This window comes from Pygocentrus nattereri, chromosome 5 (assembly GCF_015220715.1).
Source record: "Pygocentrus nattereri isolate fPygNat1 chromosome 5, fPygNat1.pri, whole genome shotgun sequence".
Taxonomy (NCBI): domain Eukaryota; kingdom Metazoa; phylum Chordata; class Actinopteri; order Characiformes; family Serrasalmidae; genus Pygocentrus; species Pygocentrus nattereri.
The window spans coordinates 7067201-7139289 of record NC_051215.1 but is presented as its reverse complement, the minus strand read 5'-3'; the positions used below and the strand labels follow the sequence as shown (position 1 = coordinate 7139289).

At 39.7% G+C, this 72089-nt stretch overlaps 1 protein-coding gene across 4 annotated transcripts; it reads right to left on the bottom strand.

Annotated features, from left to right (window-relative positions):
* Nucleotides 1–27023: 27023 nt before the first annotated feature.
* On the bottom strand, nt 27024–58759 carry LOC108426163 (rab11 family-interacting protein 2). 4 transcript variants are annotated; one of them, XR_001857752.2, is made up of 7 exons: nt 58556–58759; nt 57425–58055; nt 45794–46215; nt 44848–45199; nt 40550–40643; nt 35559–35993; nt 27024–35148 (listed from the first exon to the last, which is right to left on the bottom strand). XR_001857752.2 is itself a non-coding variant. In XM_017695475.2 (7 exons), the coding sequence occupies exons 2-6, from the start codon at nt 57775–57777 to the stop codon at nt 35763–35765; spliced, it is 1452 nt and encodes a 483-aa protein (XP_017550964.1). In that variant the 5' UTR covers nt 57778–58055; nt 58556–58759; the 3' UTR covers nt 27024–35148; nt 35761–35762. The 4 variants fall into 4 exon arrangements, 3 of the variants coding, with proteins under 3 accessions (XP_017550964.1, XP_017550963.1, XP_017550962.1); XM_017695475.2 differs by having other exon boundaries at nt 35761–35993; XM_017695474.2 differs by having other exon boundaries at nt 27024–35993; nt 58521–58759.
* Between the last annotated feature and the right edge of the window lie 13330 nt (nt 58760–72089).

Sequence of the window (72089 nt, the reverse complement as noted above, 5' to 3'; positions counted from 1 at the left end):
ACGATGATGAAAATTTGTTTGTGACCTACTATGTCAAATATAATCCCTTATTCACTCATGACTTTGACCTTTTATCTCAAAATAATTACTTATGTTCTCAAAATTTTGACTTACAATGTCAAAATAATGTAAATTTCTTTGTATTTGAAATGAACAACATACTCAGAATATTTATTTGTTATCTCAAAAGACTGACTTATTTTCCCAAAACTAGACTTACAAAGACAAAATTGGTACTTACTTTTTTCTAAATTTGACGTCATATTTTTTTTTATTTAATACCTCATTATTTATAACGTATGTCATAATTTCATCTTAATAACTCACAATGTTAACATAGTAAGTCAAAATATTATGTAAATGATTGTTATTAGTCACTACTTTGAGATACTATGTAAAATTCTGAAAAAAAAGCCAGTGTTTCAACATAGAGTCGGACTTTGAAGAAAAGATAGTATTTTGAGATACTAAGTCAGTATTTCAGTTTTTAACATAGCACTGCTGTTGGAGCAAAACCTTGTATCTCCAAAATGGTAACTTTAGAGAAGGAAAAACATACTTTACTTTTAATGTAAGACAATGAAACCAGATTTTTTTCCCCAAGTAATTTTGGGCCATTTCTATTGGTCCATTCATCATTAAATTTACATACAATGTAAGTGTAACACGTACTTTCAAATTATCAAAAATAGATACACGGTTTTATTCCATCATTATTTAGAGATATAAAGTCAAAATTTTGACATGCTTCTGCTATAAACAGAGAATTTCTGTTGTGTGTGTGTGTGTGTGTGTGTGTGTGTGTGTGTGTGTGTGTGTATGCATGTGTGTGTGTGTGTGTCTGCTGCCATGGTTCAGTGTGATTAATGAAGAGAACAATAGAGCTCTTGTGGTCACTTTCACTCCACTGCGCTCACTTCTGCCCTGTGTTCCTGCCTCACACTCATCCGAAACCTTCTATCTCTTTCTCCGTCTCATTATCCGTCTCTTCCCTTCCCTCACTATCTGCTCTCATCCACCTTTTCTGCTTTCACTCAGGGTTACTTACTGCATGCCCTCGCTCGTGTGTCCTGATAAGCTCAGGAAAGCCATGCAGAGTTACACAGCTAATGGAGATTCCACTAATCACTGCAGAGCGCCACTAACAGGAGCTTTTATCTGCTCCAGAAATGCCCTGCATTATGCATTACGTTCCAGTCTAGTGAAAATATATACAGTGGCTAAGGTACAGTACCAGTCAAAAGTCTGGACATACCTGACTGGTCAAAGGTATAGAACCAAGCAGTTTCTTTTTTCATAATTAAAGCCAGGCATGTGGTACAAAACGTCCGTCTATTTCAAATTTTCTTGTCTTTTCGCCTGAAGGACACACACACTAGAAAATTAAGCAGAGGAAGAGTGTCACATATACACCGATCAGGCATAACATTATGACCACCTCCTTGTTTCTGCACTCATTGTCCATTTTGTCAGCTCCACTTACTGTATAGCTGCACTTTGTAGTTCTACAGTTACAGACTGTAGTCCATCTGTTTCTCTGATACTTTGTTAGCCCCCTTTTACCCTGTTTTTCAGTGGTCTGGACCCCCATGGACCCTCACAGAGCAGGTACTATTTGGGTGGTGGATCATTCTCAGCACTGCAGTGACACTGATGTGGTGGTGTGTTAGTGTGTGTTGTGCTGGTCTGAGTAGATCAGACACAGCAGTGCTGCTGGAGTTTTTAAACACTCACTGTCCACTCACTGTCCATTCTATTAGACACTCCTACCTTGTCAGTCCATCTTGTAGATGTAAAGTCAGAGACAATAGCTCATCTGCTGCTTCACAGTTTTTCTTGTTCATCCTCTAGTTCTTCATCAGTGTTCATAGGACGCTGGCCACATGACACTGATGGCCGAATATTTTTGGTTGGTGGACTATTCTCAGTCTAGCAGTGACACTGAGGTGTTTAAAAACTCCAGCAGCACTGCTGTGTCTGATCCACTCAGACCAGCGCAACACACACTAACACACCACCACCATACCAGTGTTACTGCAGTGCTGTGTTCTCCGGAGCGACAAGTCACACTTCACTAACTAGCAGTCTGATGGACAAAACTTGGTTTGGCGGATGTCACTAAAGTTTGGTGGAGGAGGGATAATGGACTGGGGCTGTTTTTCAGGGTTTGGGCCCCTTTGTTCCATTGTAGAGTATTGTGAAGGCTACACTATACAAAGGCATTTTAGAAAATGATATGCTTCCAACTTTGTGGCAGAAGTCTATGGAAGACCCTTTCCTGTTCCAGGAGTCCCTGTGCATAAAGGGAAGTCCATAAAAACACAGTGTGTAGAGGAACTCTGGTGGTCTGCACAGAGCAACGTCGATTGTGGACCTTCTCATCCAACATCAGTGCCTGACCTCACAAATGTTTTTTTTTGACTGAATGGGCACAAATTCCCAATAGACACGCCAAAATCTTGTGTACAGCCATCTCAAAAGAGTGAGGGCTGTTATAGCTACTGAAATAAAGCGTGTCCACATACTTTTGGCCAGGTCGTGCAGGTAAATGATTTCTGCATTATGTACTCAGACCTGAAACACTTCTTATTACTTCAGAGTGAATGGATGGGGCTAAACTGCTGTTAGACCATTGTTGTACTTTTGAAGATACACTCACACTGTATGTACCAGAAGAAAAATGCACCTGCAGTCTCTTTTTTTCCATCAGTGGATCCGTTCTGATTCATTTTTTCCAATCCAGCCTTCTCTGCTGGTACAAGAATTATAGGGATAGAGGATATAGAATGGGTGCCATCGCAATTAATATCCAAAGATTGCTCTTCATGTGAAACAAGGCCAGGCGATGGATTGTATTACCTTCTAATGCTAGAGTTCCTGAGGGAATTAATGACATATTTATTGATTCTGCCTTTCTCTCTCTCATTTTCACACAGGTGTAGCCCTCTGCCCTCCTCGTCTCTGTGCGCCTGTGACTGACAGGCAACAATTACCTCCATGAGATGAAGACATCAATGTCTCCTCTCTCACACAGTGACAGCATAATTCTAGACACGTCAAAGCCCATGCCTCATAATTAATTACTCATGTTTTCCCCGACTCTAACAGAGTCGCTCTTTGAATCTCCTGGCCTGGCCCGGGTCGGCCGTCCTAACGGTGTACAGGGAGGGGAAAAAAATAAAAACACCCAACCACCTGCGCATAGTTTGCAGGCCTGACCCTGAGACTCATTTCACTTGCAAATTCGAGAACATTTTGGAAAGTATCTTGGGAGGAGAAGAAGGGGGGGCGGTAGGGTGGGGAGGGTGTGAAGGTCAGTGAGATTCCAGCCAGAAGCTGGAGGTTTGATGGCTCATCACGCAGCTATGTGACACTGGCGCAAAAACACTGGAGGCTTTCCACGTCTGTTCGCTTTGGTGGAAAAGGAGAGAGCCTGATGAGAACATATGGTAAAGGCCTGGTGGGGGGGTTGGTGGGAAGGAAAAAGGAGTTTTGAGAAGTGCTCTGCGATTATCCGCCGCGTTCCGTGTGTTTATAAAACAAACCTTGGCGTGTTTGCAGGCACGCCGCTAAAGGTTGGTGGAGGGGTGGGGTGGTGTATGGAGGCGGATTGTGAAAGCTAGGGGTTGTTGGCCGCGCCTGGGAATTGAAAAAGAAAAAAAAAAAAGTCGGCCTTCGCGTCGATGCTCGGATCGCTTACAAAGTTTGCTGCGAAGGTAGAGGCGGAGGAAGAAACGAGCTATTGTAGAGCCGTGTTGGCAGCTAGCTATAATTACCTGACCAAAGGGAGCAGGGAAATCGGGGAAGGCCTTATCAGCCGCTTTAAGAGCCTCTAAGAGCTCGTTCCGTTGCAATAATCCTCCAGCGCCGTTGCCAGCACTCCATTCTACATAAGCTAAAATCAGTGTTTACCACTGGGCCTGTGATTGACCTTATGACCTCTGGAAAATTACTGAGAAGGGAGGGTTTCGGAGCAGATTGGATTGGGTTAAGAATGCAGCAAATCTGTTGTTGAACTGTAATATGTACAAGCCATCTACTTTATTAGCTACCTTGGAGCTCCACCTGGCTGGTGTGCAGTCAGAGACTGCAGGCCATGCACAATTTGAGTTAGCCAATGTGACACTGTTATATTACAGGTTTTTTCAGTAATACAACAGTGTCATCTTACCATGATCAAGTCGGTATTATGTAGCAGGATTCGTGTGAAGTGCTACCCAAACAATCTGACTGCAAAGTTCATGCTTCCCATAGTTACTGTGGCTATGACTGTAAAACTATACGACTGTAAAACAATATGACTGTAAAACTATACGACAGTAAAAGCAACTAGGTAGCATTTATAGCATATAGTGCAAACTCAAACATTCAACTTATCAAGCTGTCAGTAGCTGAATTACAAAGCTAACTAGCTAATTGATATCAGCATTGTTCTGTATTGTTTATTTATCATTAGGTATCAATTACCCCGCGACCCTGATGGAGAAGCGGCTTGGAAGATGGATGGATGGATGGATGGATAGGTATCAATTACAAGTGGAATCAAAGATAAAGTTTAGGTTACCATAGAGCTGCCTGTTAATAGCTTTGACATTGAGCTGTGAGTTGTGCTGTGAGTGACGTCCTTCACAAAGATTAATCTAGATCCAGAAATGAAATAAAAACTGTACCATCCTGCAGACGATCAGGCTAGCAGTTTCTGAATTACACGTTCATTAGACTCTGTCTAATGATTTAGACCAATTTACTACCACCATCGTTCTCACTGCAGATCGTTCTCACTGGAGATTTTCTTTTTCTTCACAGAGGAAGTAGTAAAGAGGTGTGTCTGAGATTATTTTGCAAATATCAACTATGGACCCCAAGCCTCAGCATTAGCTGGACAACAATATTTGCCCATATTAAAGTGACATGCCATTAGAGCAACCACAATGAAAGCTTTACTTTGGACAGTACATGCTTATTACTTTTAAAAACTCAGCAATATCCCTTTACCTGCCAGATAAGGATGAGGATTAGAAAAATGTCATGTTCTATCCCAGAGGTCGGCATCATGTAGCTCAGGAGCCACATGCAGCTCTTGTACTGCCCTCTTGCAGCTCTAGACCATTTGATTTTAGGTAAAAATAAAATAATTCTTCTTTGCAGTGAAATAAAGATCTGCTGATTGTTCAAACACAGTTTTAACAATAAATGGTCTTAAACGCTGCAGTTAACGTATAACTGCTAATTCAACCTTCAACCCTGAAGGTTGGCGCACAGACTGCTGGTCACCATAGCAATGCAGACAACAATCTCACCTAGCTAGTAGCTACCGAAAAAGGCAAAGAGAGAGATTTAAGAAAGCATTGATAATATGGGGACCAACTGACTTAACTGCTTTTATAAGCAATTTCCTGATACGTTTAATCTGCGACTGTCAAACACTAAAAAGCCACAAGGCTGAAGTCTGCTTGTCATTCGCCGGCTTTTTATTCACCAGTTTCGTTAGAATTTTCCTCTTCCACTTTCAATGGTGCACCAGTTTCATTCTGGCACCTAAGCCACCATTTAAGGTGGAACGGGAAAATTTGAAGAAGAAGCTTGAGAATGAGACATTTTACAAGAAACTGTTCTACTTTTGCAGAAAAGGTTCCTGCCAGAGATGTGAGAAAAGCTATAGCTGAGCTAAAGCTTAATGATGTTGAGGTTTGGATTCAGAGGTGGTCAGTAGTTAGTGATGTGTTCTTCTCCTTTTCTGAGTGAGGCTTCTTGACAACTACACATCCTTTCAGACCCAGAGTGCTGAGTTGTCTTCTCACAGTGGATGGACAGAAACACCTGTTGATTTTTTTAGATCTGAAGCAGCTTGATTTTCTCTTCTCTCTCAAATATAAAAGCTTTTAAGTGCTGTTTGTCTGAGGGGGCAGTTATGCTGTCTACTAGGTCTTGCCTGCTTGTTAGGCATCTCATTTTCTCTGTTTTGGAAACCTGATTGACATGTGCTTCATGGCTGTTTTGACTGGATATGAAATAAATGAAAGCTAGTCTCTGAGTTTTGCACAGTATCGTAAGACTATAAGGTACAATGGCTAGTAAATGGAAGTACAAGGTAGGTGTTTCCAATAAACTGTCCAGCGAGTACATAGCATAAAAACCAATGAGCAGTGACACGGAGAGACAGAGGGAGAAGCACTGAGGGAAAGGAGGGAGGGAGTGGGAGAAAATGACTACTAATTATTCATTTTTGTTTTTTAATGTCATTGTAATCCTCACTGGAAGCCATTTTCATAGCGGGGCGAACGATTGTTTATCTGAGATTAATTTGATTAAAGAGCCTTTAAATCCTGTCTTGTGTGGAGTGCCCATGGAGTTTCGCTTTGTTGCAGCAAGGAAGGCAAGCGGTGCATCTTTGCAGCCAGTCGTTTTCTGCAGATTAGAGGATTGTAATTAATTGGTCATTTGGTTAATTGTTCTGCTCCTTAATGACAGGCCGCCCAGAAACGAGTGTTGCCATTCCGTGACCTCTTTTTTTTGCCATGGGAGAGATGCTGAGGAGCTTTTTCTACTGACTGCTGATTCCATTCAGTCCACATGTTGAGCAGCAAAATGGCTAAATATGACTAAATGAATCCTCTTCTAAGTCCCTGCATTGTGATGGCAAATGGAAGAGAAAAATAATGTCATCACCTGTTGTTAGCAGCGAGGAAGAGGGATTAGAATAAAATTACAGTAAGTAGCTCGGCACCTATGCATGCAGCGAAATAACATTATTCACATGAGATTGAGTGTTAAGGCTTTGAGAAGGTTTAAGATGTAATGATGGGTAATGGAAGTGAAGTGGCATGTTCTTACAGAGAGAGAAAGAGCAGAGATTTTGATTTTAAGCAACTGAGATCCTAATATAATAAAAACGGAAATCTTTCTTACTTTTTAAAAGCCCATAATTACTTTCAAGAAGCTTAAATAAAGTAATAAATATAATTCAATTTGAAGCAATGTGCAAAAATCTCAACCATGATGTCATGAAAAGTGGGACACAGGCATCAGGAACCCTTATTAAAGCCATATATATCATATCAATGCTATATATCAACTTTACAGGAGAAGGAAAAAACATACTTTACTTTCAATGTAAGTCAATGGAACCAGACTCCCCCCCCCCCCCCCCCAAGTCTTTTTGGGCCATTTCTTTTGGTCAATTCATCATGAAAACAGAAAAATTACAAAAATGAAGATACAAGGTATATAACGTCCGAAATGTAAATGTATTGAAATTGTCCTGAATATTGTTTTAATCTGGGAATTATAGACCCTATAGGCATTTTTTTCAGATGGACAGGTCTTTAAGCTCTTTGGAAACACACATTTTCAATCCAAGCAGCAGTTCTGTAAAATTTTATATAGAGCAGTGTCACATTTGGCTGAATGAATAACAATCTCTGCTTCAGCTTGTTATTTAAAAAAAAAACAGGTGTAAATACACTGAAAACTGTAACATGCCATGGTAAACGATCTGGAAGTTGTGTAAAGAGATCTTATCCCAAGCTATTTTGGAGCATTTCTATCGGTTCATTCATCAAAATTTGCACACAATGTAAAGGACAGCTACTTTGTTCAAATGAAAGAAACATTGATTTATCAGTCTACTCAGGCTTTAGCAGAGCTCAGTAACACTGAGATTAATAACTGATCACATTGGTTTATCAGTCTACTCAGGCTTTAGCAGAGCTCAGTAACACTGAGATTAATAACTGATCACATTGATTTATCAGTCTACTCAGGCTTTAGCAGAGCTCAGTAACACTGAGATTAATAACTGATCACATTGGTTTATCAGTCTACTCAGGCTTTAGCAGAGCTCAGTAACACTGAGATTAATAACTGATCATTACATTGATTTATAAGTCTATTCAGGCTTTAGCAGAGCTCAGTAACGCTGAGATTAATAACTGATCACATTGATTTATCAGTCTACTCAGGCTTTAGCAGAGCTCAGTAACACTGAGATTAATAACTGATCATCACATTGATTTATCAGTCTACTCAGGCTTTAGCAGAGCTCAGTAACGCTGAGATTAATAACTGATCACATTGATTTATCAGTCTACTCAGACTTTAGCAGAGCTCAGTAACGCTGAGATTAATAAACAATCACATTGGTTTATCAGTCTACTCAGGCATTAGCAGAGCTCAGTAGCACTGAGATTAATAACTGATCATCACATTGATTTATCAGTCTACTCAGGCTTTAGCAGAGCTCAGTAGCACTGAGATTAATAACTGATCATCACATTGATTTATCAGTCTACTCAGGCTTTAGCAGAGCTCAGTAGCACTGAGATTAATAACTGATCATCACATTGATTTATCAGTCTACTCAGGCTTTAGCAGAGCTCAGTAACACTGAGATTAATAACTGATAACATTGGTTTATCAGTCTACTCAGGCTTTAGCAGAGCTCAGTAGCACTGAGATTAATAACTGATCATCACATTGATTTATCAGTCTACTCAGGCTTTAGCAGAGCTCAGTAACGCTGAGATTAATAACTGATCTCATTGGTTTATCAGTCTACTCAGGCTTTAGCAGAGCTCAGTAGCACTGAGATTAATAACTGATCATCACATTGATTTATCAGTCTACTCAGGCTTTAGCAGAGCTCAGTAGCACTGAGATTAATAACTGATCATCACATTGATTTATCAGTCTACTCAGGCTTTAGCAGAGCTCAGTAGCACTGAGATTAATAACTGATCATCACATTGATTTATCAGTCTACTCAGGCTTTAGCAGAGCTCAGTAACGCTGAGATTAATAACTGATCTCATTGGTTTATCAGTCTACTCAGGCTTTAGCAGAGCTCAATAACACTGAGATTAATAACTGATCACACTGATTTCTCAGTCTACTCAGGCATTAGCAGGAACTTTCATGTTTGTAAAGAAGCTGTAAAAAAATGTTTGCTACAGAACAGTGATTACTGTCTTTAAAAGTAACAGTATTCTGAGTACTGAATTTTCAAAATGTAACATGGACTGAATACAGATCCTTAACTTCTTCATTCTGATTACAAATTCCAAACACTGATTCTCTTTTACATCTCCACTCCGTACACAAGCAACAAAAATAAACTGAATGTAACCTCAAAAATTGAGTTTTACCAGCATTTCTGTTTCCACAGAGAGAGCAAATGATTTCATATGTCTGTGAAGCGTATTTTAATGTAATTAAAATGCTAAAATGTGTAGGGGGAGTTAATTTGGAGCGTTTTGCTTAGGGTTGAGATGTAATTAGAATAATCTGTATGTCCAGAAGGAAATATGTCCTCAGGCTGATCTCAGAAGCACAGGACCAGCTCAGACATGATCCCTTAGGCAAGCCCAGAACGATATCCTGAGGAGTATCAATCCAGACAATGCTAAAAAGATGTCCCTCTCGTCCTCCTACGCTCTGACACAGCAGACATTTGTAAACATTTTGCATTGGCAACAACCTTCCTAAAGGTTCCGCAGTGGAACCACTGGGCAACAATTTAACCCTAACTTGAACCCTGCTGCATAACATTGCCAACAGCCTGAAATTGAAGATGTCATATGCAGATGTTCTTCAGTAATTTAACAGGGTCATGTTACCATCACTGGTAATTATTGTGATATTTCTGTTAATGTTTGATTACTACATAGGAGCACTTACAGACTGTAGTCTGTCTGTTTCTCTGCATACTTTATTAGCCCCCCTTCACCCTGTTTCACACTGTGTCCACTCACTGTCCACTCTATTAGACACTCCTATCTTGTCAGTCCACCTTGTAGATATAAAGTCAGAGACGACAGCTCATCTGCTGCTGCTGATGTTCGTCATCCTCTAGTCCTTCATCAGTGGTCACAGGACGCTGCCCACAGGACGCTGATGGCTGAATATTTTTGGTTAGTGGACTATTCACAGTCCAGCAGTGACACTGAGGTGTTTAAAAACTCCAGCAGCACTGCTGTGTCTGATCCACTCAGACCAGCACAACACACACTAACACACCACCACCATGTCAGTGTCACTGCAGTGCTGAGAATGATCCACCAATCAAATAATACCTGCTCTGTGGTGGGCCTGTGGGGGTCCTGACCACTGAAGAACAGGGTAAAAGGGGTAACAAAGTATCAAAGAAACAGACGGACTACAGTCTGTAACTGTAGAACTACAAAGTGCAGCTATAGAGTGAGTGGAGCTGATAAAATGGACAATAAGTATAGATATAAGGAGGTGTACATACCAAAGTGCTCAGTCAGTGTCAGCTGTCATGACATCACACATTAACGCAGGCTGCCACCAGCAGAGATTTCTAAAGAATCCCCCTCCAAAGCAGCACTTCACGGTATTTTATTCAGCCAATCTATAGAAAATTTAATGTGTATTTTAATTGTATTTGCATATTTAAGACCTGCAGTGTTTTTCTACAGATATTTGAGTTATGTTTTCCTCATTTCCCACATCACCAGACTGTACAACAGCAAACCGATCTGGTAGTGAACTCTATAATTCTGTTTTGTTGCTATGTAAGAATCAACTGTTTGACTAGCTACTAATGAAACTGTTGCTATTGTGCTGAAGTGAGGTGACACTAACGTCAATTACGACGCCAAACCAAGAATAACGAAGTGTGAAAAGAGCTGTGTAAGTGGTAAAGTTGCTTTCACTTTCACATATATTATTTCTTTCGCTAATAATTTAAGAAGGTTTGCAAAATGAATAAAAAACATGATAATATAAAAGGTTATCAGTGTTGGTAACTAAATCAATCATCTCTTCTCTCTTTTTGAGTGAAATTAAGTTTAAAACTCTGCGGTGCTGAAAGCTACCGTCAGCAAATTACATCGCATTTGGCTACCATCGAAGTCCAAACACGACGCACCAATATGAATGAACCAGCCTTTCAGCGGAACACAGATGATGGTCAGTCAGTTTTCTGAATGACCTCCATTTAGTGTTAGCGTTAACGGAGGACCTGAACAGACACCAGATTTTTCATTTTAAAGCACAGATGAGTCACCTGTTCTATATAATTTAACACCCCCCTGTGACCCTGAGGGAGAAGCAGCTTAGAATCTATGATCATCTATGATAATCATCTATGATAGATAATTATATGACTTCACTAAAGACAAGTAATCAAAAAGCACTAAAAAATAATCAGATTACATTACTTTAATGTACCCTAGTAATCCTACACTTACATCTTTAATAGGTGATCAATAATCTGAGCAGAACCTATTTAACCCTCCAAACCCTGTGGACATAAATACATTTCTTACAACAGAACAACAGGCTTTGATTGAATAACCGCAACTCATTGATTCCTCGTTAGTTTAGCTTGTGCTGACTGTCCTGCTGAGTTTTACTGCAACTAAAACCTGATCAACCTGATTCTGTCACTCCAAAGCTCCTGAAGGCTTCATCAAGTCAATCAAGGGTTACATTAGGAGTTTATAAAGAATTAAAATACACCTTCAGCATGAGGGCTTTTTCCATATACACACCAGCATGGTGTTCTGGCATGGAATGGCTTTCCAGCTCAGAAAATAGGCAAAACAGGAGAAAACTATATAGCTGTTTCACACCATCTCTACAGCTCATGTGTGAAACAAAGTACAAGATATTAACGAATGAATGGGCTGGCCCATTTAGCCATGAGGAAGTCCTACGCTACCGATGCACACTTTCTAAGGTGTAGCGAAATGTTAAGAAAACTCCACTTCTGGTAATACAATTTTGTTTTATTGTTTTTATTTTTTGGCAAAACATATTTTTTACAACATATTTGACAAACATTCTATATATTTTGGACAGCATTCCCTGTGTTTACTGTTGGAAAATTTAGTCAGTGAGCTAATTTTAAGCACATTAGCTAATGCAACCCAAAGAGAGGACAATAACAGATAGGAATCATCTATAACTGCAAAACATCTACTATTATTTTTTACATATTTTTGGATAGGAAACATTCACAAATAAATACAAAATCTGACCATTTCCAGTAGTACATGACCAGTTTAAAACTGTTGAACAACCTTGTTTACAACAACCCTGACACCTGTTATGTTGGTTGTATGCAAAATTAACTATAAAATCATTTTTAAACGTAATTTTTAATTTTTAAAAAAATTTTAAATGCTTGTTTTCAGGGCAGCACAGTGGAGCGGTGGGTAGCGCTGTCGCCTCACAGCAAGGAGGGCCTGGGTTCGATTCCTTAGCCAGGCGACTGGGGTCCTCTCTATGTGGAGTTTGCATGTTCTCCCCGTGTCTGCGTGGGTCCAAAGACATGCAGGCAGGCCAATTGGACATGTTACATTGCCCCTAGGTGTGATTGTGTCTGTCTGCCCTGCAATGGACTGGCGACCTGTCCAGGGTGTATCCTGCTTTCTGCCTGATGACCGCTGGGATAGGCTCCAGCACCCCCCCCCACCCCCCCCCCACCCCCCCCCCCCCCCCCCCCCCCCCCCCCCCCCCCCCGCAACCCTGAGGAGGAAGTGGCTTAGAAAATGTGTGTGTGCTTGTTTTCAAGCCTGTAGAGTAGCTCTGTATTCAGCTCATGATATTCGAGTACTCGTGCTGCACGCTGTGCTGTTTAGAGTCAATATACAGCAGGTGGCTCCATTTTGACTCACTTGCTGCTGTCTGACCACACTTGCGTAAGCGTTTGCAGGAACACGCCAAGTGTTCAGGGTTTCCAGACAGCTCTGTTAAAATGCTGAGGTAGCTGCATTGGCTGCACTCTCAGCCAGGCCTCAGGCTTACGTGTGTTCTGACGGCTGGAGTCCTTTCCCTTCTCTCTGTTCAGACCTCGTTTAGTCTGGTCTGAGCAGTACCAATGAGCGCTAACATGAGAGGTCCAGCGGGTTGAACACCCAAAAGACACTGGCAGAGTGGCACACCCATTCAGATGGCTGCACACAGAGACACTCACACACACGAATACACTCTAGGGTCTGTTTAACTGTTGGCCAGTTCGCTCCTGTGACTCTGCCTTTTGCCAGCTCAGTTTGTATTACTGTCTTTGTGGGATGTTTCCATGTCCTTCTGTATGGCCGTCTATGATAAAACAGACTGAATATCATAAAAAGATATGCACTGTTGTTGACCAGGGTCATCAAATGATTAACGATTAATTATTAACTGTCATTGGTCACGTTCTTTCGTGTAGTTAATCTCGATTAATCGCTTTCATCTGAAATTTGCTGAATAATTCCATAACATTGGGCGTCGTTCACCAAATGAAATTTCTTCTTAAACCTCAGTTTTCATGAAGATTATGGCATTCACCAGTGTCTTCTTATTTGGGATTTGTTCTTGGGTAAGAACAGAATCTACATACACTTAGAACTTTTCTAAAGAATTCATTTAAGAACAAACTTAGGCAGGTTTTGGTGAATGAGGCCCATTACTTTTATTACTTTTTATTTGAACGCAGTTTCCAGTTTTCATCACCAGTGTCCAGAGAGAGCAACAGCGGCTGCACGTTCCAACCAACGAGTTTATATATCATACATATCATACCTACAGTCAATGCTTTCAACTCCTCCATGATTGTAGCCTCTTGCTCTCATTCATGCAGCTCATGGCTCGCGAGGGAATCCTTGCCCCACCTTGCTGTCACTTTTGTTAGTTTGCTGCTTGTTGATTTATGTATAGGTCTTACGTGAGTACTGTCCAGCATAGGCTGCCGAAGGCAATGAAAGGATCACTTAAAAGGCAGTTTCAAAGCCATATTTGCATGAGAGGGCTACAGTCACAGATTGTATCACAGCAACATACAAAGCACAAGCAACTGAGCCTTAGCCTAAATGAATTATTATAAGCTGTTTGAAAGGTCTTTCTAGGAAAATGTATGAGCAGCATTTAAAAAATGAATGTTGTTAATAATTTACTGCATTAGCATGTTATTTTTCAACAGCACTACATTTCAGTGTTTTATTAAATTTTATGTAATTTATTCATTTTTGTATTTTACTCAATTTTATGTTTTTTTTCCTCCTCTGCATGTTTGGTTTTAATCTCAACTTTGTAAACTTGTTTCAAAAAAGTGCTACAAAAAAAACATGAGTTTGTTTCCGAAGCTTAACCTAAAGAATGAAATGTTAATCTTTGGCCTGTTTTGTCTACTAAAAACTGCAGAAAACAAGCATTTTTGCATGTTTTAGCTCTTTGTGGGGGCCAGAAGGGCTAACAATGTCAAAATGTTTGTGTTTTTCTTCATTCTGGAGACTTCTGGTCCCCACAAAGAGCTAAATACACAAACACGTCGGCACTTCTCAAGTCGTTACTCTTGTCTTCTTTGGCTCCTTCCAGAGGCAGGCTAAGAAAACATACAGCACACTGTGGAGCAAGAGTCAAGAGCCAGTCTCCATATTTATACATCTTAATTAGTAGCAGGGAGAGCAGTAGCATGCCAGCTATCTAGTGCCCCTGGAGCCGGGCACTGGCACCGGCACCATCGCTTCAGCTCCTGTTAGCCCGCCGCTGACTAATTACACTCCACTTCTCCCTTTTTCCCAGTAAACACCCTGCTAACAATCAAAACAGAGTGAAAAACAGGCGCCGCAACAATGTAATGCATGCCATTCATTATGCATGGGCATCATCCATAATGCAATGCTGATAAACTGCAGTGAAATTACCATGGCATTATCATGACTTAATAAGAGGGATATCAATTACATACAAATAAACTGTGCACCTTTTCACAAGACGATTAATAAGAGCAAAGCAAAGTACTGCTATAGGCCTCAATAATTCATCAATTGCTAGCTGTACAGACCGTACGCCGTTTATGAAAGTGGAAATGCAAAAAAGGCTTAAAAAGAAAATGACCATTTATATTTTTCTGCAGGACTCCATCTGCAAAGAAATACCATTACATGTGTTTGGCACAGCCCAGCTTTCCCTTAATATGGTCCTAAATCCATCCACTCCAATTCTTCGCTGGCTGTTCGCTTATCTTTAACAGTGTATAAGCACATAAGGACGATTCAGAGTGTTTAAGTCCCACACTCTCGCTCCGGCTTGGAACAATAGATAGTTCTGTCTGAGAGAGAGAGAGAAAATAGAGAGTGAGAGACAGAAATAGGGGGGTGAAAAATGAGAGAAAAAGACATGCTGCAACTTGTCCCACATTTACGGTGGATTATTCATTGGCTTAGAGTGATTATTTGGTTGACATCTCGCAGATCTTTCGTACGGTGAGGCCTGTTAAGGCATGGCGGGAAGCCGCTCAGCCTCCGTGCTTCCCCCGCCCACATGGCTGTGACTTTGGGCCGTGTTTGGATGTAAACACCATTAAATTTGTCGGTTTTTGATAGCGTACGTGTCAGACCCACCGAGAGACAAGACAGACTACAGCGGCTCGCGCCTGCACCAAAAAACCAGCCGCAAAAGGATCCTGCTCTGACGCACCGCCATTGCTCAGCGCCCAAATTTACGGCCAGCTAATTCCCGGCAGAGTAATTTGGCTGGTACGAAGGCTTAGCTGTTTTCTGGCAGGGCTTTCGAGCTCATGGGAAGGCAGATGAGTGATTGATTGACATCATTACGCCTTCTTTAGGGGCATATTTTAAGAGGAGGAAGCTCAATGGAGCAAGTTTTTCTTCAGAGCTGAGGATGGATGTGTAGGCCTGAATCAGAGCATCTGGTGCTACAAGAGCGTCTAATGTCAGCCTCCAAGACTGTCCACTTTGAGTGGTGAGGTGTTTATTTGGGTGTAAACAATACCCAATTTGACCTATCGTATTCCTCAATTAAGTGGTGCACAGAATAGTCTTTTAACGAGCACATCTGTCTCTGTCTCTGTCATCTGTAGTCTTTAAAGATGCACTATGTATGATTTTATTTGTTAAAACCAAGCAATGACTGAGACAGTACAGAAACACTACACTGTGTCCTTGCTGTGTCTATCTGTGTCACTGTGTCTATCTATCTATCTATCTATCTATCTATCTATCTATCTATCTATCTATCTATCTATCTATCTATCTATCGTTTTTTCATCTCTTGGCTATGTTAAGCATTTCAAAATTAATATTTAAGTTATGTCATTATGGTTGTAGCCTAATTGATGTCTTTGTTTCCTTTTCTGCAAAGATTTTCATTCTTTAGATCCCAGAGCAATCTGAGTTCTGTGTAAAATGAAGCAAAATAAAAAGGAGAAAATGAAGCAGGTTAGCAAAGAAGAATAAACAATGGCATAAGCAGGCATTTAAACAGCTGTTAGCGTAAGATGGCTAGCTAATGCAGCTGGTTACATAAGCATTAGCTTTGATTAACTCATGTTAGATGTCATGGCTCTGTAAAGTGACAAAATGAAAATCCACCAATCCACCAACCTTTAGTCTGGGGGGGTGGTCCCCTTATCAACCGTCCAATAAGCCACCGCCTGTTTTATTTTCTTGTTCATTCATCTGGTGAAATCAATCGTTTGAAAGTATATCATTCATCATGACCACGTAATGTGGTATTGGCTTTTTGATTGGCTGTTTCAAGAAATGTGTTCCACAAAGTTGAGAGTGTCAAGTGAGCTGCGTACCGTAAAGTACCTGAAACTCTCAACTTTGTGGAATAAGTGCAATTAGGTTTCATGTCAGGGAGAAGCGGCTTAGAAAATGTGTGTGAGTGTGTGTGTGTGTGTGTGTGTGTGTGTGTGTGTGTGGTTTCACGTAGGTTACAAGCGGGATTCCAGCCGGACCTGCGGGACCCACCGAAATATTTTGCAGTGTGGGACTAATTTCTCAGTGTTTGGTGTAATTTTTAGTTCGGGTAACTAAACATTTATTGTGTATATAGTAACAAGTAAGAAACTATAAACCTGATAAGTAATGAACAAGGTTAGTGCCTTGCTATCCCTTTGCTGCTGTAGAATTTCCCTATTGTTAAGATTAAGTGACCCTTATTAGTCCCACAACGGGGAAATTCCACCTCCGCATTTAACCCATCCATGAAGTGAAACACCACATACACACTAGTGAACACACACACTAGGGGGCAGTGAGCACACTTGCCTGGAGCGGCGGGCAGCCCAATCCGCAGCGCCCGGGGAGCAGTTGGGGGTTAGGTGTCTTGCTCAAGGACACATCAGTCATGTGCTGTCGGCTCTGGGGATCGAACCGGCGACCTTCTGGTCATGAGGCTGGTTCCCTAATCTCCAGCCCACGACTGCCCCATTGTGGGACTGATAAAGGATGATCTCATCTTAAACAATATAAAATGATAACAGTTTTAAATGAACTCATTCTAAAGAGTTGTGAGGCAACTAATCACATGAACAACACGCAAATTCTTGTAGCTTACAGAGACAGCAGAGCCTTCAGTCCTACAGCCACAGCTGCTGAGCCCAGAAAAATAACCGTTCTGTGGTTTAAGTCCTGCTTTTTGCTTACTGGGAAGAAATGGCATTTGGTGAAGTTACTTCACAACTATTTTCTACTTAAATAACACAGTAATGTATTTGTGAATGGACTGTCAGATATTGGATGGAACTGCGCAGGTGGGAGCGGGACAAATGATTCCGATTTTCTGCAGGAGCAGGTGGGAGCCGGATGAAATCTTGAAATGAGGCCAGGAGTAGGACTGAGAAAACACACTGTGTAAAGTCCAGTCAAGTCAAATTCTATGGGAGTCTTTTGGACAACACCATACGTCTTTATAGAACAAAGTCATAAGTTCTGCTTGAATGTGCTGAAAATCCAAGTAGCACGGTCACAGCTCTGAAGAAAACACTGCCTGTAAACACTGCAACAAAAGGCGATGCAGTGTTATTTAAATGTTTGTTACAAGCTACATGTACTTATGGACAACTCCAGCCTTCGTATACGGCTTGCCTACACAACCAAAATGCCTGAAAAGATACCATAAATGAGTTCTCAATTATGCGTACTTGGCTCATAAACAATGCCAATGACAGTCTATAAATCATGAGATAATTGAGCAGCCCAGGACTAGCCGATGAAATGCTAGGAAGGAAGACCAGAGGGTTTGAGATTTGACTGATGTCATCACCGTCATCAGGTATTTAATTTACCCAACTTTTCACAAGACCTCACAAAACTGGAATGCTTCCCTAAGGAATAACTCCAATTATGAGACGGGGTGAGAAAACATTAGTGCCTGTTGTGTCAGGGCGCTGGATCACATTTCATCGCTTTAGGGCGACTCGCTAGGCATACATGTGTTAGTCAGCTGAGAAAGAGAAAAGAGAGAGTGGAAAATGCCTGTTGCTTTAACCTGTTCCACAATCGGCCAATCAGACAGCAGCTGGTGGGGCATACCTGCATCGTCATGGTTTGAGAAAGGGCAAGAAAGAGAACCTACTGTTCATCAGGTGTGTAACATTGTTTGTTACTGAACTCTGCTTTGACTTTTCATTATAACTCAACAGTACATCATTATTTTCTATGTGTATGAACTCGCAAAGGGGAATCCCACCTATTTTTCAAATTTCGGAATAATTCAATTGTTGAGTTGTATACAAAGTCTTTGAGAGTGGTTCAGAGTAAACAGTGCAGACTACAGACTCAGATGTCTTTACAGTGGTGGTGAATGGAACCGTAGGTCACAATGTACGGAACACACGTATAGATATTTTATATATTATCCCAAACCAACAGTGCACCTACATGTTACTTTGCAAGGGTGCAAGGGTTTTTTTGGGGGGGAAGGGGACTATTTAGCCTGGTATCACGTTGCATTTATTTGAAAAAATATATTTTAGACCAAAATCTTTTCTCAAAAGTTTCATTAAAATAACATCTCAACATATTTCTAATCATTTCACACGGCCACTGTGAACAACTCATGTCAAACCACTCTGAATGACCTACAACTGATTGCTTAAATTAGGAAGTAATATTGGGAAAAAGTGGTTATAAAGAAAAAAATCCATCTCTCAATCTCTAAAATCTGTCTTCTCTTTTATCCAAGTGTAGTCAATCAGCCCAGCTGCTCTTTAGTTCGCTTCTTAAGTTTTGCGCTGGAACGTTGAGGCTAATGCAGCTAACAAATAAGCTCCTCAGGTTTCTGATACTGTACAAAAGTACATTGCACAGCTAAAATGAGTAGCAGCAAATGTCTTGAAGCCTTTAGTCTGTTTTAGTCACACAGTAAACCACATGTATATTTCAGTTCACTTTACAAGTGTAACTTGTACAAGTTTACAAGTGCACTTGCCAACTTGACATCTTATAATAAATCTTAAACAAACTTGCTCATGTGTCATTCAACGCCAAGTCATCTAGGGCCTGTCCAGTCACTTCATGGGTTTCATGAAACGATGCAAAATTTCAAAGCTGCCCTCCACACGGTAATCTGGTAATGGATGTTGAAAGAGTGGCCCATTAGGCTCTGTGTACACCTCACATTAACACGCATTTCTGGTGATCAGCTCCCGTTTGGATTTCGCTTGACTGCATGAAAAGCCAGGCATAAACACACTCAGGACACACAGTGAATGGATAACACTCAGACATACAGGTGGATCTTGACCGCATGTAACAGGTGTAAACAGAAAACATTTGAGTGAGGCTGACTTGATCCATAAACTTAGAGCTTTCTTGCCTGCTGGGCTGATGAAAGTGTCGAAGCCAAGCTATCATTATGATCTTGTATCATAATACATAATAGAGGGAATGTAAAAAAATAAAAAATAAAAAAGGAAAAACAGAAACAACATTTGTGCTGAAGTAAAATGGGATCTCATCTGGTTTCAGTGGTGTAAATGTGAATATATAAAGTGCATATTAACACAAGATGTAAACAGGCTCAAAACCGCATCTTTAACATAGGGCTGTTCTCAAGTGGAAGTGGAAATTTCTTCTTAAAACCCACTTACACAGTTTTAACAACGATTCTGACTATCACCAATTAATGTTTTCTTATTTGGGTTTGTTTTTAGGTAAGAACAGAATCTACAACCTCAAGAGCACAAAAGGATCTTTGTCAATAACAACTTTAAGAAAAACGATTTTGCTGAATGACGCCCATCAAGTTCAACTGCTTCCACAATGACTGAACTGAGCTGGAATATTAACGGAGTATGAACATAACTTAAAGATTAAGAGTTTACTTTAATTCAACTGGTTTACCGCACATATCATTTATTGGAAATATATACTGTTTGTCAAACTGTGCAATATTACATATGAAATATTTCATAACCTCTAAAAGAGGATACAAACTTTCAGCAACATTCAAAATATTGTTTTGAGAACGGTTTTCTGCTCTTTACAGTTTTATTGTTCATTTTTATTGTTTGTCTTGGTCAAAAATATCATGTGTTTATAAATATATTAAACCATGAAAGAGCACATTTGTAATTTTTTACATGTTAATGATATATAACTGTTTTACTTAGGAAAAAAAATAGGACATAGAATTAGCAAAAGGCTTTTAAAATGAATGTTTAATTGTGAAGAAAAAAAAACATTTTTTAAAATTAATATTCAAAAGTAATTTTAATAACTGAACAAAAGGCTACATATGAACAACTAAATACTGCACAATCCGACAAACAGCACAATTTCCAATAAATGATCAGTTGTGTGAATTTCTAAATATGAAAACATGATTTAAAGTGAAATATTGGCCTTTATGTTGTAGTTAAGCTCAGATCAGTCATTCTGTAAACAGCTAGAGTGTTTTGGCTGCAGATTAGAACATAATGAGGCACATTTTTAATTCATAACTAAAACTGGAGCACAGCTTTGAAATTTTGCATGGTTGCATGAGTAAAACTAGTTTTTGCTAGATTTTTTGTTTTTATAGAAATCCATGAGGTGACCGGACAGAACCCAGGTTAGTTAGTATGCAATAACCCTTATATGCTCTCTGTATATTATCTAAAATGAACAGAAGTATGTCATAAGCTGAATACAGCAGTAGCAACCACCTGGAACCTTGAATTCTGTCCATACTTTTGTCATACTTTTGTTTTTTAGCGAACACAGATTACTTATTAAAACTGATGCAGTTTGGGTCAAACATATAATGATTTAGGCAGCTTGCACAATGCTTACTGCATTACTTCTTAGCAACATTAGCATTAAGCTCTAGCACAAAGCTAAAGGAACAAACTTCAGACACAAACCATGTTGTGGCTGATCGATTACATTTCAGGAAATGGGGAAATTCTGTGTTTATGATTTCACAAGATCCTTCCTGGAGCCAAAGATGTACTTAAACTCAACTGTACGGAAACAAATGTAGCCTTGACCTGTCTGTTCTTTTAAAAATGACCTCAAGTTATTGCTTAGGTCCTCTGACATGTGTAAAGCACCCTTAACCCCTTTGCAATTAAGTGGCGTGGGTTCTCGCACTGTGTCGCTCCTGTTTCAGCACCTCAGGGTGTCATCTGGCCTTTGTTCACCTGATCTGGGACGCGTGGCAGCGATCAAGCGCACAATGGCGCACACAATGGGGCCTGATGGGTGGTCTTTCCTGCACTGAGAGGCTCATTTGACACCCGGCTGAGTGAGGCTTCACGCCATAAACCAAGTGCTTCCTCAGATTAATTTACTGTCTGCCTAAGGCATCGCGAAGAGGGCGATGCGAGGGTTAACCTTGACATCTGGTATGTGCTCAGTCAAGTTCAGTGGACACACCTATGGATTTGTGCTCGTCCACCTGGTGAATTTTACTAGTTGTACAAGTTAGCCTCCAGCTGCTGCAGGCCTTTTCTTTTCAATGGACGCATGCTGGGTGACATCGATGCCTCCACCTTTGCGACGCCCATCCATATTTAAAATGGGAGGTCCCAACACGCGCCCACCATGTTGCCCCAGTGGCACGCGTGACCGCTGGCCATCGATTTGAGCATACGATCATGTTCCAACAAATATCATTTATTTAGTGATATTCTGCGACCAAGGTTGTGTGGTCAGAAAATGACCCACGCCATGCTGTAGACACAACAGGAGGGGAAACATTACCTTCTGATGAATGTGTAAAGGTGTTGTAAGTGTTCCAATTAGGCCACGAGGGAATGGATGACACACAAAACTCAGGCGAAGTCCAAATAAGGCGTCAGCCATTGCTAATTCATGAAAAGTGAAAAAGTGCAACTCATGTTATTCCCTTGAGAAACGCAACATCTTGCCAGTTTGACCAGAGTTTTCAATTGACCAGCTCTCCAGGTCAATGGGGGAAGTGCAACAAAGCAGAAAAGGTAAACAAAACCCACTTTTTTCACTACTTCATGGCCTCTCACACATAATTAATGTACAACTAATTGGATGTTCAACTCACTAATCATTACACTGTTCACTCTCCACATTTTCATCCAACAATCTTCAACCTGACTATGAGGTGGAACATTCATTTAATCAGTGTTAAAGGCTGTGAATGAGTCTTTATTGATAGTTCAGCCTCGTTTTTTCAAGATTCCAGGGGAAAAGAAAGGTCTTCCAACCAACGGGGTTACTGGGAAAGTCCTAAACTTTAAGAAATCATTAAGCCTGCAAAGACATACATCTCACTTATAAAGCTATACTTGACAAATGAGTGACTTTCTTCCACCCTTCACTGTTAAGCACACCTCTCACCATGAAGAGTCTATATTTAGCACTGAAAACTAACTGAACTATGACAATAGTTCCCTCTTATGCAGCCATATAACCTTTTTTTTTATGAAGCACTATTCATGTTAATGAGAAAAAAATTGATTTTACAAAGACTGGTCAACGCAGGAATGTTCAAACTCACATCCCAGGGTCTAAAAGGGAAAGGTTGGAACATTGTGAAATGCAAGTAAAGACAGCTTTTCCTGGTAAATCCAATCTGACCCCTATTAAAAAACAGCTTTATATTTTACCTTATCAACTTAATCGTTTGTCATTAATACACCCTCCTTCTACAATTTAATGCCAACACAACATTCCAAAAAAGCTGGGACCATGCAATTTAAGACTAGAAATGTTCCAAAACTATTTTCAAAATGTGACATGATCATGCTAGGATACCAAATAAGAATCCAAGAAGTGTCTAGTACTTTATGAGCAAAGTGAAGGTGAAAAAAACGTATCAATGGTTTAAGAACAAATGCTGCTCAATGAGCAAATTCAACAAACGATTCCAGAAATACAGAGAAATGTGCATAAATGGCAAGGCCGAAAAACACATGTGAAGGTCTATGGCCACACAGGCTCAGGAATACTTTGACAAAACGTTTTCAGTAATGCAAGTTAAGACTGTAATATACACAGTGGAAGCCATACGTTCATGACCCATGCACCGTGGAAACGTACTGTGGTCTGACGAGGCAGCCTTTCAGATTATTAATGGACTTTGAAAAGAATCCAAATTATTACCAGTGTAAAGTTCTAAAGCGTCATAGTATGGGTAACTTGCACATCTATGAAGACACCATTAACACAAAGATTTAAACTCATTTTGGAGAAACATTGTGCCGCTGCTGGAGGAAAACCTTCATTTTTGTCATTTTTCAGTTTTTGACATAATTTGAAAATTCTGTTTACATTGTGTGTAAATTTCATGATGAATGAAATGAATGTACTAAAAGAAATGACCCAGAAATACGAGGTAAAAATGTCTGGTTCCACTGACTTACATTAAAAGTAAATTACCATTTTCTTCCAACAATAGTGATTAGCTACCTAGTATAGTGAACAACCTTTTGTACACAGCCTAGAAACGCACACTATGTACGCAACAGATGTATCGTTCCATGCCTTCGGCTGCCCACAGTTCTATGTGCAGAGGAGAAAAAAATATATAGCGTCATGAAAATGGCGGTGAATGAAGCCATTGGAGCAGAGCTTGTTTTGAAATGTGAGCTGTTTATGTCCTTGAATTCGTCTTCATGACCTAATAAAGTGTAAAACGATTGACCAATTAAAGAATTCTTTCATATATCTTACATCATCCATAAATCATATTTTAATCAGAAGTATTTGTTTATACCTATTTTATCGTACTACATAAGGTTGTTGGCGGCTTAGTTACCACAGCAACAAACGCAATGCAACAGGCAACATTTTCTCTCACCAGTTCCCTCACAAGTTGGGCGCCACAAATGCAAGAGACGGGACCTTTCTGGTGATGTCACCACGCAGCCTCATTAGGACGGTTCCATTTGTGTGATCCATAGGCTACTAAGGAGGAGTCTTCATAGGACAGTCCTACCAAGGACCTGCACTACCTCGGCTGAAGCCCAGGCTTTGGAACGCAGCTATTGTCTATTGTCAGGGATAGCCAGGGATGTTCATTCCAACATGACAGTGACAAAGCCACATTCTGCATGAGTCAACAGCTGGATTGGGTGTGTAATCAGAGGACCTTGTTCACCAACTGCTGTTAAGAAACTTCTCCTTTTATTTATGCAACTTTCAACGATTTTGACATTCACTAATGTTTTATTTGGGATTTGTTCTTGGGAAAGAAGAGAATCTACACACACTCAAGAGCACAAAGGTGTGAACAGATCCACAGTTTAAGAGCACACCATGACATCGGACTTAGACTATTAGGAGCTTTCTCAAGAACACATTTTAGAAAAAAATGGGGAAAGAGGCCCAGAGAGGGTAAACGTGAAAAATTTTCAAATGCAAAACACAACAATGAATATCCACAGTTTTGCACAGCTGAAAACTTTTATAATGGAAATATGGCAAAAGGTGATGTAACACAGTTGTATGCATGATTCTGTCACAACTTTTTCAGAACTTGTTGCAGGCATCAAACTTGGAATGAGTGAACATTTACAAAAAACCAGGGTAAATATGAAATAAGGTATAACATCATAAGGTAAAACATTAAATATTGTGTTTTTATGGGGATTTCTTCCCCCCAATTAAATACAGGTTAAACAGGATTTACAAATAACTACTTCAACTACATTTCATTAGCATTTCACATACCGTCCCAACATTTTTAGAACTGAGGGTTGTTATCATCCATTTCATCCAGTACGGCAGATACCTGCCTCTTAAACCCACCAATGGAGGGCATGTACCACCAACTAGACACAAACAACCAGGCATTCCATGCAATGTTGAGCACCCAACATCACCCAACCAAAGTCCAACCAGAGCACTCGTTCCACCAAAATCATTCCCTTTCATAATACCATTTCACCCACTTTCTGAAAATAAAAGCCTCTTTAACTTCATTTCAGTGTTTTCCAATGTATCACATAAGAGCTTTACAAGAAGGCTGCCCAATTAGGTGCTGGACAATTTCTTAATCCACCCTCAAGAACAAAGACGACTTCATCTCTATGAAAAGAAAGGACGTATCTCACGCGGGTGCAATTGTTTCGAGCTTTCTACAGCCGGACTGGAGTAGCTATTGAAGACTCTGAGGTTTGGTTTGCCTATCAATGGCCAACTCTGTTAATCTGTTCTTCATTCAGAGAGGAAACCTGCAGCCGCCTTTTCATCCAGACAGCTGCCTGAGAGAGAGAGACAGAGCGTCAATCTCCGAGGGCCCGGGACGGTCCAAGGAGAGTCCAGCTTTTTGAAACGTGGTGTAATGATACGGGCCCTCAAAAGGCGGAGACGGTAAACAAGAAGAATGGTGCTTGTTTCGTCGCTTGCTCGCACACACTCCCGGTTCACATAAGCAAATGAGGTGGGGACTTTAACAAGCCACCTTGTCGCTAAAGACACCAATCGTTTTTGTGAGGGAAAGCATGGGAATTTCTTCCAAACAATCATCTCACTGAAAGAAACGGCATCTGGGAGGCTTTCTCTGCATGGCTAATGGCTTAAACCCTGACTAAAAACTCTCAGGCTGAGAGGAACCTGTTTCATCTTCATATTACTGATGTTTTGGCACAGCCAACACTGAGAGATTAAAAAGGACACTAAAATAAAGCTATTATCTAAAAAACCCATTCAGATGTTGATATAAATTATAGCTTGTGCTATAATCTGATCAGAGTCTCAAAATCATTGTAAAATACTCAGTATACACAACTATTTCTGCCTCGCAACAACTGATTCTGTTTTTAGTACCAAATTAGTAAATAATGTTGTGTTGTAATTTGACGGCTTAAAAGGACAAGCAAGTGTATGAAGTAAGAACCCAGTTTTGTTTAAACTGAGAGGCTGACAACTTATTTACTTCACAACCCTGCTTACATATGGCTAAACAGGTGGTGACGAGCAACATGCAAGAGTGGTGTTACTTGAATGTCTTACACACTGCAAACGTGTGCGTTTTGTTTATACCTGCTTTGCATAGTATTAAACTCTGTTAAATCATAGGTTTATTTTATCTGCACATACGGACACCTTACTGTACATATTGCACTCCTGCAGAATCAGAATCAGGTTCTATTTATATCAGATGTCATATTTATTTATATATTTATTCAGCACTGTCACTATTTGCTGTTACCTGCGCCTTCCTCCACATTCATTACTGCTCCATCCATCCATCCATCCATCCATCCATAGTGTGGCAAAACAAATGCATAGTTTAGCTCAATTCTTACACAACACAGGAAATTATTATTATTTTTTTGAAGACAGGAATACACTCCTGAATAGTTTTTGGCTTGAACATACAGTTAAAGGCCTAAGGGGAAGCTGTGTTCTTTATGTGTCTTCTTGGAGGTTCCTTAAACTTGAAAAGTGCTCCACATTCATCTCTCTTTAAAGAAACATTGCTTGAAAAGTTCTTTAGGGTGCTCTCTCTCTCTCTCTCTCTCTCTCTCTCTATCTATCTATCTATCTATCTATCTCTGGCTCACTGTATTTTTGCTCGGTGTTGTGAGTTGGATTGGAGCAAAAAAAGTGGAATATCTTTAGGGTCCTTAAGCACGGTTTGAGGAACATCACTTTAGGGAACCAAAAGTGGTTCTTCTGTGGCATCACTCTAGACAGCTTGTTTATTCATCTTACTTTTAAGAGTGATATAATATCTTATTGAGGATAAAATACACAATGCAGCTCAGAATCGACCACGTGGCTTTGCAGGTTACAAAGGTTAATGAAATCATTATCATCTCAAGACATAAATGTATATTCAATAAAGAGGCTGTTACATGTGCTTTAAGAAGTACAGGGTGTTTATTGAAAAGGACAGTACAATCATGTGCCTTCCACATGGTAGTCCAAGGAGGCAGCGCAAGTCATCACTCCCTCCTTACATTTTTTTTTTTTTAGCCCATGCCGCATGCCGAGAATATAGACAGAGAGAGACAGAAAGAATTCAAAATGGGGGTCAATCATAAATAAATACAAATATATTATAAAAGGTACTTTTGCTGTATGCATTTTCCTAAGTCTTCTATTTGGGGAAACTACAGAAAAGTGGGTCAATAGGAAAAGTCTGGTTACAAGCTCGGTGAAAATTAGTACGTGCCAACAACCAAAATCTGAGGATTTCTTTGCAAGTAGTGTGACACACAACAGCTCAAGTGTTCGACAATCGTACTTTAAAAGGATCTTTCATCACATTCACATTGCAACTTCTTTTAATTAATAAGAAATAATAGTCTGAATATTATTTCAATGATGACCATAATAAGGTGTAATCACAGCATCAGAGGATTTTGTGGCTTTACAAGACAGTAGCTGCTGACATATATATAAAAAAGAACTATGAAACATAAGGCAATGAAAAAAATCAAACTGCAACTAGGCGATTTTTGGTATCCATTTACACAATATCAAACATTTTTGATTTTCTGTGGTTATGTATATAATAAAACGTTCTTCAATTAACCTTACATTGAAACTCATGGAAGTGAATTTCACTTAATTTGAGACAAATTATGGGTGAATGGGTGAACTTTCTAAGTAGTTGAGCCAAGAAACAATTGTAGGCAGTGTTTTCATCATCATACATCAAATGCACTGTGCAAACATGAGTAAAAGTCATGCGTTCTGGTGATGCAATTTGTTCTTGTAGCATAAAGAATTTAGATATAGCCACAGCTGTCACAATAAAAACGTGACTTTTCCGATAAATGACATGGTGAAAAGGGAATGTTTGTATTTGCGAAATACAGAAGAAGGAAGCACTGGTGTTACCAAGAAGCAAAGACTGCAAGTCAGAAATTCTGAGCATGGAACGTTCAATTCAAGAATGGAGACTTAATTACATTTTAACTTGGCATCAGTCACCATCAAAAGCCCAAGTGGGGGAGTTAATTAGAGCGGTTACTGCATTTCAGCAAACAAAACAAGCTGACACGTGATTGAGAGAGAAAAAGAGACAAGCATGGAGGGTTCAATTTAGTTTTGACTTAGCCATCTATGACAATCAATGAGACTGCAAACCGTTAGCAAGGGGTTGCTTTTAAAATGCTAATCTTAGTGGTTTCTTTGCACGTTTTCTTTCCTTCTACACACTGGTGACACAGCAATGGTCATAACTGACATACCTTCCCAATGCATGTGCTTGAAATGGTTTTCTATAAGAGCAAAAGCATAAAGGTCACTGTAAGATCAAATGTAATGATGGTCTTTCACAGTTTGTGAAGTGATGAAACAGGACAGTTCATTTTCAATATACTGGACACACGCAGGGAGCTGTTAAGACACTGGTCAAGTACATGCGCCTGCATTTGTGATTACAGACATTGCTGATTGGTTGAAATACATTCAGAGTAGAACACAAAAACAGCTCTGAACTGAGATGCATAGTAAATGGAGTAAAACACTGGAAAGTCATTTGATAGCTGTGAAGCATTCAAAGAGTTCACTGTGCAAGGATGTTACATAGAATTGATCGTAATCAAGAGAAGTTTTCTACACAGATGAACAACATAACACGACGAAGACGACTTTTGTCAAAATAAACAAAGGACAGCAGCTGAAAAAGCCAATTCACTCATTTACATCTCAAATTAGCATGAATGACTTGGCCCAGCAGCACTTGACAGCATTTATTAAATAAAAAAAAAACAAAACAAAAAAAAAACACATGAGCCAATGTCTTATATAAACACTGCGGAAGTACTGCTTCGTCTATCTATCGAACCTTTTGGTCGCACATATCAAAATACGTTTTTTTTTTCCTCATATTTTGTACATATGATATCCATGCAAACTCAAAAGCATTCGCACAATGTGTAACACTGTGGGTGGCACTAATGCACTGTGCAAAACTTCAGTCGCATGGAAGTAAAGACCTCCTAAAGATCTCCTTAAGCACTCTGGATAAGTGACAAATACAACCGTACAGTGACTCTCAAATCCATTTTTTGTGGCTGCATTAACAGCAAACCAGCACAGTGTTCAGACTACTTACACTACCTCTCACAAGTCTGGAATCCCCACTTTATTCAATAGTTTAATAATATTAAAATGACCATTACTACTCAAATTAATGAGGAGCAGAACAGTAGAAAGTTCTGATAATTTCACAACTTTCCCCAAATACTCAACAATATTGGGGTCATATTTTGTATTATCAGCAGCTACACTGTACAAGCTGAAGATGAATAAAATTTCACAAACTATTAATGACCAACGACTCCAAATTTCTGAGCAGAACTTCACTAGTCGTCTGGGTTGCTATTTGCAGATATACTTTTTGTGTATATGTGACTATATCACCTTTCATTTAATAGAACATTCAAAATGGATTAGTATACACCAATATATAAAATCACTTAATCTTTTTGTCAATTATTTTTTTCATGCAAATAATTGACGAATAGGAGTCTTTTCAGCATTGAATATCCCGCCCTCATGGTCAAGTTTGTCACTTTGATAGAAATTAGGGCGTCATAGTTTCCACTGAATAAACTAAAGTGGTATCTGCTAACTAAGCTACTTAGAGGATTTCCCCAAATGTATTTATTTATTTTTTTATTGTTTACTTCCTACTTAGGTCAACAAAACTTTTGCTCCCCTGCCCAAGAAGACAGATAACAATTACACCTTTTGTTTTTGTGGATATTTTTGGGAAATTAACTATTACCAAATTTGATCACATCTTTAGTGGTCAAAACTATTACAATATACTAAAATAAGCTACAATCTACTTCACTAAGGATGTTGGAACTCAATGACAAGCAGCTGATCATAAGTACAGTCAGGTTCACAGTTCATCTGCAATACTTTAGTTTGTAGACTCTACACCGAACACTGCAGGAAACAGCACGGCTTGTTAAACAGTTAGGACCACTGTTTCCGAGTCTAATTCCTGCATCGTACCTGAATGATCACAGGTACGATGCAGGAATTAGACAATTATAATAAAGACCATTGCCTTGGAAGTAACTCAAAAGTTGCTGTTGATGAGATTAGAGCGATGTAACTATATGTTCTCATTATTATGATCATTTATGCGATGCTATGCTTTTCTGAGCACAGTATGGCTACTGTCAGTACCTATAAGCCTGTAACAGGTGTTGCAGTAACTTTTCCTTTGTAAATTGGAACTAAGTGCTTGGTGCTGTTTTGCATTTTGACCATTCCAACTTGCTTGCTAGCCTCAGAAAACCTAAATATAGTGATACATTTTTCATGAAAATGTCTTTTTTTTGTCTTGTTTTTTTTTTTTTTAAATACCCCTGGTCAAATTACATATTTTGTTGATTTTAAATAAAAAATAAGAAAATAAGATCAGATTTGCCATTTGTCTGCACACTTTTTACACATACTACACAATTTCCATTTATTTATATCTTAAAAAAAATAAAAAAATACAAAAACAAATTGTGCCATAACTTTTGCACAGGCCACATTTTATGTTCAATTTTTTTATGTTAAATTCAGCAAATAAACAATAACTTTACAGAACTCTGCAAATCTCAGTACAATATGTGTACTTATGTCACTTAAAAAAAAAATATCAACAAAACGTAATTTGACTATTAAAAGTGTGCCCAAACTTTTGCATGCAATCCTATAGATTTTGCCATCTCGCCCATCTCTACACAACACATCATCTATTAGGCTAACGGGCAAATCAGCATAGAAGAGGCTAAAATAATCTCTGACCTGAAACACCTATTGCAATACCTAGTGTCAGGAATGTGTTTATAGTTAACAATAAATGACTGCGTGGTTGGTTGATGCTTTTCTTAGCTAGCAAACAGCTGGAAAATTATACTGTGTACGTGCCCACCTGCAGACTGATGTTGGCACAAGACAGCAATGAGTCTAAGTGAGTCACCCAGACGAAGGAGAAGTGCTTTAAAAAGTAGGTTCTTCTCCGCATTAAAATAGCATGTTAGACACTGTGACTTCCTTTAGCTTGACAGACATTTTTGTTCAATGTTTTGTGCAAAGATGTTCATTGTGCATAGTCTTAGTCATGCACTTTGGCCAAGCAATCCAATTAGGAAGCTGGAATAATAGCAAATGGCTGGGTTTTTTATAAAAAACCTTACATATCCAGGTGTTTTTAAAAAGGCAGCCACAGTCAGTGACAGTTCATGAGATGGTGGTTTATCTCCCACAGTTAACGGCTTCTAGGTTATAAAGACCTTGTCTTAACATGTAATATTAGAACTTCTGTATTAATCTGATCAAAGGTAGAAACAGTAATATCAAACCTTTAACTCCAGTAGTATTCTATAAAACAATCTGTAAACAAGGTTTTTGTTCTAACCAAACTTAAAAGTACCGTTTGCCAATGCCTTAGCCTACATTGCACTTAACCATGTATACTGTAATGAATAATAAGACATAGAATTAGGCTAATGAAATGTATTTGCTCCAAATAACCATTAGCTAATATAAGTTTTCAGCGGAAAAGTATGAGTACATTTGCCAGATGTTATGTTTAGTTTCCGAAGGATATAAATAAAATTCACACAATACATCAGGTCAACAAAGAGAAAATAAGCAGATTAAATCATTTTTAAAACCGTTCAATTTGATTTTCAATTACAAAGAGTAACAAACAGAATATGTAATGAGAGGAGGAGAAAACAGAAGAGGTGGTGCAAGAGTTGGTGGTGCAAATATTGATAATCCCTAAGATTAAAAACTGATTCTGTATTACTTTTGTTATATTCACATAACATGAGTTCTCTTAGATCTGGCCATTAGTGCAAATCACTTCTTAGTGCTGACGACACCAAGACCCAGCAGGTTTAGGTTTAGCTGAGAAACATTCAGAATCAGATCTTTGGAAACTGAGCATGAACTGCTTTTTTGTTCGATTCAACTCCTCAATACGACTAGAATTAAATACTCAGTAGTGTAACTGTGAACCAGTCCAGTGCATCAACATGTACATTTCAACACGTAAATACCAGGGGTGCACTATATATCAATGGCCAATACATTATTCCCGGATAAATGGGAAACATCAATTATTATTATTATCAGTTCGATATCAGAATGATGGCTGATAATTACAACCAATAACAAAACTTGTACACTTAGTTTCACATGTGTAATTACTAGTGAATTACCTTTTTTTTATTTAAAAAAACTCATTTAAACAGTACCCAATAATGCCTGCCTCATACATGGAAAACTGAAGTTTCAATAGACCCTTTTCATCAAAGCAGGGAAAACATTACAGCAGCGGTGGCATTCATAAATGCTCGATAAGGTGTTTATCTAATTTTTCCACAAAATCGAATGAGGTCGGTGTGTGTGTGAGCTAACCCACAATGACTGGAATGATGTTTAATTCGTTCAGTATGCCTGCGTGGTAACATCACTAACTATACAAAAGCATCAAAATACACCGAACAACACAACAGCCGCACCTAAAGGGAGCGATTTGGTGAAAAAATAAATTTACCTAATATTCCACTCACCCCAGCAGAGCATGTGAGCACTGCAGAATTGGAAGCAGGGCAACTTTTCAGAAAGTCCGAACGTCAGTGTTCTCTCTGGCTCCAAAGTCGGTCTATCATCGCTCCATCCCGAATGCCAGACAGTTCTTCTCCCCGCCATTAATTATATAATTTCTGATATAAAGTGTGTAGTGTCTTGTCTATATGTTCAAGACATAAATATAAGAATGAATCATGGTGTGGGGATCCTCTGACGTGTGAGTGAGGAGAGGCCCATCTTGCCCAACCAGATACCAAAGCAACAGGAGTCAGTAGTCTAGTCAAAAAGTACTTTTAGATTACACTAAAAGTAGATTTCGTCCATCTTACTCTCTGACAACTAAGGATATAAAACTGTGTTGTAATGTTTTCCGTACTCTGACAACTTCCATTGTTTTGAAAACAGAAGTTTGTAAGCAGCTCTGGAGAAGAATGTTTGCTTAATAAATGTGAAATATGAGCAACAATTGTTTGCAACAACTGTCAGATCTGATTTAGCTTTGCAAAAGTAAGTTATCATCATCAAACGTATCCGTTATCAGCAACGATATCCGTCACAACAAAGTGTTAATCATCAGTTATCATCATCAGCCCAGACATTCAATATTGGTGCACCCCTAGTACAGTGCTGTCAAAAAGTATTTGCCGCTCACCCGATTTCTCCTATTTTTTCTAATTTGTCACTTCTAAATGTTTCAGACCATCCAACTAATTTTAATATAAGATAAAGACCATGCAAGTAAACACAAAATCCAGCTTTTAAACTGTCATTCCATTTACTGAGGATAAAAATTTACTCCAGATCTATATCACCTATGTGATAAAGTAACTAACTAACGTTTGCGATAATGTCCAATGAGTCTTTAACATTACTATGGAGCAATTCTGGCCCACTATTCTTTACAGAATAGTTTTAATTTGGCTATACTGGATGGTTTTCAAGCATGAACTATCTGTTTAAGGTCTTGCCACAGCATCTTAAGGGGATTCATGTCAAGACATTGACACGGTCACTCTACAACCTTACTTTTTCTTTTGAGACATTCAGAGGTGGACTTGCTTGGATCATTGTCCTACTGCATAAACCCAACTGTGCTTGAGCTTTAGGTTCCAAACTGCCAGGCGGACATTCTCCTTCAGGATTTTCTGACAGAGCAGAATTCATGGTTGAATCAATTATGACAAGACATCCAGCCCCAGACCATCACACTACCACCACCATGTTTGACTGGTGGAATGATGTTCTTATGGTGGTATGCAGTGTTAGCTATGCCAGATGTAATGGAACCCATGTCTTCCAAAAAGTTCCACCTTTGACTCATCATCTTATCCCATAGTCTTGGGGGTCATCTAGATATTTTTTGGCAAATGTGAGCTAGGCTTTGCCTTTTCTTTGGTCAGCAGTGGTCCCATGGATGCCATTTTTGTCCAGTAGCTTTCTTATTGTGGAATCATGTACACTGTCTTTAACTGAGGAAAGTGAGGCCTGCAGGATTTAGAGGTTTGTCTGGGTTCTTTGGTCACCTCCAGTGGTAAAATTTCACCACTGTTACCAAGTTTTCTCCATTTGTGGATAATGGCTCTCACTGTGGGTCACTGGAGTCCCAGAGCCTTAACAATGGCTTTGTAACCCTTTTCAGTCTGGTAGAATTCAATGACTTTGTTTTGCATTTGTATTTGTATCTCTTTAGAACACAACATCATGTGCTGCTTTTTAAGACCTTCTAACCTACTTCACATTGCCAGACAAGCTCTATTTAAATCATGTTTAGATTCAACAGGCCTGGTAGCAATCATGCCTGGGTGACGCAAGTGAAACTGTCCCAACAGTCAACTGAATTTGGGTAAATGGTTGATTTAATAGCCAAGGAAGAAACTACTCTTTCACACAGGGCCAGATAGGGCTGAAAAGCACTTTTCCTTCCATAAATAAAATCATCAATAAAAAAAAAAAACATTTGATGTTTACTTGGGTTATCTTTGTCTAATATTAAAAAAAAAACAGTTTGATGATCAAAACATTCAAATGTGATAAATATGCAAAAAATAGAACAGATCGGGTGAGGGCAAATACTTTTCCACAGCACTATAAGTACCAATTTGCAAGTACCCTCTCCCCAAAATATATCAAACCACACCAACAGATTCCAGTACCAGTTCAACTGATCACTATTAGAAATAAGCGACAGTAGTGATAAAATGTTCCGTAACTCATGAAACATTGAAAGCAGTGTGGCAACATTCAGTTACCTAAGAATGGAGTCCATGATGGTAGATGATGACTGAGTTCCAGTTTCACTCTTTAGTCTCACGGCACAGTGTAAACACACTTCTGCAGGGGGTGAGTGTAGATACCCTGTTATCAAACAGCTCATGGCCATGGGGTCACAGTAAACTGCACTTTTCTTCCTCCGTTCCTAAGATATCCAGTAAACACAACAGACATTAATCGTACTCAGTAACAACTGAGCACCCACACAGACAGGCAGGTGCCCATGATATGGTTGCCACATAACCACAAAAGCTGAACATGTGGCTGAACTCTGATAGCAACAATACTGAGTATGTGTGTGGTGATAAACTGAAGTGCATTATAAAATAAACCGTCAATTCAAATGGTTAAAATATTTGCTCATCATTATTGTTGCTGTGCCTAGGACAGCAATGTCAACTCAACACAGTCTGTTTTCGGATCACGACTTCGGTCCCCTTGCGCAAAGTTTTTTTTTCCTCTACAGCTTACCACAAACTGAACAGGTATGCGAGCACAAATATCAGTGTATATATTGACAGAAAAGGCTATTAGTCAGCCTGTGCCCAAACCTACCTTTAAAAAGAATGTTTGGCAATGACAAATCCATACAGTCCTTAATCCGTCATTCTGTAACCAATTTTAAGTGAAGGTGTCACACATGTAAACTAGCAAGGTTGCCTGTAACCAGAATTGCTCATTTCAGTCCTTTTGTTCATTGCTTACGTTTCTGGTTCAAACATCAGATGTACCACTCTGACGATACGATGAAGTTCACCTCTACTTCTTGGAGATTTTGCCTGCTTTCCTCTTGGGCTCATACGGCGTCCTCAGGATGCTGGGTGTCTCCTCCATCACTCTCACCAGCAGGTTGTCAATGTAGTCCTCCAGCTCGCGGATGTGGGCATCCTTCTTCCTCACCACCTCCTTCTGCTTGATCAGCTCCTGCACCACCTCTTCAAACGAAAGCCCGCTGTATGCTGCCATACTGGTCTGGAGCTGCTCAGCCCCCTAGACAATGTGAAGAAAACAAGAATATGAAACTGCCACAGCAGAAAAAAAGGGATTCAAGTCAGTTACAGTATCCCAATGAAGTCCCACTAAATCAACCAACACAGAATTCAGTAAAACCAACTGTTCATCCCTATTAAGAAAAACATTTACTTTTTTTAAATGATAAAACGCAGTTATGCATTTTGCTGAAACATTTCTACAATATTCCCGAGGATTTGATTTCATTAGTTAAGTCAGACAAATTAAATGACTATTGCTCTTGTCAGAAGAATCCAAACAGCTTGTTCCTTTCCATTTCCGTGCCAGGCCGCAAGCACAACATGAAAAGATTAATGAATAGCTTTGAACTATGAGCTTTGATTCTACATCAAGGTCAGTTTAAATTGCAAATACATCAAAATTAGTAGCACTGTATGTATTTCAACTCTTAACATTTACAACCTTTAACATTTCTATTATCTCACTCTTTACTAATTAGCAGAACAGCATTACTGCACAGGCTATATGCCATAATTACATTAAAAAAAAGCTTTGCCAAGTTTCCAAGTTTGTGGCATTACAAAGAAAAATTTCACATATTGCACAATATTAAAATGATGACTTCTGTATTCCTGGGTATGATTAAATGTGAGCCAATGAACAAATAAGCTTTTACTCAAAATTATAACATCATAGATTGGTGGTAATAATAATAATAATAATAATAATAATAATGTCATGAAGCATGACTTACAGTTAGTACTATGGTATTTCAATAAAAATGGTCATTAAGTGCTCATTGCTCATTTCCCAGCATTTCATTCTTTTTTTTTTTGGAGATTTGCTTTCAGTTTTCTAAGAAATCTGCAGGGATATTCTTTCACACCTCCAAAGTTCAGTCTTAGAAGCTGGTTTTGCATTTTCTGCTTCTCACCATCCAATTAATCCCAAACACACTCAGTGATGTTGAGGTCTGAAGCGCTGTTCTGAGGACACCAGCACCTTCTATGATTTGCCGATTTTATCATTCTTTGGCTGTTTCTTTTTCTCAGTCAGGCTTCTTTCAGTTACACATCCTTTCAGACCCACAACGTCGATCTGTCTTCCCACAGTGGAACTGATGGACTAAAACATCTGATCATTTTAATGTAAATCAGTGCAGAGTGGAGCTTAATTTCTCCAATGTCTAAAAAAATTAAAGCTTTAAGTAGTTAAGTTCATCCAATGGTGACAGTTTTGATGGTCTACCAGTTGTTAAAAGTCCCACTTTCTGAGTGCCTTTTTTTTTCTGAATTTTTTTCCCCTGAAACTCCAGTTTTAGGAAATCCTGTTTATTCCCTTGATTTGCTTTGACTTTCCCCTTCCTCATGCAGGTGGATTACTTTATGTAATGCTCTCAGAAATATCTCCTGAAAAACAAATAACTTGTACTCTATGGCCTTTTCACTGGAAATTAAATAAGTACTTGGTGGTCTCTGACCTTTGCACAGTACTGTATAAGCACATACCATTATGTAAATAATCGCAATGTTATGAATAAGTACTGCATTACAATATGCAAGACATATGTCGAGATGTCTAGAGAGTTGGGGGGGGGGGGGGGGGGGGGCGGGGGTCTCACAAGCTAAATAAGTCGGAGTAAGTCAGTAGCTGATGTGTGTTTGAGATGGATGAGTGTTCAGACTCCTAGCCAGCCTTCAGTCCTTACACTGACCCAGGACCTTGACTAGATGAGCTGACAAGAGCAGCAATTAAGATTAGCCTTCTCAGATAACAATAATAAAGATAGAGCTCCTGACATTCCTTTTCTTTTCCCTGGGGAAACAACAAAGAACAGTTTGCGTTCATAAAACTGTCAAAGCTAAGATGTTTTGTCTTCATAAAGTTGGTTGGATGAGTTCCCTGAATTTTGCCTGCCTTCACTAATCTGTGAAGCTGTCATGATCTACACAGACAACGCTTCGGATGATGATCCTCCACTAGCCAAGAAAAACTTCTAGCCTCGAAATGAAACTCATTGTCGAATAAAGAAGGTGTTTCACAGGGCTGGCGGAGAGCAAGAGGAGGAGGATTTAGGGAAACAGGACACTGGGTGAAGCAGAAAGGCACTGAGGCGAGAGCTGGCAGAGCCACTGAAGGGAGCCCAGGAAATGACCATGAACTAGCAAACCGCTGACGAGCAGATTTGTGCAATCAGGGGAAGCGGCGAGATAAGACTTGCACTTGGCATTCTCCAGTTGTCTCATTACTGAAGCTAATGAGGGCCTCTGCGCTGAAAATCTAAAACTCGAGTCCTTTGAAACGTCTCAACCGGCTTCCTCCCCCTCACACTTTAATTAGGTCTTCACAGTGCCATTTCACAGACGTGTTGCTAACGCGGTCTTGACGCCGGGTGAGGAAAGCCATTTTCAGCACTCTGTTAACCATTTAAATATCATTTCAGCCTTCCTTCGCGCAAAGTAAACGCTATTCCATGCTGGACGTAATGACAATAACCATTATTACAATTATGACAAAAGCCAGACATGGTGCTTACTTCACCCTTGTTTAACACTGGTCATAAGTTTGACCTGTCAGACCAGTGACAAATTGCACACTGTTCACAATAGGAATTCCAATTATTGAATGAAATGTACAAGCTTGTTCACTCGCTAAAAAAGGGGGGAACACGTTAATAACATCGCACCATTTCAAATTACACCTAGATCAAAGACGATGAGCAGCTATTTCGATCTGCTAATTAGATAAATGGTAGTTGAAGCAGAGTGTCACCAGTGATATCATGGCAGAGATCAGCATCATCTACTGCGATGTCAAAAAGTACTGCAATAAATGATTAATTAAAAGTTTTGGCAAGTTTGAACTTTTTTTTTTTTATACTTGTATTTAAAAGAAAAGACAAAAAAAATAAAAAATTTCAGCAGCTGTTTAGACTGCGGTTACATTTCAGTGTGGCCCAAACGTTCGTGACTACAATGAAAATCTGTGACTATAAATTCTAAACGTTTTAAGGCTTAAATGAAAACAATCTTAAAACGAAAAAGAAGAAATATTCTACACTATAGCTTGACCACTATTCAAATTTAAGCTAATTTATGACAACTGACCATGTCTTGTCACTTTCACTGAGGCTCAAACTATTATTTCACATTATGGATGTTGACAAAAACGTCAACAAATATTTCTGTTGCCAATTTTTCATTTACATTTTCAAAGTCATGTCCAACAACCAGTAAGTTAACAACTTAATCTGAAAAGAGCAGCAATGCACTTATAGTGTTGTATCAGACTTTTCAGTCTTTTTCATTCTATGTAAGTGAACGAAAAATAATAATTATGGCTGAAAGTCACAAAACAAGTCTGGGAGCATTTTATTAAATTAAGTATAGTCACATACACATTTTGCAAGTCTGACTTAACTTTCCATGGAAGCACAATGTTACCCTCTACCACGCTAAAGCAGCAGCAACAAAGAGCAAATGGTAGCCTTCCCTCCAGACCAGTGTTCTGGCAAACTGAACTATCCCGCTCTTTCTGGAAACCTGTTCCCACAGAGCTTGTCTAGTGACCTAGCGTGTTAAAATATTAAACTGGTTAACTGATGCTGCAGCCTGAGGAGCTATAAGGTTAACGCTCCTGTTATCCTCAAATTTGATAACATATTTTATCCTTGGGGTCAATTTGACTCCAGCAATTTAAACTTCTGGCAAATAAAGTTCTGGTGGAAATTATACGTTTTCCACTCCCCCGTGTCATGTGAACCATCAATGCTTCTTGTACTCCTACATGACTGTTAGGTTAGGGCCCTAAAGCAGAGGGACAGTTTTTGAAGACTATAAAACTGCATGTTGGAGTGACCTCAATGTCAACCAAAACAACAAAAACAAGTGTGTGTAAAATGTTTTATATAGCTAAAACTATAAAACTCAAAATGACCATCAAGGAACACTGACGCATACAAAATGTGTACAGGACACTGAAAATATACCATCATTTAAATGTTCTGTTTACCCAGTTGTCCCCATTAAATCAGAAAAAGGCATCAAATGAGACGTGAAAAAATGACATCAATCATTATTTAGAGATTAACAGTGAATGGGCTCTAACTGACCCAAAGATAATAGGAGGTTTAAGTTACATATGTACTATTATATGCTTTATTATTAGCTATGATTTATTGCTTACTGTAGCTCAAAATGATGGCTTGATAAGTTTGCCAGAAAATTGCTAAATATTTCAATGTAACAACTGATTAATCGATTATTAGTCAAATAATTCACATGAATAATCAACTTTAATCAGGCCTACACTGAAGAACGTGTTCAAACGACTCTCGGATGGATCTGATCTGCTCACGAGAGATTCTGCACAAGCTTGTGGAGTCTCTCAGCTTGAGTACACACAGTCATTAAAGCAAAGAGGTGTCAAGAATTTGTAAAACACGCATACATATTTCAAAGATTCTACTTTTCATTCATGCTGTTATGCTGATAACAGAATGTGTAGCAAAAAACAAAACACTGTTGCAGAGGTTAGGGTGTTGAACTCATCCAAGAAAAGAAATGAGAACTTACAGATTCTCTTGTGTTCTTCTTGCCTTGTTTTCTCTCTGGGGAGGCCTTTTTCTTCTGGCTCAAGTCTTCATTACTGATAGGTTTTGTGTTATCACTGCAAAACAGCACAAAAGAAAACACTCTCTTTCAGTCTGACGATGTATAAATCAATGAATCTTACCCCCAAAAAGGAAAGGACTGATTAATTCATCAGTAAATGTCGTTGTATTAAGATTGAGACGGTGAACACCTCCATACCTACGTTAACGCACATTAAAGCAGAGCTGCTGACCTATAAAATGAGCTTCATTATTAAACTGACCTCAATAAAGTCAAACACCGCCTGAAGTGTCAAATATAGACAGCGTGGTCTTGGCCCACTAACAGGAAACGGGGGCAGGTAGTCACTTTGTGACCTCCCACGCTCTCGCTGAGAGTTATGTGTCTATTTTCCATTTCCCAACAATCACTGCGGTCAATTACCATTTCAGGGATGCCACATGCAGCTTTAACAGTTGAGCAAGACAACAGGGGAAAGAAAAAGGAGGAAAAAAAAAAAAAAAAACACTAGTGGCTTCCTGTGGACGCTTTTTCAAACAGTGAGCAACACAAACACTTATGAGTTGAGACTCATCTTTTAAAATCTTTTAAGCTGTAATTGTTGAACATTTTCTTTAATTTGGCCACAAAACTGTAATGAAGTGAGATAGAACGCAATTGCGAATGTCAGACATCCTTTACAGACCAGGATTGTGGCCACTTACATGGATGTAATCAGCCTTGAGGACACAGAGGTCTGAACCTCTGTAGTTTCAGAAGCTTTATTTTAAATGCATCTCCAATTATGAATTTCAATGTGGAATCAGTGTCATCCTAGTAATTTGTTAGCGGAGTGTAGCCTGTGTGGAAAAGCCTGCACTCCAAGACTATCTATCCAGTCAACAGTGACATGACTGATATTCCTCAAAGCAGCTGTGGCTGACCGTAGATTACTGCCCACTAGTTTTAGCTCCACAAGAGCCTCTATTACTTTCATGTCTTTTGAAGATGTACAGGTATGCAACACTGCAGGCCAAGGCTACAGCCCTGAAATAAATGTGACAGTTTACATGAGAATAACATAAAAGGCTTTTTTAATAAATAAAAAAAACCCCACATGCTCGCAAAGTGCAATCCCAACCACTTTAGTCTACTCATAACACAGCTAGCTAAATCAACAAGTCCATTTTAATAAAAATAATACAAATTTTGATTATGAGTGCCTTTCATGGTATCCAATGATCTCGTAAAAAAGATTAAGATGATCAGAAAGAATGAGATCAAAGATAAATCTGTAGTTGGCCAGGCATGAAGACCACTGCTATCACAATATGACTCCTGCATATGTTTACTGTTTAAATAAGGTAACCTGACTTTAATCTGTTTAATAACACTAAACATTTTATTAAAGTATTAATTAATTGAAATAGGCTTCAACAAGTAAACAAGGCTTCAAATATGCTTAAGCTGTATTTTCAGCTTAAACTGGAAAATAAATACTTAAATAACTAAATAAATCAAATTCAGTACATAAACTATTCAGTCCTGGTCTTTGAGATCTACCACCCTGGAGAGTTCAGATCCAACACGCCTGGCTACAACATTCGGATGGTCCTGAAGGCCTTGATTACCTGAATCAGGTGTTAGGTTTGAGTTGGAGCCAAGTTATGCAGCGTGGTAGATCTCCAGGACTAAGATTGGGCTCCCCTGAACTAAACAGTCTTTCTGGATTCAGAGCAGTTTATCGGTTTATGGAAGAATGGGGGAAAATGTAAAAATGCCAAACATACAGGTTAAGAAAAGGGGGAGTAATGTGGTGAAAAAAAGATCAGAAATTAGCACTTGGTAAAGAAAATGTATTTTCTAGTGTGGCAAATGAAACTGAACCTGGCAGCGGCCCTGGTTGCTTAGCCATTTTGCCTGGGGCCATTTGAAACGCCCTGTTCTGCCTGATGTACGAGAGCTGAGACATGATTTTACTCATGTGCTTCCTGAAGCATAAGTACTGTTTGCACGAAATCAACCAACAAATGGCTTTTTTTTTTTTAAACCAGAGAGGCAGACAGTCCTAAAAATGTATTACTAATATTGTAGCCTGCGCACTACATTCCTTTGACAAAGGCAAATATTAGTAATACATTTTTAAGACTGACCATCCATCCATCCCATCCATCCATCCATCCATTTGAAATATGGCATGATGCTACTTTTCTTTTTCTGATACTGAAACTTTCTATGTTAATCGGATATTCACTCATTTGTATATTCAACAACGGAGCTTTAAAATAAACCATATAACCAAAGCACTTCACTTAAGATGGCCATCTAAAAGTACAGTGCTCAAACGAACACTACTACACCACAGGAAATACAGAGCCAAGAGCCAACATCATTACATGACCCCGGCTTTCTTTCTCTATTTAGTTAAGCCCTTTACAATAATTACACTTCACTTACATACAAATGTACACAGAACAGACCATTTAAAACAAAGGAATTGTAATTCTAGCATGATACCTAGCTATGTAGTTCTCATTTCACTTTACATGAACTAATGCTACAAGCAAGTCTGATGTTTTCAGTTCATTTGTGACAGAACTTTTGTTCTTTTGTTTTCCTCTAATACTTATTCAAGCACTTTCTGCAGAAGTACCATTACTGGGTATCAGACTGGTGCCACCTCTGACTTACAGCAGAACATCTAGTTTGTAAAAATCACAGGCTCTGAATTTTTCCCACTTTGTTAAAGTGAGGTTTTCCCCGAGGCTGTGGCCTCCGCAGTGACCTGTGATCTGAGGGTGTGCAGAGGGTGAGCGGCCTGTCAGGCCAAAGCCAGATAAGTGCTTAATTGACTTCTCTATCACTCTATCAGATATCACTACTGGGGCTCGAAAAGGCCCTGTAAGTCCAGTCTGCTCGGATAAAATGATGCCTAATGACATTGATAAAATCTTCCTAATGACACACCTTCTCCTCTGATTAAACAGGGGCTTTAGGGCCATCTGTATCGTCCAGCAGTAAGAGAAGTGGCATGGTTACGAATTTCAAGCAGATCTAGAGTGAGCTCTGATCTTACAGAAAGTGTTATGAATACAGGATGTGGTGGACAAAAACACTTGCATCATAACTATCAGCCTTTTTTTTGGTTCCTGGGAACATTCACCCAACCTACTGATAAAAATGCCAAAACAATGAGTTTTTAGGAACCAGATGCACAATGCGATTTTGGTATGCAGCATTTGGGGTTGCCGAGATGGCAAAACATACTGTGATCTAGGAGTGGGAATCTGTAGGCACCTCATGAGTCAACTACAATTTAGAGGCAGCGATGCGATTATGAAACAGATTATCGATGCATGTTATGGTGACATAAGATTCAGTGGCAATAAATTCACGTTATATAGTCCACATTATACAGACGTCCACATGTTACAGCAGTTCTACTCGTTTTCTTTCTTTTTTTTGATTTCGTAATTTCTCTTTTGGTCTTGTTGTAGAGAGTAGAGGGGATTGATGTGTCTGTAAAATGTCTGAGGAAAGTGGCTTTGGCTAAATCTGAAAGCAGAGAAAAGTAAGTCAGCATTTCCGTTTATATTTTTTAGCCTATACTAGTACATTAGCACATACTGAGACATACTGGACATAAAATTTGCAGCTCCCAAGGTAATCTGATTTTTGTTGAAAGGACAAAAAGCTCTTTTTAACATTTGGGTTGTCAACTCCTGACTTAACGTAGCTTTTAATGCAGATGGTGCCCACTCATTTTTTTGGCTTATCCAGTTGTGTTTTTATTATGTCTGTCTGGGCACTGCACTTCTGCACTTCCAAGTTCCGCCTTTACATTATAAATTAAAATTTAGAAAATCGATTTTTGACGTGATCTTTGATGTGAGTCGATTCAGAATTGTAGACATCGGCATCGCGATGAACCTAAGAATCAATTTCCCCCACCCCTACTGTGATACTTGAATACATCCAATGACATTTTGTTTTTCCTGTGGTTTGTTAACAAACAGTGCACCAGCAAAAGAACTGTGACAAAAAGAAAATACAAACTTGTTAAGTGATAAAAAGGAACGAAAGACAGGTAAAAAAGAAAAATTAAGATATTGGCAAAATGAACTAACACCCAATCACTCAGGACATGGGGGTTTGCAATGTGCTGAGGTATTGTGTATTGTGATGTGACGTGATCATGACATCAGTAACAGATTGTCAAATCGTCCACCGTTGTATGTGTAACATGCGAGAAGCATAAAAATTGTTCTCATGACCAGTACCTGGGCATGTAGTGTGGAAGGAAGGGGTTGGTGTCGCTGGCCTGCTCAGTGGTGAACGGATTCGGAGATCGGAGGTCCCCTGAACTGCCGGAGCGTCCTCCGTTGCTCGTCTTCCGTCCCTCTTTCTTTCCCGTCACTCGCTCGAGCAGGCTGACCTTCTCCTTCTTCTCCTTCCGGTCCGCCCGGTCCCAGAACACCGCCTGATCTCCTTCAAAGGGGTTGCGATTGCGGGGGAGCGTGGCAAATTTCTGCGGCATGTTGTCACCAATGTCTGTGAACGGGTCGCCCACCGCCTCACCGTCCTGGTAACCGGGCACCTCGCTCTGAGAGCGCCTGTGAGGGGCAACTCCACCTGAGCAAAGACAGAGACAGTCAGCAACACATAAAAAAAAATTAGAAGTCTTCGCTTACCAAAAAAATGTGATGAGCCAAGACGTGGTTGATGTCCAAAATTCACTTCTTCAGTTTTGTAGTGGAGTTACAAGGCTTATGCAGCTCACTAGTAATGGAAGCTGATGCCCTACTGATAAGAATTAAGCAAACTGTATGCTCACCTGGCTCAAATAGTATGCAGTAATCTCAAACGTTAAATGACAAACTTAATACTGAGCTGTTAGGTAATTTCAACAAAAACAGCTGTAACTGTATTTGCATGATGTTAATTGACATTGCCTAAAGAACCTTCGCCTACTTTTATTAAATTAGCCTCACAGTTCAAGTGCAAAAATAAAGAGGCAAAAAAAAAAACAAACATCTTGGCTGACTGACTTAATTTGGGGAAAAACTGTAGATATATGTAAATTTAAACTTTTCCTAAATGTCGATTCAAAATTTTAAATTTCCTAAATAAACTTTAAACTTTAGTCAGTAACCACTTAATAGCTGTAAGATCCTGCCACACTGAATTCAAACCAGAAACGCAAAAAAGGCTGAGCACTACCCTCACCACTCTCTTCGATGGAGTTCATGGAGTCCAGTTTGGGCCTGAAGTGGGTTCCTATCAGGTCAGACATGGAGTGGGCAGCAGAGAGTTTCTGAGTTCCTGCTAGGAGAGAGCGTTTGGGTTTGGGCTCCACCCAGCCAGCTGGCGGCTGGAGATGCTGGTTCGGCAGGCCCTGGGGAAGCTGAGAGTCGGTCTCGCACTGCGCCGAACGGGGCAGGATGGCAGAGGAGGTGTCGGAGAAGGCACTGTCATGTTTGCGGCCCTTCATCTTGTCTTTGAGCTTGGAGAAAGGCGAGCGCGGCTTGTCCCGCATGGAGAGGTCGAACATGCTGGCAGTCATGTTGTTCCTCATGAACTGGATGCTCACCTGGATCTTCCCTCTCTCCTTCCTCTTCTTACCAGGACGGGAATCCAGGGTGTACCAGCTAACAGGGATAAAAAGAAAGATAATTATGTGTACATTAGAAACAATAAGGCTACCTGTACTTAAAAACACTGCACTTCCAAATACAACACTCAAATTCCAATGTTCAAATTACTAACTAACTGAAGCTGACATATGTAATATAAGGCAAGGCAAGCTTATTTATAGAGCGTATTTCATTCACAAAAGCAAAGGGTGTTACATAAATAAAAACAAAAAGAGCATCAAAAGAAAAAATAAAAGTGCCTAGTACTTAAGAGTGAAAACAATAAAAATAAACCAAGTAAAACGAAACTGAAATTACATAAAAGCAACTGAAAAAGTGGACATTTGTTATAACAGTAATATAATATTAAAGATTTAGTTTCTTATACTAATACAATGTTACATATTTGTTAGAAAAATAACTATTATTTTCATTTAATTGTTCCTGGCTTATAAAAATCAGGCCCCACTACAGATAAAAATTAGGCACATTTACACTGAGGAGCTCACACTGTTTTTAACAGAATGAGTGACTGACCAAATAAATTAATAAATACTGAAATGAATGAATGAATGAATGAATAAATAAATAAATAAATAAATAAAGGGACACACTGACATGCATCATTTCACTAATTATTTCCTGTATATTTGTTGAATATAGCATGATGGTGCATAGTTAGAAATCAAATAAAGGCTGTTAAATTTCCTAAATTAACGCTGGTGCGCTGGTGGAGAGAAAAGAGTGATTTAGCAATCTTAAGTGAGGGAATTGACAGTTGTACAGCTTGATAAAAACAAAACGGAAACAGTCTATCGCACTTTCGTTTCCTCTGTTCCACGAAGCCAGTGGAAAGTGTCTATTGTAAGGCTGCTCCAAATGTATAATTCATTTAAAAAATAAAAAAAAATAAAAAACACACGACAAGGGGGCAATGTGTTTGTCTGCTGAGAAACTCAATTTCACTTCACACAAATCCACAGGCTAGTCCATTTGAAAGCCTTTCCCCTGCCTGAGAACGCATATTATAGCAGGGATAAACATAATTCCCTGGTAACTGCGTTGGTTTGGGACACATAAAGAATGTGAAGTAATACACCCCTGTCTAGGCCATTCCCCAGCTTCTGTTTGCTTAACCTCTACTGCTTTCTCTTCTGGAAGTAATGTGATTGATGCCATAACTCTGTGAAAAGGAGGTGACATTTGCACAAATCTGGCCTTTGTTCGTTCGCAGGTTACACCAAGATTGGGAGATTATAAAAGGAAGAATATTTCTGGGTAGCAACATAAATTACGGGAAGGTATATTGCTATAAAAGCTTTTTTTTAAGAAGCCTGGATGGATTTTTTCTAATTCAGAGTCTCAGTGAATCACATAAAACACAGTGATGGTGAGAAACAAGTCTGTTCCAAACCAAAGCTCGGTCAAACAGACGTGTTAAGTGGAGTGAAAAGACATTTACTTCTTTGCTTTATGATATTAAAACGAGTTAAGATTGCTTTTCAGACACAATGACTTTACCAAACATGTAAAAGGCCCATGCCGAGGCTGACATTTTTAGGTTAAACGATCTATTTCATCAGCTGACAAATGTTAAGGAAGTACGTAAACTCTGAAAATAAAAATGGCTGGAATTTGACATAGTAAATATAACGTCTGTGGGACGGACAACTTTACTAATGATTTTCAGAAGGATGCACCCACTGACGTCTATTAAGACACCAGCATTACAAGTGTTTTCAGAATCACAATCACTTTGAGGCAGAGGTGTCTAGTGGAGCCTAAACCCATATAAGCAAAAACACGGCTACTTCCATAAAATAATGAGACAAAAGTAAAACAACTACAAAAAAACGGTGTCAAAAAACTACCTAAGCATTAACACGTCTATCAGCAGAGGACCTGAAGCTTGCTAAACTCTATTCTTCTAAAGCCTAAAGATATGCCTCACAATTCAGAGGTGTGACTGCTCAGAAAGCAGTCCAGCTGCTGTCAATAACATAATAAAAGTCATTAGCAATTCAAATATTAATTATTACAGTAGAACAGTGAAAAGGATTTCTTTACTAATAAACAGGACATATGAGGAAAAATAAATTGAGGTTAAAATACCCAAGAAAGTACAATTTCATCAAAACTGTACATGCAACTGAGAAAATGATACCAATAGGTCTGAAAGATTCATTTAAGTTCATGCCAAAACCGATATTTATATGTACTGCAAGAGATGCACGTTTTAGCGTACATGATCAACAATTTGTCTTAACAACTTTTAAGAGGGAAATTAAGTCTAAAACCACAGATCTTCTAAAGAAGCCATTGTACAGTTAGAACAGAGCCAAGCAAACATCCATGTGCTGTTTATATGACAACACAACCACAACTACCTTGCAGTCTAGCACATTACGTTCAGCTTTCATGTCCCAAGACTGATAACATGGATATGCTGGTCTTCTTGGCACAAAAAAACAAAAACAAACAAAAAAACAATAGGATGGAACTCAATTTATGGGGAAATAAGTTTTTATTTTAGGTGAAAACATAGTACAGTTTCAACTACTTGAATCAACCCTGATGGCTGCGGTACAACCGTATAACAAATATTGCGAGCCCACCGCTTGATTTAAGGGGTCACACACACTAAATTTTGCTGGTCTGCTAACTGGACCAACCAAGAACAGCTGACATTAGTCCCCATTCTGAGTACTGATAGTATCAGTAATACTTGTTTGTTTGCTGCAGCAAATTGGACTAATATTCCAAAACAATGGAGCAATAAATGGCTTGGTAAGATAATGAGGCACCACTTTTCTCCCATTAATCACTTCATTAGAGACTGATGGTTATATCTGTCCGGCTAACAGCCAGGGCTGCAACAAACGACTAATTTGATAGTCAAATATTCGCTTGATTACTGAAACAAATAACCGATTATTCGGATTATGAATCACTACATTACCAAAAAACTTTCATGTAGCTATTAGCTTTTAAATTTAGCAGGAGGTTGTTTCATGCATTTGCTAACTAACAATGAAGACAATAAAAGATGAGTCACATTCAAGAATTCACTGTTTTAATGAACTTTCTTGCTAGTACAAAAGATAAAAAAATAAAACGCCAATGTTTTTTTCCTGTCAACGTTTATTACCAAGGATGTGCCAAGTAGCAGCAATAAAATACGACAAAACTAAATCAGTTTTCCTTTAAACAAGTAAATAAAAAGTCTATCAGTGCAGTCTGTGCTGTGTTCATTCTGAAACTAAATCTTACAATCAGTCTTTACTGAAACGAAGGAAAGCCAGTGTCTCCCTGTGCTCTTGTGAGTGTCGCTCTCTTCTGAGAGTAGACACTCCCCGCTGCAGAGGAGACGCGCTCCGGTAGAGCTAACGGGAAAGCGGCGAATGTTTGTGGCAAACGTCTCTACAAACAGTTAAATTTGAAGGATTTTGCACAAACGCTCATTTCAACGGCACCCCTTTGTCCAGCTACCCTGCATGTTCACGAAGAACTACCTCCTTAAACTGTTAGCAAATGGAGCTAAACGTTCGCAGAGAACAGAGAACTGTTTGTAATCGTTCACCTGTGTTCGCCGAATCTGACCGCACCAGCGGCCTCGGCGCTAAAATGACGATGCACCAATCACCAATGAATGCACTTCTAATTGTATATCCACTATTTTACACACTATTTACTGAACTAGTATGCGGTTTGGGACACGGCACATCTTCACCCAGTTAGCCGACAAGTCTCCTCTCCAGACGCTCCTGCGTGGAGGATATGCTCCCGTGCCAGATGAGGTCGGCTTTATAAAACAGCACAACTGACAACCTTTTTCGTGAGTTCAGCTCTAACACTTTTGAGGATTCTGGTCTTGAGCAGCCGTCGCTCTATTGTTAACTCTCCAGTGAGCAGTAACGGCAAAACGTTCCTAGTGAGCACGAGAAAGACGTGCAATCGACTAATCATTTAGTTGCCAACTAATCTGGTCGTCGAATTTAGTCGACTAAGTCGAATAATCGTCGCACTCCTACTAACAGCATTAGATTTTTAGACTTTTTTGGCAATTTTTGCAGGATCAGTGCAGATTGCAAGTAAAACCCTGAGTATACACTAAGGTGGGCAACATGGCAAAATATTAGAAATGCACAATGATATCAGAATCATATCAGTATATATCATATATCATCATAAAATAATACTGGTGAAGCAGAGATGTTCAGATTTGACCGACATTTTAAACTGGCATTTGACAGTATATTTATTGTACTCTAAAAGAGCAGAATGTTTAGGTGATGCTGGATTACTGTGCTAAAATGTCTGAATCCTGTTCATTTTACTGTATTTATAACCCCACTGAAATAAATGTTACATTCTGCTGCAATGCTAATGGAGGGAGATGTAGTCCTACTTTTTATAAATGTTAACCAACTATGCTCTTATCACTGCATCCCTTAAAAAAAAATTACATATACAATACATACAACATTTTATTTTATTCATGAGGTTGTGAACAGACATAATGCACCAACAGTGCCACAATAAAAACGACATCTTTTTCACGCAATGTTTTCCACAATGTGCTACACTATACCCAATTAAGCAAGGCTGTCTTGAACTTAAAATTACACTCAGAAAAGCTGTTTGTGGCATCATTTTTCACAATAATGATTACATACTGTCATTTTACCCACCCCTAATACACTGCTCAAAAAAATAAAGGGAACACTCAAATAACACATCCTAGATCTGAATGAATGAAATATTCTCATTGAATACTTTGTTCTGTACAAAGTTGAATGTGCTGACAACAAAATCACAAAAATCATCAATGGAAATCAAATTTATTTACCAATGGACACAAAAGTAAAGTGGAAAAACACACTACAGGCTGATCCAACTGTGATGTAATGTCTTTAAAACAAGTCAAAATGAGGCTCTGTATTGTGTGTGGCCTCCATGTGCCTGTATGACCTCCCTACAACGCCTGGGCATGCTCCTGATGAGGTGGTGGATGGTCTCCTGAGGGATCTCCTCCCAGACCTGGACTAAAGCATCCACCAACTCCTGGACAGTCTGTGGTGCAATGTGGCGTTGGTGGATGGAGCGAGACATGATGTCCCAGATGTGCTCAATCAGATTCAGGTCTGGGGAATGGACGGGCCAGTCCATAGCTTCAATGCCTTCATCTTGCAGGAACTGCTGACACACTCCAGCCACATGAGGTCTAGCATTGTCCTGCATTAGGAGGAACCCAGGGCCAACCGCACCAGCATATGGTCTCACAAGGGGTCTGAGGATCTCATCTCGGTACCTAATGGCAGTCAGGCTACCTCTGGCAAGCACATGGAGGGCTGTGCGGCCCTCCAAAGAAATGCCACCCCACACCATTACTGACCCACTGCCAAACCGGTCATGCTGAAGGATGTTGCAGGCAGCAGATCGCTCTCCACGGCGTCTCCAGACTCTGTCACGTCTGTCACATGTGCTCAGTGTGAACCTGCTTTCATCTGTGAAGAGCACAGGACGCCAGTGGCGAATTTGCCAATCCTGGTGTTCTCTGGCAAATGCCAAGCGTCCTTCACGGTGTTGGGCTGTGAGCACAACCCCCATCTGTGGACGTCGGGCCCTCATACCATCCTCATGGAGTCGGTTTCTAACCGTTTGTGCAGACACATGCACATTTGTGGCCTTCTGGAGGTCATTTTGCAGGACTCTGGCAGTGCTCCTCCTGTTCCTCCTTGCACAAAGGTGGAGGTAGCGGTCCTGCTGCTGGGTTGTTGCCCTCCTACAGCCTCCTCCATGTCTCCTGGTGTAGTGGCCTGTCTGCTGGTAGCGCCTCCAGCCTCTGGACACTACGCTGACAGACACAGCAAACCTTCTTGCCACAGCTCGCATGATGTGCCATCCTGGATGAGCTGCACTACCTGAGCCACTTGTGTGGGTTGTAGAGTCCGTCTCCTGCTACCACGAGTGTGAAAGCACCCCCAACATTCAAAAGTGACCAAAACATCAGCCAGAAAGCAGAAAGGTACTGAGAAGTGGTCTGTGGTCCCCACCTGCAGAACCACTCCTTTACTGAGTGTGTCTTGCTAATTGCCAATGATTTCCACCTGTTGTCTGTTCCATTTGCACAACAGCTGTGAAATTGATTGTCAATCAGTGTTGCTTCCTAAGTGGACAGTTTGATTTCACAGAAGTTTGATTCACTTGGAGTTATATTGTGTTGTTTAAGTGTTCCCTTTATGTTTTTGAGCAGTTTATATACACACACACCAGTTCTCCAGGAACAGAGTTTGACATCCAGCTTTATATTCATGCCAGCACGATCGTAAATATTCATTCACTCTCCACCAGGGCAACCGCAGCCTGCCACTGTGTGAAGTGCTCCATTCCCATAATGCCACAGTTCAAGCCCATTCACACACAGGGCCGCCATATGTAGCCAGGCGTGCAAGGGTTTTACCTGGTTTCCTGGCCCAGAAGGGCAGCTCTGAAGAGAGCATGACGAGAAGAGGCTCGACTCCCTGCTCTTACCGTGGGCGTCAAGGCCAAGATAAACCTCCCTATGCCTGGATTCACAACACGCTCCCACTCAGCGCGGACCACTGGGAACCTCCGCACAATCAACAAACACAGGTGCGTGATAATTAGGGCCTGTCGAGCCTCGTCAAAACGCACTTGTGCTATGTGTCAGAGAGAACAGGGCCAGCGTGGGACTCCAAGTCTCAAAGGCCAAGGAGGGGCTACAAGGAGATTTGTGCTCACATCAAGCCAGTATTCGCTTGACTTACGGTACGACAAAAGCCCCCCTAGGTGTGCTTTCCACGGACTGCTTGAGTAAATAAAATAAACGCCTGGCAGTGATTATGACATATCGTGCCACTGTCTCTCCGGCTAAGGGGAAAGGCTCTAATGTGCTGGAGAGGTGATGATGTAGCCTATATGATAATTACCAGCAGATGGGACTCTAAGCTCCACTCTGCAATGGCTTGGAGGTAATTCAATTGCAAACTTCTGCATGACTGACAAACGGCCAGATTATGCCACACGGGAGATTACAGTATTCCATCAGCCAAGGCTTTCCTTCTCTAATGCACTATAATACACTGTATCGAATTCAGATTGTAGAGAATAAAGGGCGTTAAAAGACTCTTCGGATGATGCAGCCTATCTGCTGGAATCTGCTCCCTTTCTGAACAATTAGTTTCATGACAAAACTTTACAGTGTCTTTCTGAAAAATTGCAGAGACCCACAACACAAAAGACAGAAAACTTTTTTTTTAATATTATTTAAATAAGATTAATGTAGTATGTAAACATTGTTAGTCAAAACCACGTTCATTCAAACTAAACTGCAAAAACAGCCCATTTTGTATTTATTGTTTTGTCATATTATGAAAATCTGGCTACAGATTTATACACATCCACCCATTCAGTCTACAGCAGTTTAGTCCAGCCTATTCATGAGGAAGGTATAAATCAGGGGTCAGCAACGTGCGGCCCATTTACTGCCCTGTCGCGGCTCCACAGCAGAATTTGATTTTTAGGCAATAAAATACAGTAAAATCAAGATCTGCCGATCGTTCTCACACTGTTCTAACAATAAATGGCCATAAACACTGGAGTTAATGTTAATGCTAATTCACCCTTTTACCCTGAAGATCATGTAGACTGCTGGTCACCAACACAGCCAACATTCTTGCCTAGCTAGTAGCAAACAGAAAGGCAAAGAGAAACATTTAAGATGGACATTGATAATCTGGAGACGAAGGGACTTACTTGCACTCAATCACTCCAGCTGTTTTCCTGATAGGTTTAATCAGCAACAAGAAACTAAGGTCAAACACTAAAAAGTCACGAGGCTGAAGTCGCTTCTTACTTGCCAGCATCTTGTTCAAATTGTCCTGTTCCACCTTAAATCATGCAGCAGTTGTATTCTGGCGCCTCAGGCACCATTTAAGATGGAACCTGAAAATTCAAAATTCAAAAAAGAAGCTGGACAATGAGAAGCTGACAGCCTCATAAACAGTCGAACGCTGAGAGAGGTCTAACAAGAGACTATTCCACTTTTTCAGAAAAGTTTCCTGCTGGAGATGCGAGAAAAGCAGCTATAACAGAGCCAAGGCCCAACGCAGAGAAAGGAAGTCTGCTTTTTCATTTACTTTATTTTTCTTAGCCTCTACAAGGATATTAGCACATATTTTTAAAAAATGTTAACACGTTAAATGGTAAAACGTTCATCAATAATATTAACAAAATGCTGTGGCCCCCAATGTGGTTTGATTTTTGTTGAAAGGACAAAATAGTTCTTAAAATTTGGGTTGCTGACCCCTGGTATAAGGAGTGTTTCAGCCTGGAGTGTACTACGGTAAGGTAGAATACATGGAACTCAATCAGAACAGAGGTCAAATAGAGAGGAAGAAAACGGTCACGTAAAAAGGAATGACTGTCTGGTACAGAAACCCACAAAAAAGACATTAGTGGCTCAGAAAAACATAAAATAAAATACAAAAAAAACGACAGAATATGGCCCCTTTAACAGGCTCAGAGACAACACGGTATTATAAAAGAGGGGTGTGTCTGAATTCCCTCACAACTATTTAACTATGCAACAACATAAATAGAAACAAATCACGATTTCAACAATGGGAGAGATTTACAAAGTCTACACATTACACACCATCACTGACATGTCCAGTGACTGTAATAAACCACCAGCAATGACGGGTCCCGTTCCTCCTACGACACGCGGTTCCAAAGCTCAAAGTGAATTGGCCACCATGCACAGCTAGACAAAAGCTTAAAGCTCAGCGTCTGACAATGCACGTACCATAATGCACAAACAGAAATAGTTGCACTACCTCAAATCATTCGAACAGGAAAAGGTCAAATGTGCAGCTGTTTGAATGCTTGACTGAACGTGTTTCTAAAAGCTGCTGTGGGCTGGGCCTGGTAAAACAGGGCCCGCTGGGTGAAATACACCTGTTAGTCACTGAGGCCAGACAAACCAGAAAGGAAATCTTACTGCAAGTAATTGTCCTCACCAGACTCGTTCATCTGCTTACAGGCTTTGCCAGAGAAAAGGCCTGCTGTGAAGTCACACGCTATCTTTTCATCTCATTGTTTCTTCTATACAGCACTGCCTGACAAAGGCATAGATGAAACGTTTCTGGCCATGCCTTCTTCCATTGTTTGTATTCTCTAGCACATTCATTTTGGGAGGTTGAATATGTATATACCTTAATTATACACCATGCAAAGCTTAAGGGTACAAGTCTACGACTGTTCCAGAGTATTAGGCAGAGAAATTTTAATGTGGATTATGCAGAGCCAAAACAGTATGGACTGCAGTACCTGACGCATGTGTGAGAAATGGACTAAACAGCGTTCTGCATTTTTACTAATGAACTTGAGAAACTACATGCTGCACTCAACTGCTTAATCTTCAGGGTTATAAATCAATTCATCTTTAGGCTTAATGTCCAGTAACTACAATGATTTATTCAGCAACCGCTATAGAGGTACTATACAAATGTACACATCATTAGTCTGCTATTACAACGCTCAGTATCTGTATCAGGCTACTACCATAAAAAAAATAATAAATAAAAAATCATTATCAGTATAGGAAAAGAAACAGTGGTGCAATCTCAATCTCCATATGAAAGCGAGGAATAGAAATTTGGAACCCCTAAAAGTTTTAAGAGTTAAAAGGAACGACAGCACTTTACTGTACGGCACCATTCAGAAGACCTGCATCGCTTTTCGTGACAGCTGACATACGAGAATTTCCCTGTTGTGGGAATAATAGAGGATTACGTCATCTTTTCTCATAATTATCTAAAAAATAATGAAGGCTTATTCTACAAAGCACCCATCCTCATAACACTTTCTAGGCTGTGGGAAAAAAAAAAATCATAATAATACAAACGTAGCCTGTACGGCAACTGATGCAAGCCATGTAAAAGTGGTTTATATCAGTTGTCAAAAAAGGCTTCTGTAGGTGTGATGTAGCGCTATGAATGCTGCCCTTCAGTAGTGCTACCAAAGGAATAATCTTAACGGTGCTATAAACTCTAAACTCAAATAAAAGCTCACTTAAACAAGGCGGTTGTTATATTTTTCTGAAATTTGTTGGAATTTTTCTTGACGTTGCTGTGGGAGCGATGTAGCCTAAATGACTGGACTTACTTTTAGGCCAAAGTCGACAGCTTAGTATTCTTATGAACTTCTGCTACTGGCTTTCAAGAATAACTTGGTGGTTGCTAGCTGCGATGAAGAAAACTTCCCTATTGAGTTAGTGGTCTGCTGTTGACAAATCAAGCATACTGACACAGGATGCCGCACAGAATATTTGCAAGAATGAGGTGGACAGCCTACGCGCTGCACCTTAACGTGACCCACTATGACTACAGAGGGGAAAACACAGTGATTCAGAGCAGGCATATGACCGAAATATGGGTGGGGTCTAGTGCCTGGAATTGAATGGTAGACTGAGGAAGTGCATCAAAATCCAACACCTAACACTTATTTCAAACATATTCATCTCTTATATGTGTATGTATGTATGTATAAAAAGCATGGTTGCATATTAATAATAATAATAATAATAATAATAATAATAACAGAGAATAATAGGTGATAATAGAGATTGTGTCTGCACTGCCATTACAGCAATCAAGCGTGATTAACATAATCTATATTTAAATGTTGGGCACACATGCAACATGTGAATTCCTGTGGTTTGACAGGAAGTGAATATCTGAGATTGGTCATCACTACTTGCTCGGAGCACGCTCAAGTGAATTACTTTGCTTTTATTTGCTCGACTGTTTACAGAAATGCCTCATTTTTGCACGGTGATCAATTAGGATGGAAGAGTTAGGATTTAGTGTATTTTAATACACAGTTAATTGTAGAGCCTTACCAAATTAGTCTAGGCATGTCAAGAACACCCCTGGCACAGAGTAACTCAACCCAGCACTGACCTAAGCATTGGTCTGTGTGGTAAAGGGATTAGCCTGCTGGATTTAATAAGATTATTGGGCTGGCTACTACAGCACCGCGCTGACTTCTGTTGATATGGTCCACGGTCCCCTACTACTCAACCATCAGGACAAAGCAAAGTGAAAGTAATTCTTTTCAGATGCTTCACTTACATTCCTTCATACCACTCATAACCTTCCAACAGAAGGCAAAAGAGATGGGAACAAGTGTCACTTACTTGATCTTTCTTCGTTCCTTGTTGTCAAAGATCTCGTTGAGGTTGATGCTCTTCTGTCCTAGAAACTTATCCATCCCAACCAGAGACCTGTGCATGACTATGAGGCACAGTTCGTAAATCTCCGGGTTGCCCTCCACAAGCAGGCCCGGCAACTCGAACGAAGCCTCCTCTCTCCATACTGGACTCAAGGTCTTCTCCGCCACCGACGTTGAATATTTCTCTTTCCCAAGCTGGATGATCGTGTAGGCATCGTTGGTGCCATTCTTCCCCTTCGGCTGGAGGTCTGCCGCTTGGAGGACCGTCACTTGGACGTGAGTGGGGAACCACTTCTGAGACTGCTCAGCTAGTGACATCGTGTTGTGTTTTATGGACGGGGCCTACTATATCTGACAAAACACTTCAAATCACTGCTTCATTCTCTGATTAGGTGCAAGAGCGCTGCATGACTCAACACTATAAGAGTGCCATTAGTGGAATATTAGGTAGAAATGTAAAGGCTGGGATTAAATGTATGCAGTTCAATCTACATTGTCCCTCCTTTGCACTTCGTTCAAAAGGAATACAGCTATGGGAGATAAGTTAGCATCCAGGGCATCTTGCATATCCACAGTGCATCTTCCACAAAAGTAGCCTGACAACGGAGATAAAAAAAAACACAATTTCAGGCTCACACACTGGACAAAAGTGAATGTTTCGTTCATTTAACCAGCTGTAGAAACTAACCCAAGCATCTCAGTGAACCAAATATGAAAGGGTGTGCTGAATGTGTGTTGTTAGTTAGCAAAGAGAGAGGCAGTCGGCAAGAAGAAGCCGAGTTCAGCTCCCTACTCGCCAGCTGAATTTAGCCGTTCCACCTTAAATGGTCCAGCAGTTGCATTCAGGCACCCGAGACGCTAGAACGTAGTTAGTGAAGTGCCGCATCATTTAAGGTGGAATGGAAAATTCCTCGAACAAAAAGCTGATTTCAGCTCCGTGCTGGCTAGCAAGGTAAGCTGTACTCACGACGCATGTATACAACTATCATCAGGTATTTATATGTTACGTTATTTCACTTCACAATGTCATTTATTAGCAAACAGAAAGGATTATAACCTACTGTCAAAATGTGAAGACGTTGCTACATTTTTTTACCTCAGAGTCATACTTTCCGTCCAAGTGCAGCGAAGGAGCTGGCTGTGGAATAATGTGTTGCCTTGGCGGTCTTTGGTCGGCTGTCTACAGCTCGTTTTAAACGCCGTTTTTTGATTAATTTCTGTTTAAGAAACAAAAACAACTGAGGTTTCCCCCAAAAATGTGCCCGTTAAAAATCTGCCCTTCTCCCCGCTTCCTCGTGCCTCACTTCCGCCGACGCGCTCGCTGGAGGCGGGGCCTGAGCGCCTCGCCCGTTGCTGTGGAAACGAGCAAGTTCGTGTTAGCTTCTGGGAACAAAACCTCGTATCTCCATTTGTGTCGTTTTTCAGTTTTTGACACAATTTGAAAGTACAAGTTACCCTTTATATTGCGTGTCAATGTCATGAAGAATGGACCAAAAGAAACGGCCCAAAATGACTTGGAAAAAAGTCTGGTTCCATTGACTTGCATTAAAAGTGATGCAGGTTTTTTGCTTTTCCTGTAAAGTCACCAGTTTGGAGATACGGGTTTTTCTTCCGACAACTTTCCTCAAAAAGACAGGTCTTCAAGGGTTCTTTAGTGAAGGCAGTGGTTCTGTTTAGAACCCTGAGCTCTATGTAGAAACATCCCTTGCTCAAACAGGTGTTTGCATGGTTAAGTGGTTCTTCAGATGGTACAAAGTTCTATATATATCACAAAAAGGGCTGTTGTTACAATCTTGACATCGTAAGAGTAGAAGAACCTTTTTTGGTGCTATTTAGAGCCACTTTCAAAAAGGTTCTGTATACAACCATATAAAACACATTCTCCATCAATATGAATCATTGACGCTTGAAATGGTTCTACTTCCCAGATAGCACACAGTTTTGGGCCGATTCTGGCTTTCCTATGTGAGTGTTGGCTGACTACCGGGTAGATGTTAGGCATGTGGGCCAGAATAGGGCCAGATCCTGGACAGCTTCATACAATTTTGCCTCATGTCTACATTTGAGGGACGATTCTGGCATGGGTACTGTGGCCTAACAATTTCGTTGGGTCAGATTGGGACCAGATTTGGGCCGTATCCTATAGTTCTACTCACGTTACATTGTGTGGGCCAGATCTGGGCTGAGGACCCAGCCATATACTGGGCCAGAACAAATCATGGATGTGGCCCACACGCGAGCCAGACAAATTTCTACTGTAGAACCCTTGAAGAACCACCTTTTTTGTGATAGTGATAGGCACTGAGTGTGTGACTGCCAGATTCTGACAAGAAATTAAGACGAAACAGGCTAGAAACGAGACACGAGGCTTGGTAAATTAATGTTGAAAGGTCTTACCTGCTCCATGAACGAATTATCTCCAGGCTGTGCACCAAAGCTGAGCTTAAGTGTTTCTGTATGCATGCTCAGACTTCATTTACTTTTCACTGTTCATTTATGCATGCTGTTTGTTTGCTTTTCGGCTGCATGCATGCCATTCATTTCATTTTCACCTATATGCTGTTTGTTTATATGCTTTTCTGTTGTCTGTTTTCCTGCTGTATGCTTGCAGTCAATGTATTAAATGCCTTTGCTGTAGGCTAAATTAATAAAATTTAGAAAATTAATACAAATGTATTTAATTAATAATAAATTATTACAATTTAGTGAAGTTTAATGAGTTCATTTAGTAAAGGAAAATGGTTCTGTGTAGAATCATGAACACTCAAAGAACCCATTGCATGATTAAATGGTTCTTTGCATTATAAAAGGGTTCTTCAGATTGATAATGTCTTCTAGATAGAACATTTTTGAAAAGGGTTCTATATAGCACCAAAAAAGGTCCTTCTACTGTTAGAAGTTTGATGTCGTACCAACAGAAGAACCCAATTTGGTGCTATAAACACTGTGTCCACTCACTGTCCACTCTCTTAGACACTCCTACCTTGTCAGTCCACCTTGTTAATGTAAAGTTAGAGACGGTAGCTCATCTGCTGCTTCACAGTTTGTGTTGGTCATCCTCTAGTCCTTCATCAGTGGACACAGGACACTGTTGATTGGATAGTTTTGGTTGGTGGACTATTCTCAGTCCAGCAGTGACACTGACGTGTTTTAAAACTCCAGCAGCACTGCTGTGTCTGATCCACTCAGACCAGTGCAATACACATTAACACACCACCACCACAGATAATTTAATTCTGTTCTTTTTTTCATTTATGCTTTGTGCATGCATTTCATTTACTATATGCTAAAGCTGACCAGGCACTATTAATTTGATTTTCCTACACTGCAGGCACACTTAATCAGATTTTTACGTATGGTGGTCGTTTTCTGTTGGTATATGATATATGTTTGCTATTCATTTGCCTTAAACTTGTATTGTATGCATGCTGTTCTTTTGCTATTCAGTTATGATGCCTACATTACTAATTTACTTTTCAAGTATGTGATTAAGCTTGCGCTCCCATTAGTAATGAATACACTCCAATTAGTAAATTAAGCTACTTTAATGCATACCTGCATTAAAGTAGCTTATACCTGCATTAAGTACACACCCAGTCATGCAATATGCATGGAAAAGTACAGTAAATAAAATAGGGTTCATTGGAGCAGCTGAACATGAACATACGGTCATCACGCCTAATGCCAAGCATCACCTAGAGGGGTGCAAAGCTCCCCATTGAGCTCCACAGTGGAACTGCATTCTCTGTGTAGATGCAGCTCCATCTAACACCTTTGGGAAGAGTTGGTGTGATCATCCAACATCAGTACTTGACATTATTAATGCTCTTGTGGCTGAATGCAATAAAAGCCTCACTGCAATGTTCTAACATTTAGTGTAAAGCCTCCACAGAAGAGTAGATGCTGTTACTACAACAAATGGGGCAAAAAAACGAAACTATTCCTGCATCTGATGTAAGCACGTTTGCTTGCATCTTATAGGAGTGATGCAGTCTTTAAAGCGAGATTTTCCAGCTTAAAGACCAGAACAGCCCTCTTCTGATGATGTATCCTGTAGTTAGGAGGATTTTTAGAGAAAAACTCAACTGCTTTGAGGTGGAAACCTGTTAATAGTTAGATTGTTGTAATTTACTAGCTGGCAAAAGTAGAAAGAGGGCAGGTAGCCAATGTTACAGCTAGGAAGCTGAGTCGTATTGCGGCTGTATAACTGTACTAACTGTACTCAAATCATCATCACAACTGATAGAATGGATTGCTCAAACAACAGAAACGACTCCTCAGATGTGGAAGACAACAAGCTAAAAGCTACAGTTAGCAGGGTAGCTGGCTATCTAGACACCTTACCTCTGTTCAGCTTCTTTTCTCTTGCTGAAGGAGTGAAAAAACTTGTCTCTGGCTCCCATTTTGTGTTTTGTGCTGAATAAAGATAGAAAAACTGTTTTCTTTATTTTGTTTGACAACTGAGCTGAGGCTTAGAGTAATGCTAGCTTGGTTGTATTCATTAGCCTGTAGGTCAGTGGCTAGGCTAGCAGTCAGGACTGGCTAACACCACACTCTGTGATTACATGATGTGTTTGTGCAATACAAGCCAGTTATTGTCATGAGAGAACGCTGACGAGTGAATTCATGAAAACGACAGAAGATTTAGAATTCTGCCAAACCTCAAGAGGCGGAGGGATATAATGTTGTGCTACAGGAATACTGCCTAACACAATAAACATCACATCGGCCTCCGAAGCTGCTCATCATTCTGTAGTCTGTTGCTTGAATTTGCAACTCTATTAGCGCCCTGTGGAAAACAAAAATGTTCTAAACTTGATATACACCGATCAGGCATAACATTATGACCATCTCCTTGTTTCTACGCTCATTGTCCATTTTATCAGCTCCACTTACTGTATAGGTGCACTTTGTAGATCTACTCCTACCAGCGCAACACACACTAACACACCACCACCACCACCGCCAGTGTTACTGCAGTGCTGAGAATGATCCACCACCCGAACAGTACCTGCTCTGTGAGGTCCCATGGGGGTCCTGACCAGTGAAGAACAGGGTAAAAGGGGGCTAACAAAGTATCAGAGAAACAGATGGACTACAGTCTACAAAGTGCACCTGTATAGTAAGTGGAGTTGATCAAATGGACAATGAGCGTAGAAACAAGGAGGTGGTCATCATGTTATGCCTGATCTGTGTGTTTTGTTATTGATGCATTTTACCTATGAATGTCAGTTCAGCGTGCAGCAGTATTAGCCTGCATGTAGCAATTGCTGCATTTCAGCTCCTTAACAAGCATGTAGAGGATCCGGCAGCAATCAGAAGAAAAACATATATGCAACAAAATGTACGAGCTTTGGAATTTTTTAACCATAGGGTGTGAAAGCAGTGATTTTGAAAAACATCCTTCATTGTACTCATGGAGAAAAACTGGCTCAGAGGTCTGCTCAATTCTGGCTGGAATGGCCCTGATGTCATTATTCTCTCAGTAGGTCTACCCTGTGCAAACCGTCTCGTGCTGCAGAGGCAGGTCAGTGGCTGCTTTTGACAGTGGTAGGTAAATCAGACAGTCATGCTGAGTGACATGTTTCTTTAGAGAGACCACTGAAATGTAGATAAGTGGTTCATTTGAATAACACACCACCTGCTTGACAAGTACATGCTAAAGCAAACACACGCTATCCTTGCTTTCATTGTGTTTTTTTTTTCCTTCTATCAAACCTGCCATGAGTGCAGATTGTGTGTACATACCGGAGTCAGAGGCATGAGCTTGGCCCATCCGTCACACATAGATTATAACTCTTATCTGGAGTGTATCTCCAAAAGAAAATGGGTTCGGCTTAGTGAAATATTAGGTCATATAAAATGTGTTTCAGACAGTTTAAAATGAGGAGGAGCCTTTCTCTGCGCCATTTTGAGTCAAGCCCCATCTCAAACGCCAGAACACAGCTGGGGAACCTCTCTGGGAAGAAAAAAAACACTAAAGATGGTGCTCTTATGAGATCATGTGGATGAGGATAATGTACTAAACTGAAAAAAGCAGGAGTTGCATATCTTACTTTAGCGCAGGGTTGTTATATAGACAATAACTCTCTCTCTCTCTTTAGTCCACAATTTATTTCTCAATTTCGCACAGTTTCTTTTTGAGGACTCCCCCCGAGTGAAATAGTGTCATTGCTCCAAGAGGACAGCGCCAGGGGTCATAGCCCCCATCCTTAATTTGACAATTTGTCAAACACTTTCATGTATTACCTTCTAAGACCATAATATGCCTCTTTGCCTCTGGAGTGGGATAAAAAAACATAAAAGGCTCTACATTCCAACCTCACCTGCTTCCTTTTATTGTTCCCTTCTGATAGAGTATATAAAGGGGGAGAAAAAAAAATCAAGTCATAAATTAGCCCCCGAGTAACGTATGGCTTTGGTCCACTTTCCAGAGGAATGATGTTTGAGCCCATAAACTGTCCAATATACAACAGGAACCTGTATTGCATAGCAGCAGGGTCCACATGTTGGACCACGTTAAGCTACATCCTTATGGGCCGCCGTCGTCCACAAGACCAGCCAGCTGGTTCTGCTTTGGGCCTCTTTCTTCAACACTATATAGGTTGTATTACATTTATTAAACACTTTTACACATCTCTGGCCGCAAGATTGCCCATCTGTTAGCGCAGGACAGCATACGTGATCTGCGAGTGAAAGAGAGAGAGAGAAAGAGAGAGAGGGGACACACAGGCCCCTCATAATGCGGCCACAGGACCGCGAGATTGATTTAAGAGGCGGCACTTTTAGCTGAGAGGACGTTTAGATCACAGTTGAAAATGTAATATGAAAAAGGAAGGAGAGAGGCACACAAATCAGGCAGCGGTGAGGCTCTAAGGAATGCTAGCCTGTGCAAGCCGTGCTGATATATGGCTGGCTGCAGATGTGCGAGTGGCCATTACTAGCAGAAGTGGTGCTAAGCTGCAGGGGGATGCTGGAAGGGCTATTGTTTGGGACCCAAATTTGCCCATTTCAACATCAGAGAAAGATGGCACCATTTGCCCCTCCAGAGTGGCTAACGTGCAGCCTAGAAGCCAGAAGAGGCCTCGGACAGAGAGTTCTGAGGCCTATGTGAAGCGTTAGATTAGCAAAATTAAAGTGTTTATTACCGTAAGTGAACAGTTTAGCTTTGCGTCTTTAGCTCTGCACTAGAGCTACGTGGCTATTGTAGCCTAACTTGCAATATATTGAAGCTTATGACCAACATTTAGCATCATAAAATACATAAAATGTACAGATTTTATTTGGTGGTTTTTGATGTTGGAGCATAGGCAAGATTAGAAATGAGCAAATGAGCAGATCAGAGGGACAGTGAAGGTGGAGCAGTTTGGAGATAAAGCCAGAGAGGCCAGGTTGAGATGGTTTGGACATGGTGTTGAGGAGGAATAGTGGATATACTGGTCAAAGAATGTTGGAGATGGAGCTGCCGGGTAGAAGGAGAAGAGGTAGACCTCAGAGAAGGTTTATGGATGTAGTCAAGGTGGACATGGAGATGGTTGGTGTGAAAGTGGATAGGGCAAGATGGAGGCAGATGATCCGCTGTGGCGACCCCTAAAGGGAGCAGCCAAAAGAAGAAGAAGAAGAAGAAGATGTTGGAGCATAGGCTGTACTGTTGTCTATAAAAATTATATTGCATAGTTAAAAACAGTAGTAGCTGTGATCGCATAGCCTGTACATTGTCAGAAACCGCATAAGCAAGTCTATGTTAGATTACTTAACAGCCTAACACCATTTGAAGCAAGTGTGATTAGCAGTTAGCAGTTACCTCAAGCAGTGAGCACAATGCTAAAGCTTTCATTACGTGTTACCTACATTACCCTTCTAGTTCCAGTGCAGTAAAGAAGCTATCTTCAGGCACCAGACCTTGGCTGATTGGCTACATGTAGGGAAAAATTATATATATTTGATTTGATTATTTTTAAGTGCTTCATGAAGGCTGTGCTCTTCCTTTATCTTGTGTGAGTGAAAATCTACTTGGATGACACAAAATCAATGGCGGACCATCAGGGCCTTGTTGGCTTTCATTGTAGGCCTAATGATTTATGTGGGGGAAAAAAAACATAATTTTTATATAAATGTATAATTATGTTATTTTAGGTTAATTTAATGTAACAATCATTTTTCATGTAGTTAAACTCTGCAAGTATTGTTACAATACACTTATTTCATTTCAAATTTTAGATGAAAGCAAAGGGTTAAATTCTTGAAATGCCCAACGGGAAATTACACGGTCAGAATTTTTCCATCCTTTGTAATATCTGGGTTGACTTGGTAGCAGCCATGTTCTCAGCCATGTGAATTTCAGGAACTGAACTAAGGTGTAACAGATTTACCCACCAATGTAATTAGGAACTAATCAACCAATCACATTTTAGTTTAGAGAAAAAACTTCACTCTATGCCTTCTGGAAGTCACTGACCATGAATATGAGCTGTAGTCTAACCGTATTTCAGTCAGTTGTTAGTAATGGAAAACAGCAGCTTCATGTCAGGACTATTTACTGAAAGAATGACTGTAAAACTGGTAAATATAATGTAAATCATCTGTTAATGTTTTGCTTGCATGAATGGAAACATGGGCTGTCTTTTACAAGCTTCGAATTTCCAGGTTTGATCTAGAACAGCCACAAGTTGTCATGTGAGTTGCAGCTAGCTTAGCACTAACATACTACTAGAATCACATAGGTGTGCTAGCAGAAATGGACATTGTCAGAGATGTATTTTGTATTGTACTTTTTACTTTTTGTTGTTTTTTATTATTATTATTGCTGAAACTGAAAGCTTAGCTGTAATAATCACAATTCAGTGCAAAAGTTGTGTGGTCTCTTGGTTTCACTCGCCCAGGGCTTAGTGGACACAATAACCATACATTTGTGATGATACTATTGACGAATCAGAAATATGGAATATAGAAAATAAACAGTTATAAAGAATACAAAGTAAAGCAGATTTACCACATAAAACATTTTGTGTTGTGTTTATTATTGTTTATGCTTATTATTATTAAGAAACTAACTTGAAAATATAGACATGGATGTAATGAAGGAAAAAAAATTGCACAGATTTAAAAGTTACCGGGTGCCCTTTTCATCTCTCGATTATAATGGAATGCTGCATGGATCCTCCCGCCGTTCTCCCGCCTGCTGCTTTGTATGCCGGGGATGCAGTGCGGACCGGGAATATGACAAACAAATTAAACAAATGAGAGTGATTAAAACAGCTGGATCCACAAATTGCATGACCAATTCAGGCAATTATGGAGCCAAATGCATGCAATTATAGCAAATGAGATACACCCACTTTGCGGCACTCAGATGTTGCATTAATTTCAGGGGCCTGTCTATGGAGCAATTTATAGCACATTAAATTAGCAACAGAGTCCCCCGCATCCCCGCCGCTGTAATTCTGTTCAAGTGTTCTCCTGCCTCTTTTCTCCACACAAAATCAACTGTATCATCAGCTGGACTCCGTCTCACGACGCTCCGAGCATTTTAATTCCTAATATTGGAAGGCGGTTCGGAAGAATGCGGTCCGTGGCATGGATCCGGCTTGTTAGATTTTATCTTGACCATTTTAGCACAGCTTCTAATTTACTCCTAGAGAGTTTGGCAGCTCTATAAAAAGTAAAAAAAAAAGTGCCTAAGTGCCTAAAGTGATGGTTTGCTGAAAACACTAATTTTTACATTTTTACAGTTTTCAGCCTTACACCTAAAGTAGTCCATCAGCCAAGACATGTATGGTTTCTGAAGTTTGCTTTTTAGTTTTGCACTAAAACAGCATAGTTCGGCCTTTATAACATGAACCCTGACCCCCCTCCCACCCCTTCCTGAAACACCAACTGTGAGCGGAAACAAGCTCCTTTGTTTCTGTCATTTAGTATACCTCCAATGACTTTATAAAAAATGTTGCCATTGTTTGGGAAAATTTCATGCATCAAGTCGCATTCATGATGTAGAACAAGCAGCTTCCTGAAGTTCCCAGCGACAACATTATTGAATAACACTCGAAAGGAAAAAGCTACAGAGCCCCAAGACCTTAAACATTAAAATCAGTACAAAGGGTTCAATAATATGAAGTTGGATTCATGGAACCACAAGTCATCATCATTGGTGGGGTGCGACATACAAGACTAATGATAAGGAGGTAAAAGAGAAGCCAGCCATCACTCTAAAAGAGTTGACCTGAAAAGCAGCAGGAAGAACAGTTATACTGAGAACAACGAACTGCAGCACAATCAACTCTGTTCTTCTGCTAAAAATGAAGCAAAGAGATGCCTGGCTAACATTTGAATATGAGCACATCAGAACTGTTTGGAACAGTATACCCTGGCCAGACGAAACAAATACAGAACGCTTAGGCGGTAATTCAGCTCGTCATGTCTGGAGAAAGAAGGGTTGCACCTACACACTCAAGAACACTCACAGTCAAGCATGAAGGTGGGAGCATCATGTTATGGGGCTGCATCTCTCCAAGCAGCACTAGGGCATTACATGTCATCAAAGGAAAAAGTTGGATGCACTGGGAAGATTTAATCTCATCAGCTAAAAAAAACGAATCTGGAAACAAAATGTTTTAACAAGATAATGACCCCAAACAAGCTTACAAGCTTCTGAAAAAGGTGAAGGTGCTTGCATGGCACAGCCAATCTCCTGATATGATTCTCATTCAAATTTCGGAAAGATTTTGAATCTGCAAGTCTATCAGGGGGAACCTTGTAACTTTGGGGGATTGAAGACTGTTTGCCGCAGGGGAAGGGCCAAGACTGAGCTACAGTGCCGCAAAAGCTAATTACGTCCTACTGTAGACTTCTTGAAGCTGTAATTGCCAACAATGGCTTTGCAACAAAGTACTAAAGTTATTGATTTGTGGTGTCTTAATCATTTTTCAATGTTTTTTAACATTTCTATGTTTACCCAGCCAGAAAAAGACAGCATAGACCAGCCTCCCCATACAGGTCTCCTGTATGACCAGCATATCACTGCTGAACAAATCCTCCAAAATGATAACTTTACAGGAGAAGGAAAAAACATACTTTCCTCTTAATGTAAACCAATGGAACCAGATGTTTCTTCTAGTCGATTTGGGCTGTTTGTGTTTGTCCATTCATCATGGAATTTACACACAATATAAAGGCCAACAAGCGTTTTCAAATTATGTCAGAAACTGAAAAATGACAAAAATGGAGATACAAGGTTTTGTTCCAACAGCAGCGATATGTTGTGTTTTTGATGCTGGCATGCTAGTCAGCAGCAATGGAAGCTGATGGAGGCTGATCACCAGTAAAACCAGCATATGTTGTGTTTTGGATGCTGGTATGCTGGTCAACCAGCATGATCTTGGCGGGTGACTAGATAAACCAGCACCAGACCAGCTTTTCAAGCAGGTTATGCCCATGAATACATACTTTTTTTTGTACAAATCTCAAAAGACATCATGTGTTTAAATAGACTAGCATTCTTAGTCTGGCTAACATCAAACCACTGGTGTGCATTGAAACATAACAGGTGAGAGGAACCGAGACTCAAAAGGAGAAACTCCATAAGACCATGAAGAAGAAACTAAAGAGGAATCAAGATTTTTAACTGAACTATCACTTTAAAGACAAAGTGGGCATGTACAAAGCATCTACAGTGGTCCATCAAAACAACATAAGCCAGACTTCTTTTACAGGCCTCGTACGAGTCCAGACCGGCCTTAACCCCCACACGTCAGGGAGCAGCTTGGCGCTGCCATGTGTTGAGCAGGCGAGATGCTGAAAGATTGACAGCAATGCGCAGCAAAGCTCTTTCTTCAGGGGGAGAGCAAACAGGTGTCCCTCCTGCCTGCAGTTTAAAGCAAATCTTAAAGGGAAAGAGGGAAAGACCCAGATGTGTGTGCCCTGCGGTCCCTTTCTGTCTTTCTTCCTCTCTCTCTGTGTCTCTCTCCTCCTCTCTCCATTTCTCTCTCTCTCTCTCTCTCTACTTTCTGTAACAGTTCTGAGGAGGTATGCAGCACCGCAGTTCAGACGCATGCTAATGTACCCAGAAAGGAAGGGCTGGGAATAAAGAAAAGAAAAACTGGTTACAAGGCCTTTGCATTCAAAGACAAGCCTTATAAGACAATTATGTTCAAACTATAACTGGTCAACAAAAACAGCAAAAAGTTTGTTACTAAAAGAGTAAAACACACAGTTGTTTTTTAGTTTAGCGCTGAAGCTACGAGGCCTATGTAGCTAACAGAAGCTAATAGACACTTGTTAGCATGACTTAATCAACACACATTTGGCATAAACCATGTTGAGTGGTTAAGTAATCTCAGAAAGGCTTAGTTATGAAGGCTCTGACACACTGCTATCTTTAAAAATGGACAAAAGCACACAGCATAGCTAAAACCAGTAGCACAGTCTGTACTTTCACCTTTTAAACTTCTTTCCACTTGTTTCATTTCCAAAATGCACCGTTTAAAAGCTGAGAATCACAAATCAAAAGTTAAAAAGTAGGATAAAGACGTGGAAAACACACAAATAATTGTATGCTGTTACATACTTAAAGGGGAATTCCACCAAGTCTTTAACATTTGTGCCTAATTAAATCATTAAGTGTGTAAACGGAGTCATTCCGAGTGGTTTGGTGTGAAATGTTCTGTTCTAGAGACACTTACAGAGTCAGAATTGTTCACAGTGGTGGTGATGGGAAGTATACCTCTTAAGTCTTTAATGCCTTTTAAAGTCAACTCACAGACAGTTCCATGACATGGTTATGAATATGCCTCCTATTGTCTGAGACCTTGTTTCATTTGATGTTTTTTCCACTATTTTAATTTAAATTAAAATGCATTTGTATTTTAAACATTTTGATGGATGCATTTTTACATATTTAGGTTGCTAAGATTGTCTTATTCATATGATACAGATATGCATTAAATTAATTGTGTTTTCTGGACCTTTTAGCAACTGTCACAACCTGCCCCTCAGTCCGTTACAACTTTAGCAGAGCAGTGTGGGTTGATTCTATAAAAATGCTCAAATACTTCTAAACTTATTTAGCAAAAAATAAACAAACAAAAAAATGTCCCCTACTTAAGAACCTTAAGATGTCAATACATTTTTTATCTTCACTTACAAGTTATAAAATGAACACGCGCGATTCAGGCAGTACTCACATATACGTATATAACATGTATTATGTTGAATGGTAGTGGTGCTGGTTCATCTGTCTCATTTACTGACATGCTTCTTCAGTTTCTGGTGACAAATGCACAAATACAGATAGATCCCTTTATCACACTTCAGTGAAACAGCTTGAGTGATGGGAAGTCAAATGCTCCACCATATCACTCTGCATGGCAGGAAGCTGTTTGCGACCCCTTCACTATCTGTACATAAGACAGAGTGAGGAGCGTTTTACCGGATCTACCAGCACATTAAGAGTTAAATCATGGCATAAATCAGGGCCGATGACACAGACGGAAACAGACAGGTCTGATTTTACAGGGTAGCAGATTTTACAGGCCATAACATTCCTCTGTAATTTTACAATGTATAATTTGTGTTTTAGTATCATGATAAGAGCCCCCGTCTGTAATACGCTCCGCTTTTATAGACTCACCCCCTCCAGCAGTTTATCTTCAGAGAAATTCTTCTCGTCTTCACAGAATCATGTCTCATTTTCATCTTCACTTATCTTTATGGAATCTTCTCTTATCTGTGTAGAATGTTGTCTTTACAGAAACGTTCATTATCTTTACATAATCCTGTTATCTTTACAGAAACGTTCATTATCTTTACAGAAACTTTCATTATCTTTACAGAATCCTGTTATCTTTACAGAAACTTTCATTATCTTTACAGAATCCTGTTATCTTTACAGAAACTTTCATTATCTTTACAGAATCCTGTTATCTTTACAGAAACTTTAATTATCTTTACCCAATCCTGTTATCTTTACAGAAATGTTCATTATCTTTACAGAATCCTGTTATCTTTACAGAAATGTTCATTATCTTTACACAATCCTGTTATCTTTACAGAAACTTTCATTATCTTTACAGAATCCTGTTATCTTTACAGAAACTTTCATTATCTTTACAGAATCCTGTTATCTTTACAGAAACTTTCATTATCTTTACAGAATCCTGTTATCTTTACAGAAACTTTAATTATCTTTACACAATCCTGTTATCTTTACAGAAATGTTCATTATCTTTACAGAATCCTGTTATCTTTACAGAAATGTTCATTATCTTTACAGAAACTTTCATTATTTTTACATAATCCTGTTATCTTTACAGAAATGTTCATTATCTTTACAGAATCCTGTTATCTTTACAGAAATGTTCATTATCTTTACAGAATCCTGTTATCTTTACAGAAATGTTCATTATCTTTACAGAATCCTGTTATCTTTACAGAAATGTTCATTATCTTTGCAGAAACTTTCATTATTTTTACAGAATCCTCTTTTACCTTTACATAATCTTAAATTATCCTACAGAATCTTCTATTACCTTTACATAAGCTTTCATTACTTTTATATAATTTTCTATTACCTTTACAGAATCTTGCATTATCTTTACAGAATTACCTTTACATAATATTCAATTATTTGTACAGAA

Excerpts from the sequence above, each read along its gene's own strand:
- LOC108426163 (XM_017695474.2), bottom strand. The coding sequence starts at position 57,777 with ATGTCACTAGCTGAGCAGTCTCAGAAGTGGTTCCCCACTCACGTCCAA. Across the intron at positions 40,644-44,847 it reads CTTCCACACTACATGCCCAG|TGATAACACAAAACCTATCA; the intron begins GTACTGGTCATG and ends GCTGTTTTGCAG. Across the intron at positions 35,994-40,549 it reads AGAAGAACACAAGAGAATCT|GGGGCTGAGCAGCTCCAGAC; the intron begins GTAAGTTCTCAT and ends CACATTGTCTAG.